The 60,948-nt window shown below is 44.0% G+C and overlaps 3 protein-coding genes across 3 annotated transcripts in view; 2 read left to right on the top strand and 1 right to left on the bottom strand.

Moving 5' to 3' along the window:
- Positions 1–369: 369 nt before the first annotated feature.
- On the top strand, positions 370–11,634 carry LOC134429375 (mycocerosic acid synthase-like). Its single transcript, XM_063176528.1, has 6 exons — positions 370–484; positions 1,193–1,346; positions 2,303–2,463; positions 5,302–5,505; positions 5,609–5,790; positions 6,070–11,634. The coding sequence occupies exons 1-6, from the start codon at positions 370–372 to the stop codon at positions 11,623–11,625; spliced, it is 6,372 nt and encodes a 2,123-aa protein (XP_063032598.1). The 3' UTR covers positions 11,626–11,634.
- A 16,714-nt stretch (positions 11,635–28,348) lies between these two features.
- On the bottom strand, positions 28,349–33,658 carry LOC134414590 (patched domain-containing protein 3-like). The gene is made up of 4 exons (XM_063149364.1): positions 32,927–33,658; positions 32,579–32,700; positions 31,975–32,120; positions 28,349–29,991 (listed from the first exon to the last, which is right to left on the bottom strand). The coding sequence occupies exons 1-4, from the start codon at positions 33,656–33,658 to the stop codon at positions 28,391–28,393; spliced, it is 2,601 nt and encodes an 866-aa protein (XP_063005434.1). The 3' UTR covers positions 28,349–28,390.
- A 13,693-nt stretch (positions 33,659–47,351) lies between these two features.
- LOC134429367 (mycocerosic acid synthase-like) overlaps positions 47,352–60,948 on the top strand; it is a 14,803-nt gene continuing 1,206 nt past the window's right edge. The window contains exons 1-6 of the mRNA XM_063176516.1: positions 47,352–47,466; positions 48,175–48,328; positions 49,247–49,407; positions 52,142–52,345; positions 52,449–52,630; positions 56,504–60,948. The exon at positions 56,504–60,948 is cut by the window's right edge and continues 1,206 nt beyond it. Coding sequence (XP_063032586.1) covers positions 47,352–47,466; positions 48,175–48,328; positions 49,247–49,407; positions 52,142–52,345; positions 52,449–52,630; positions 56,504–60,948 — 5,261 coding nt within the window. The remainder of the gene's footprint in view (positions 47,467–48,174; positions 48,329–49,246; positions 49,408–52,141; positions 52,346–52,448; positions 52,631–56,503) is intronic.

The following is a 60,948-nucleotide window of genomic DNA, read 5'->3' as shown; positions in this document are numbered from 1 at the left end:
TCTTCTGACAAGTTCCTTTCTCAGAATCAAGGAAAAAGAAATCATCTGTCAATTCTATCCTGGGGTATTTAATTTGACCCCAAAGAGAATTCTTGTCTTTGCCATCTAATTTGTTGAAAAGATTCACCATTTGTTAGCAGAGGTTAAACAGTAAAAAGGAAGTGTGTGTGCATGAGAGAGTTTGGGGAATTAAGTGGGGAATTCCCTCTGGAAATAGAGACAAGAAGAAGAATGTAGTACAGCACTCGTGTGGGCATTGTTATTTGTCACCACAACCAGCAATAGATCATTCCAGATTAAGTAAGTTTTGAACAAGTTTGTGGGTTTGTCGGAAGTTCATACTTTAACCTAATATTTATTCAATGGTAAATGCATAATTGCTGGACTGGACTGACAGTGCTTCTGTCTTGTGTAGCCCCGGAGATGGAGATCGAGACTGCAGATGAAGTTGCTATTGTAGGAATAGCATGCAACTTTCCTGGAGGTAACTTTGGGGTAAAAGCAAAGCAGGCTGTTTGAAATCAGAGAGTTTTATTAATGTTGAAATGGAGGAAACCAACAGTTGTTGGTTTGCCCCTTAGTTGGATTGTTGCTTTGTTCCTTGTGGGATCTTTTTGAAAGGTGGTGCTGTGGTGGAAACGGATTAGTTTAAATTTGTCTGCTGACAGACAGGCAGACAAAAGAAGCTGAAGTGCTGGCTGTGGGCAGGGCATTGAGGTGCACATGAAACTCATACAAATGAGCTGGATAAGTCTGGGATGATTTGAACTTTCTGTGTGTTCACTGGCTGGGTGATTGTGTAGTGTTACAGAACTCTGCATCCATAGGAACAGGGCAGATGAAGGGCTGGACATTCTTATTTTAGCCATGCCTGTAATATGAACAGATTGGGTTTTCCTGGAAGAAAGCTTCTTGCTTTATTACAGTAGGTGGAGTAGATGCACTGAGATGGCAGAGAGAAGGTGGTCAAGGATTTTGTGGGGTTCCTTTGCTTTTAGACAAGCAGTGAGGGGATCAGTCATACTTTTTCATTTTCCTCTCACTAAAGAATGATCACTTCTTTCTGTGGCAAGTCTGCTTGAGCAGCCTAGATTTACAGGTGGGAGGTCCTTGTTGCTGATTTTGCATTTCTGAGTCTGCATGGGGAGGGGGAGCACATCATTTAATCTGTTTGCAAAACTTTCTACAACAGGAGATGGAATTGACAATTTCTGGAAGGTCCTGGTGGAAGGCAAAAACTGCACCGTAGAAATCCCCCCCGAGAGGTTTAATACCAAGGAGTGGTATGATGCAGATGGTAACAAGCCAGGAAAAATATGTACAACACGAGCTGCTCTTCTGGATGAGTGAGTCTGTTATCCTGCTGCACCACTGACTTTTGTAGTACTTAGACTATGGGCACAGCTGCTCAGGGGCTGTGATAGGGGGAAGAATAGCAAATTACAGTAAGGTCAAAATAAGTGTCTTTTATTTGAATCCCACATTCACCTAAAAACCTCAGGGTGTAGAGCTTCATTCAAAGGAGAAGTTGACATGCACAGAAGAAATCTTATTGTCTCTTGAAATTTGTACTTGGCGGGGTTGAACCATAGGATCCAGAATTACTTTAATGCTTAGTCCCATGTTAGATATTGAATCCTGCTCTGAAATCAAGAAATTATAAAAGGCAATATAAATCTGATCTTGGGATCCAAGATTAAAGTTGGGCTTGGTCTTTTGTAAGCATGGGCCTGTTTTGAAGATGCTTTTAAATATAAGTACACACAAAGTATTTATGAATGTATTTTTAGAGAAGCATGGGTATCTGTTGAAAACAGACCTGAGCTGATCCTCTACTTTTTGGTTTTAAATTTAGAGCATTGGTCTGTATTTGCTGAAAATAATCTGAAAAAAAACCCAAGAAAACAAACCTAGAAAACCAGGTTTTGTGGGGGATTCTTTGCAGGGAGGAGAGATTCTCATTTTGTTTATAACTTGTTGAAGCTCTGATCACATTACTGCAGAGGGAGTCTCATTCTGCACATTTCATAGTTTGAGGAGTCCAGTTGGTAGCAGTGCAATAACCACGAGAATAGAAATGGGTAGGAGTGGGCTCTTAACTCTGAAATGCAGAAGCATTGATAAAATGAAGCATCTTTGGCTTATAAACATTTTCTTCTGAATTTCATAAATGGGAACTGTGGCCAAAACACCAGTTATTGCTCAGCTTTTCATGAAGTTGCAAAAGATGTTTACTGTGGGTCTAGAAGTAAATGGATGTTATATACATCTGTCATATTTTATTCTGGTCGGTGTATTTCAGATTTAATTCATTTGACAACCACCTGTTTGGGATTAATAATATGGAAGCAGAACGCATGGATCCACAACAGAAATTACTGATGGAGTGCACATACAAAGCCCTGGAGGATGCAGGAGTCCCTGTGGAATCTATCAGTGGCACCAAAACAGGTGTTTTTATTGGTAAGATGAAAATTTCATGTCAAAGAAAGTGTGTTTGAAGCTCACAAAGATTGGAGCAATCCTTCATAACCTTTCAATATGTTATCTAGCACTGGATCTAGACTGGAGATCTAAAGCTACTGTGCTATGGCACTAGTGGTTACTTTTGGTAAGAATTACCAGGCTACTCTAGAAGTTCGTGGTACAATTCCTGTATCTCTTTTTGGTGCTCTTCTTCCTATGTTCAGGCACTGAAGGGAAGCAGGAAACTGCATCTGCAGCCCAAGCCTTCTTAGAAAAGATACTCCCAAGCCAGGCTGTGATGTTCCACCCTTAAGGGGAAGGGAACACCCAAGCTGTGTAATTGCTTGGGTCTGCAAGAAAGCACAAAGATTTAATAGTACATTACACACTTGGCATGGAAATTGGAATGTTAGTCCCTGACCTGCTACATAAGCACATGGCAGTGGGATGTGGATAAAGAGGCGGGGTGGAAGGAAAAAAACAAAGGAAGAGAAGAATTAAAGAAGAGGAGAGAGAAAGAGGGAAGGAAAGAGAGAAAAAGAGAGAATGAAAGCGGAAAAAAGAGAGAAAAAGAGAGAAAAAGAGAGAAAAAGAGAAAAGAAGAGAAAAATAGAGAAAAAGAGAGAGAAAGAGATCACCAGTCCTTCTTCCAGTGTTGGTCTGGCAAATGACATATGCAGGGTCTTCGAGGATCCCGCAGATTTGTTGGGGGTACCTTTTTATAGATACGTTTCCCTGCCCTGAAGACGAGTTGCTCTCTTTCTATACAAATTATCATGTCCAGTTCCTTCTTTCAGACCTTTTTTGGAAATGCATCAGAGTCTTTGGGGTTCTTGGGTGGTCTCAATGCCCTCCCTCCCCAGCTTGACCTTGGGTCAATATTTCATTCCTGTTTCTGTCCTGGTGCTGCCCATTGTTTGTTGATGGGGGTAGAGTGGTAGGAAAGTGCCCAGCAGAAAAGGACCTGGTGGTGCTGGTGGTCAGCAGCTGAACATGAGCCAGTGTGTGCCCAGGTGGCCAAGAAGGCCAGTGGCATCCTGGCCTGTGTCAGCAATAGTGTCACCACAGGAGCAGGGCAGTGATTCTTCCACTGTGTATGGCACTGGTGAGGCCACATGGTTGAGTTCTGTGTCCACTTCTGGGCCCCTCCATTCAGGAAGGAGATTAAGGTGCTGGAGTAAGTCCAGAGAAAGGCATCAGAGCTGGGGAAGGGTGTGGAGCACAAGTCCTGTGAGGAACAGCTGAGGGAGCTGGTGGTGTATAGCCTGAGAAGAGGAGGCTCAGGGGTGATTTTACTGCCCTCTACAACTGCCTGAAAGCAGGGTGTAGTGATGTGGGGATCAACCTCTTTCACAGGCAGCTGGAGACAGGATGAAGGGACGTGGATTCAGGCTGTGCCAGGGGATTTACAGGCTGAACATTATGGAGAAATTCTTCACAGAAAGGGGTGATTTGATACAGGAATCACTTGCTCAGAGAGCTGATGGAGTTAACCATCCCTGGAAGTGTTTGAGGAAAGATTGGATGTGGCACTTCATGCCATTGTCTAGTCAACTAAGTGTTATTTGAGCACAGGGTGGACTCAGTGACGTCAGTGGTCTTTTCCAACCTAGATGATTCTGTGATTTTGTGATTATGTCTCTGTGGAGCAGAACAAGGATGTTTATCCCAGAGAAGTGCTGCCCTACCTCCACATGGTCCCATCTCATTGTGCTTTTTTTAACAATTCTTGGTTATTACTGACAATCCTTGGATGGCTCCCTGGCTATCCGGCAATCGGTGTTTGACACGTACACATTAGCTCCTTATCTTCTGGGCTTCTACACAGGCCTACACTTTCCCCCCAATATGCTGTTTTCCAGTATAATTTTGGTTGAGGTGTTCTGGGGATTACTATCCTTTTAAAGCAGCAGAAATCCTCCTGTGAACATTAGAATGGTACCAGGGTGCACTTGTCACACTGCCTTTGTTACTCCCAAAAAGTTACAGACAAGATGATACCAGATGCCGTTGAAAGATATTTAAAGGACAATAATAGAGTATTAGCACATTATTGCTGGTGTAATCTGTGTCTCTTTAAAAAGGAGTTTTCTGGGGGAGTTTGCTTGATGCACCTATAGGGGAAATGTTTTAGATTTAGTCAGAGAGATGCTCTTCTTCCATTGAGGGCACTATTCCTTCCTCTCTGAATAGAGCTACTGCGCTCTCCACATGTGCTTATGGACTTGGGGATCCACAATATTTCAAACGTTGCATTCCCAGAAAGAGGACACAACTGGTCTCACAGGCCCTTCTCTTCTTTACTATTTTTTATTGGTTGCAAGTGTGAAAAAAAGGATAAATACAAAGTATTGGATGTAGTTTGTGCTGTGACCTTTAACTTGGTACATGTGAGGAAATGAAGCTAATGTCTTGTACATTTATGTCTGAACTACCGTCTTTGTAACTTGTTGATAAATCTTGTCATAGCTAAACTAAAACAACCTGAGTCTCAAAAGTGTCACACAGATGTCTAAGGAGACTCCAGAAATCTTAGCTGCATGATAGAGTGAGCTGAGCTATCAGAAAGGGCATTTCCTGGGCAGGTAGCAATTTCCTGTCATTTCTTGGAGAGGTAGGAATTTCTACTGTTAGCTAGGTTTGTGTATGCTGAGTCTAGGGGAAATTGCGGTGACTTTTCCCTTTGACTTGTGTTGGAGCAAAGCTTCATGACAGGAGAACTGATGCCATATGGTTTCATCTAAACACTGAAAACGAAATCACACCACCAGGTTTTGAGCTGTACATGCCTATTGTTGTCTTGGGTTAACTTGACATGTATCTGATGTTTTCCAGGGCTCATGAATCGAGACTATGAAATCATGGCCAGCAGAGCTGTGAATGAAATAAATCATTATGATGGTACTGGAACAGCAATGAGCATTGCTGCCAACAGGGTCTCTTTCACATTTAATCTGACTGGACCATCTCTGACTGTCGACACTGCGTGTTCGTCTTTTCTTTTTGCTCTGCACTATGCCTTGCGAGCCATTAAATCAGGTAATGGGACTGAAGAGGTGCTGGACAACAAAATCAGAACTCCTACCATTTCTGTCTATCACCAGGGCCATCTCAACATGAATATGTTTCTGTTTGACTCCAGGAGACTGTGAGGCAGCGATCTGTGGTGGGGTGAACTGCATCATTCACCCCCGCACCTTTGTATCTCTCACTAAAGCCAAAATGATCTCTCCAGAGGGCATAAGCAAACCCTTCTCCAAAAAAGCAGATGGCTATGGAAGGGGAGAAGGCTGTGGTGTTGTTTTCCTCAAACCGCTGAAAAAGGTAAGATTTTTTGTGAAGCAGCCTGAATTAAGACTGGTTGCTTGTCTGAATTTTGTGTCTTCAGCTCTAATAATGACTATTCCAGAGAAGTTTTTCCAATCTAAGTTTAAGAATAATGAACCATTTATTTTGAATTTATCAATTTCCCTAACATAGGGAAAGGAACAAACATTTAGAAGTTAGCATCATATTCTGGTTGTTCTTGGCTTTGTTTTGTTGTTTTGTTCTCTACAGAAAAAGCATGAGTTTATTAAAGACAATTTAACTTTCATGGAACAGGCAAAGGAAGACTACAGCAAAATCTGGGGTGTGATAAACATCAGTGCAGTCAATCAGAATGGTAGGTCCATAACTCCAATCACGAGACCGTCTCAAATAGAGCAAGAGAAGTTACTGCGCAGCATTTATGGAAGTCGTGTTGATCCCTCAGTTGTGCAGTACATTGAAGCCCATGGCACAGGAACTGCTGCTGGAGATCCTACAGAAGCTGAAAGCCTTGGTAATGTCATTAGCAAAAAGAGGTCTTCCCGAGTTTCCATTCTGAAAATCGGTTCAGTGAAAGGAAATATTGGACACACTGAATCAGCTGCTGGAGCAGCCGGGTTAATCAAAGTGCTCCTGATGATGCATCATGGGAAGATTGTTCCATCCTTGCATTACTCAAAGGAGATGAGCAGCATCGATACGGAGAAATTAAACCTTGCTGTTGCCACTGCTGTAGAGCCCTGGGAAGAATCCAGTGAATATGGAAGAGTAGCTGGCGTCAACTGCTTTGGATTTGGAGGAACCAATGCTCATGTTGTAGTCAGGCAGGTGAAGCAGCCAGAGCCTCTTCCTGCCTTTAAGAAGCCCCTGGAATTAGTTCTGCTGTCAGCGGCATCCCCTAAGTCCCTTCAGATGACAATGGCCGACACAGCTGAGCAGCTGAGCGCAAGGAACTCCGTAACTCTCCCAAGCCTGGCCTATACCTCTGCCTGCAGAAGAAGCCACGCCAGCTACAGGTACCGAAAAGCATTTGTCACAAATTCCCTCCAACACTTGCAGCAAGAGCTGAGGTCGGCAGCGAGCACGGAACCTGCCATATCCAAAGCAGAACCACAGCTGGTGTTTGTGTTCTGCGGCAACGGTGTCACGCTGAAGGAGTTCAGTGAGGCACTGCTGAGCTCAGAGCCGGTGTTCAGAGACAAGTGTAAGGAAATAGAAGACCTTTTTCAGCAGCATGCTGCCATCAGCCTCCTGCCAGCAAGAAATCATAGCCCAAAGGACTTGTTGAATCCAGAGCTTTGTCAGCCCTTGCTGTTTGCCCTGCAGGTTGCTGTAGCTTCCCTCCTGAAGCACTGGGGTATCAAGCCCGTTGCTGTTGTTGGCCACTCGGTGGGGGAGGTTGCTGCTGCACACATTGCTGGGTACCTGTCCCTGGCAGATGCTGTCAAAGTGATTTATCACCGGAGCAGGCTGCAGGCAAAGACTCCCAGTGGCAGAATGCTGGTGGTTGGAAACATCCCCGTTGAAGAGATTGCTGAACGCCTGCATGCCTACTCAGGAAAGGTGTGCATTGCTGCTTTCAACAGCCCCATTTCCTGCACCTTGTCTGGGAGCGTAGAGGCTGTGGAAGCTGTCCAGAGAGAGTTAGCTGAAGCTTTCAGACAGCGAAACATCTTTCTTCATGTTTTAAATGTTCCAGCTGCGTACCACAGCCCCAGCATGGACATGATACTTGGGGAGCTGGAGGAGCAGATAGAGCCTTTGGAAAAGCAGAAGGGGGAAATGGAAGTGATTTCAACACTGACTGGCATGGCTGCATCTGAAAATGACTTTTCTCAGGGCAAATTCTGGGCGCAGCATACTCGTGAGCCTGTTGCTTTCACACGAGCCATCCAAACTGCAGCCAGAGGCAGGGAAAACGTGGTGTTTGTGGAAATAAGTCCTCACCGAGCACTGCAGCGAAGCATAAAAGAAACGCTAGGGAAAGGCACAAAGGTCTTGTCCTCTTTGCAAACAGATGCAGAATATCAGACGCTCTTCACTCTGGTAGGAAATCTGTTTGAACTGGGATTTAATCCCAACTGGCAGCACTTTTATAATGGGTATCAAAGTGTTCCTGTGGCCATTCCACGATATCAATTTGATCGCCAAAAACTCATGAGCCTGGATATCCCTCAACATGCAAGCCGAAGCGGTGTCAGCGCCAGTCATTCTTTGATTTACGGCATAAACAGTGACAACTTGGAGTTTGGCTGCCTGGTGTCCCAGGAAACGACACCGTACTTATATGAGCACAAGAACAATGGGGTGGCCTTAGTCCCTGGTGCTTTCTATGTGGAGCTTGGTCTGGCCTCTGTGATGAGCAGCTCAGAAGCCAAAGTGCCTCTGAGCACTTGCCAGCTGAGTATCAGTTTTTCTGCACCGTGTGTTCTTACACAGAATTCCCAAGTGCTGAGTATCAAGCTGAGTCCACAAAAAGCCATGACAACCTTTGAGGTTCTCTCTTCCTCCAACGCAGTTTATGCTGCTGGCCAAGTGGCCAAGGGCCTTGAAGGTGTGGTGGAAGAAAGCAGCATCTCCTTGCAAGCCATCTATCAAAGATGCAAGTCAGTGATTAGCAGAGAGGAGCTTTATGAAGCACTGTCTCAGGTTGGCTTTCAGTATGGCTCCATATTCAGGCAGCTCAGTGATGTGCATTATTGCCAGGAGCTAAAGGAAGCTATAACAAGCATAAAGGTGAATGAGGAGACCGCCAGAGACATGTACAGCTACTGTATCCACCCAGTGCTGCTCGACTGCTTTCTGCAGATGACCGCTGTCCTGACCTCAAGGACGCTCCACTCCAGAGCAGGCTTTCCTTCAGGGATAGGCAGCCTGGTGGTGCTCCGCCCGCTGCAGGAGGAAATGATGATATACATGAGAATGAGCAAATCCACCGGGAACTGCCTTGAGGTCTGTGGGTGCTTTGTGGACAAACACGGCTCTGTTTTGGCCGAGCTCAAGCGCGTTGCCATCACTTTCATGAAGGAATCGTCTTCCAGAGACAATGAGTTTCTGTTTCAAAACAAATGGAAAGAAGTCTCCCTTTCACAGACAATTGGACATCTGGGGTTTAAGCCCAGAGTCCTTGTGTTTGCAGACAAATTTGGGATAGCTGAGCAGCTCAAAAAACACTTGCATCCTGCTTCGACATATGTTATGTATGAAGGCTGGGATTGCCTCGTGGAAGGCGATGCACAGAACAAAATGAGAGCAGAGGTTAAGGACTATGATGAAATTCTCTTCCTGTGGGGAATCCAAAAGTTGAATGAAGATTCCTCGAGGAAAGCAGTAGATCAGTTGGCAAAGTGCTGCGAAGCCTATCGCCAGGTAGTGGTGGCCCTAAGAGAGAAGAGGTCTCGCTGCTCCGTCAGAGTGATCACCTACAGAACAACAGAGAGATATGTGGACCACATTAACTGTGCGTTTGCATTGTATGGCATGACCAGAGCCTGTATTGTTGAATTTCCAGAAATCACATTTCAGTTGATTGACCTCAGCTCCTCCACTTCCCTGGACATCTCAGTGTTAGCAGATGTTCTTATCAAGTACAAAGGTGGGGATTATCCAGAAGTCTGCATCAGCCAGGGAAGAATTTATGTGTCCGAAATCAGACGCACACCTTTTGTAGATGCAGATTACACCCAACCCGTAAGATCACTCCAGAAATCACAATCATTCACTTTGTACACTTCTGATCCATACACAGCAAAAGACTTGTCTGGGGAATTATCCAGTGGCACTGCAACTCAGCTTGACAAACAGAGTGTTGAAATTCAAGTGGATAAAATTTGTTTGCACTCAGAAGATTATTTTCCCATTAGTGTTTCTAGCTGTAACTTTGGTAATACCCTATATTGGAACTCCCAGGCTGGGGACAAACACAGGCTTCTAGCTCTTGATTTCAGTGGCACAGTCACTGCAACAGGCAGTGATGTGAAAAAAGTGAAAGTGGGAGATCACGTGGTTTCATGTTATCCCACTGCTGCATCATCCAGAGTTCAGATTCCAGGAACAGTTTGTTTCCATGCAAGGAAATTCCCATTCCTCCAGAATGTCCCTAGTGTGTCATACTTCATCATTGCATGGGAAATCTTCACTCAGAGGTTACCCAAAGGAAAACATGGCAGAACATTGGGTATTATTACTACAGAGCCATCCTCAGTTCTGTGCCATGTTCTTTCTGCAGCAGCGGAAGGGATGGGTTGGAGAACAGTCCTTGCAAAGCCCACTCCTAACGTGTTGCAGTATATCAACCTGTGCAGTGCCCTTGTTATTCTTCCTCCAGTCAACAGACTGTCTCAGGAGGACCTGGCCCACATGTCCTTTCTTAAAGATGTGGTGATCGTGTGCGGCAGGCAACAGTCAGAATGCATCCAGAATGTCAGTGAAATTGGTCATGAAAACGTCAGCTTTCATATCCTTGCTGTTGCCCACCTTTTCCAGAAAGCACCTCTAAAGGAAGTGCAGAAGACCATACATGCCTGGATCAGTTCCATGGATATGAAATGGTTTAGAAATCTTTCAGGTTCTGTTTTTCAGCAGACTGAGAACTTTGAAGGGCTAAATTCTGTGATGTCCTATTTCACCTGCACTTCTGTCCCCCTTGCTGTCCTGAGGAGGCAGAAGGACATCAGTGTGCTTTCAGATATCCCATTGTACGAGCCCCAGAAGCAGCTGTTCAAGCAGAATGCTGTTTATGTAGTAGTTGGGGGGCTCACTGGACTTGGCTTTGAAACAGTGAAATTCATAGCTGAGAATGGGGGAGGGTGTATTGCAATTCTGTCCAGGAGAATTCCCAGCAGTGAGAAGCAAGAAGAGTTAAGGGCTTTGCAGCAGCAGTACAAAGGGAGCAAAGTAGTGTCTGTGCAGTGTGATGTGACTTTGAGCAGCGATGTTGAGAAAGCTTTCCAGTCCATTGCCACCACCTTTGTGGGGAGTCCCATCAAAGGGGTGTTCCAAAGTGCTGTTGCTATACACGACGGCCACCTTGAAGTGCTGAAGCTGGCTGACTTCCACAAAGTGCTGAGCCCAAAAGTAGCAGGGACCCTAAATCTTCACTGGGCTACCAGAGACCAGGAGCTTGACTACTTTGTGTGCTACTCCTCTGTTGCTTCCTTTCTGGGCAATGCCACCCAGACAAACTATGCAGCTGCAAACTCTTTCCTGGATCTCTTCTGCCTCTACAGGAGGAACTGTGGGCTCTCAGGCCAGGCCATTAACTGGGGTGCTTTGAACCTCGGCATTCTGCTCAACCAAGACCTCATTCAGAGCATTCTGGAATCCAAGGGCGTAGACATTCTGCAAGTGCATGAAATTCATGACTATCTCAGGAAGACCTTACTTATAAACAACCCGCAGCAATCTGTTGCCAAATTGAACTTTCACACTTTGTATCATCATGTTTTTCGTCAGATTATTTCCCTCAAAAGTCGCTTTGTAACACTTATGTCAGAAGATTACATGAACAAGATGGAAACGTCTGAGGAAGCTGAAGTCCCCGAGACTGCCTTTCTCAAATCTGAGGACTACATCACCTCACTGATGAGTGACCTCACAGGAGTGAATGCAGATGAACTAACCATGAATACGCCACTTTCGTCTTTGGGCATGGACTCGATGTTAGCCATGACAATTCAGAACCGTGTCTTTCGGGAGAGAAAGGTGGACATACCCGTTGTGAAACTGCTTGATCCTCACACAACTCTGTCAAGTTTAGTGGCGGTGTTTGAAGAAACAAGCGATGCAGATGGAACAGCTGGAAAGAAGAATGCTGTGATTGAAAGTGCAGAAAATGGGAGCTGGCTATAGGAATCTCCCCAGTCAGGAATTGTGTAACTTTGACAATACTCAGCCCTTTGCAGCGTGTCAGAATGTGTAATTGCAGAACGTCTGGTGATACTGAATGTACTCATTTGGACTGACTTAGAAAACCCACCCCAGGTTCTTCTGCCATTATTCTGCTGGCTGTGTTAATTTCAGTCTGTTGTTTGACTTTTTACTTTCAATGTATTTTACCTTAATTTTCAATAGTTTTAACTGGAAATAAATAGGCAATTTTGTACACGTTTTATTGCGTATTACATTCTTTAAATTGTATTCAAATTTTGATGAGAACTGTGTATTTGTGCCTCTACACAGTAAATATATACACAAAGCTGCATAATCTTATCAGCATTTTTCTGATATTCTATTGTTAATATATATTTTTTAATATTACCAAATATTTTTAAATACAGATGTCTATTTGAAAGTCTGATGTCAATTTCAAAAACCTAGTTTTGCTTGTCTTGAAAAATATTAACAATTTGCCAAGTGTTACCAATTGTGAAGCATACAGAAAAGCAAATGTTTTTAATTATGAATTAAGAAATTTTTATGAAAGCCCAAATAAACAGGAATAATAAAATTTTTTAAAAAAGCCCCAATGTGTATTTTCATCCTATTTTTTTCCCTTATTTGCTCTCCTACTTCAAATTTTGGAAACCCTAATATATGCCCTGCTTTTTTCCAGTGAAAAAAGCAGTCTTTTCCACAAAGACACTGAAGAAAACTTTGTTTATAGTTTTTTAATATGGGAATAGGGTATTGTGTTGTTTCTCCCTTTTCTACCTAATTCTGATGAGTTGTCCTTTGCAGATCTAGTTGTATTTTTCCAGTGTCTGGAGTACCCATGGTCTATTAAGTCCCCCTGAAATAATCTGATCTCCAGGCTGAAAAGTTCCCTTAGTCTGTCTTAGCTCTCGTGCGCCGGCCTCAAAGGTCTCGGTGGTTTATGCCAAAAGTGTTCAGGCTTATCTCTATCTTTCTCATGCTGGAGGGCCCAGAGCTGGATCAGGGTGCTGCTACTGACTCACTGCCAGATGGACTTGGCACAGCTGATACCACCCTTCAGGCCTGGCAGGCCTGTGAATACTCCACCCAGCTTATAGTTGTCTTTTTCAATCTATCTAGCATCAGTTTGGCTACAAGGATGCATCGGGACACTGCTGAAAGTCCTTATGGAGTCAAGGTGCATAAAATCTCTCTCTTCTCATTGATTTCATTCTTTAAGGTAATCAGGCTTGTCAGCCCCCATATCTCTGGAAAATCTGTGATGGTTGTTGCTAACCACTTTTTCATTCATGTCCCTTACTACCCGAGTCATTCTGAGCTTATGGCTCTGTATGGGCAGAGGTGCCTGTGACCTTGCCCAAGCATTTTGGGAAACATGGTAATGAAGTGAGGAGTAGTTAACATGTGTACATGTATATACATATATACACATATGCAGAAAAGCACACGGAGGATTTCAAATCCAGAGTGGTTCTGGTGTGGCATAACCTGACCAACAGCCAGGCAAATTACAAAGCAGAGTATTTGTTGTCTGCAGCACATTTGTTGTACTCGTTTTCTGTGCTGTTCCCTGTGCAAAAACACAAGAACCTTGTAGCACCGATGTCAAGGTCAAAGCAGTAATCCAACAGGGCTGCTTCGCACAGCAGGAGTATATAAAGGTATATTATATATTGTCATGCAGATTTTAGCTGCATGACAATCTCTCACAGATGTCCACATTGCACAGTTGTGACTGAATCTATTGATTTCAGCCTTTATACAGACAGGTCTCATTCTAAAAGTTTGAACCACCAACTTTGGCTGGCTGCAGTTCTTTGGTTTTCTCTCACCAAAGCCATCACTGCTCCGTTAGTACTGTGAAATCCCTCTTATCTCTTCTATGTGTTTTGCTTTTGACTGCTTCTGTGAATCTCCATAAATATTCCAAAGGTCAGAATAGTTGAACAAAAACAAGATCATTGCCAGCCTCCAGAAATACAATGAGAAACCTAAGCTCAAAAAACGCTCAGGCAAAGCATTTTCAGCTGCAGCCAGGGCAATTAGAATTAGCAGTTTGTAACACAGAGTAAGGCAGCAATGGCAGAGCGCTGACTACTCTTTCATTTATAAATAATAAATACATAGACCATGTGACCAGAAAAATAGCCCAGGAAATCCACACAGATGACAAAATAGCTCAGAGGATCATCAATATGATTGATGTCCTGAAGGCAGCAACTAGCCAAAGAAGAAGGCAAAGATACCTACAAGCAACAGAATGGACTGCAAATAGAGAAACAACCTGCAGTACTGTAAGAGCAGTGAGAAAGTCCTGAGTCCTGTTCTGTCCTACCAAACATCATAAATGGAAGAGATAAACAGCCCTTTGCCATTGGCAATGCTTTTCCTAATACAGCCCAGGATCCCATCAGCCTCCTTGGACCCCCACTGCTGGCTCATGGACAACTTGTTGTCCTCCAGGACCCCCAGGTCCTTCTCCACAGTGCTGCTTTCCAGCAGGTTGACCCCCAACCTGTCCTGGTGCAGGGGGTTATTCCACCCCTGGTGCAGGACCCTGCACTTGCCCTTGTTGAATTTCAGACGGTTCTTCTCTGTCCATCTCTCCAACCTGTCAGGGCCCCTCTGAAGGGTTGCCCAGCCCTCTGGGGTATCAGCCACTCCTGCCAGCTTTGTCAACTTGCTGGAACAGAAGAGGCCTCTGCCCCTTCATTCAAGCCATTGATGAATCAGTTAAACAATACTGGGCCTGGTATTGAACCCTAGGGGACCCCACTAGTGACAGGCCTCCAGCTTCACCCTGTGGCACTGATTATCACCTCTGGGATCGGCGTTCAACCAGTTTATTTTAAATAGATTTAAAAGGCTTTGTTTTCTTCATCAGCTGTCAAACATGATTGCAGAGACCTGTACTGCCACTTCCTCCTGAAAAAACTGATGTTCTTCTCAAAACCTGAATTGCATTTAGATAAATTACTTGTAAAAAAAAAAAAAATCTGTATCCGTGTTTAACAAAAGGCTTTTAGTGACAATGTTCTTTGGTGTTTGCAATTAATCTGAGATAGCTAACTAGATAGGGGTATTTTTAATGATTCTGAGCCCTCAGTCTCCAAACTCTCAATCCTGTCATTAGAGGAAAGATCCCATTAACAGGGTGCATATTCAGTAATCAGATTAATGTGACTGTGGGACAATACTTGAAAAGCTATTACTTTTTCCAGGCAGAGCCTGAAGTGATATAACATTTGGACAAACTGCTAAAACACCTGGCTCCCCTTCTCTGAGTACAACCATAAATGCAATTAGTCAGATATGTTCTAAACAAAACAGAACAGAACATAAATACAGAATTAATGGCACAGAGCCCTAATGGTTCTTTGGAAAATGAGCTCATGGATGGACTTTTTGCTTAGGCACTTCATCAAAACATTCTCCTGTTGCATAACAGGAACTTGCAGGCTGAACTAATAAATGCATTATCCTGCAAGTAAACCAGCGTCTGTTTCCGATTTTGCCTGGATCATAAAACACCTGATAACATCCATGTTGGCCCGGAGGCGTGTTCTGCACCTGGGCAGGGGCCACAACCAGCCTGTGGCAGGACTGACATGGCAGTGGCCAAAGCTCTGCCAGGGCCCAAGAGTGGAGCTGGTGTGGCCATGGCCTCCCCCTGTGCCTCTGGGAGCCTCTTCCCCATGGTCCCAGCTGCTCTGCCTTGGCCCCAGGCCCAGGCAACCAAACCCCAGGCTCTCATTAAGCCAATATGTATTTTCTCCTTCAGATAACACTCCAGAGATGTAGGCATTCAGTTGATAGTGGGAACGTTACTGACAATGGCTTTTTTCAGTCATACCTTACAAGTGCATCAAACATTGATTTTTACTGTAAAAATGCTGTATCATAAATGGACCCATGTAAATGTTTTACTTAATGTAGTCAACAGATTAAGACATGTCTAACTCAACAGGCTGCTCCTATGGTGCTGGTGGAATTTAATCCTCACTCTGCTACTCAGTGTTTGCACCTGTGACCTCAGAGCCAATTATAAGAAATGGTGACATTAATAACAAAACAAGACATAAATTTTTTGCAAGATCCTTGGAAAGCTACAGCAAAATTACTCAGACATGTGAGGCTCTTCGGATGATGAAGGGACTGGAACACCTCACATGTAAGGAAAGCCAAGGCAGCTAGGATAGTTCAGGAGAGAAGGAGGCTTAGGGGAATCCTATTAGCGTACATAAATTCAGGAGGGGAGGGTGCAAAGGGGTAGAGCCAGGCTCCATTGGTGCCCAGTGACAAAACCAGATGTAACAGGCACAGACTGAAACATGAGAGGCTCCCTCTGAACACCAGAAAACACTTTTTTATTGTGAGGATGACCGAGTGCTGGCACAGATTGCCAGGGGGAGGTTATGGAGTCTCCATCCTTGAAGGTATTCAAAAGTCTTTTAGACATGGTCCTGGCAACATGTTCTGTGTGTTCTGGCTTGAGCAGGCAGTTAGTCCAGATGGCTTCTGGAGATCTCTCCCAAGCTGCTGTGATTCTGTGAAGTCCATTGGCAGGTGGATTTGATCATCTCCATCAGTTCAAATCTTGGGTAATGTATTAAATAGAGCCTAGTGGAAAAAAACCCAAATCAATTCAGAAGCCTGTGACTGATCTCCTTCTTTCCCCTTTACATCCCTTTAGACCACCCTTCATGCTCTGAGGGAAGACCAACTCCCCATTTCTGAAAGAAGTGCCCAGAGAGACAAATTTAATTATGTTTATGTATTAGTAAGAAAATTCCACAAATTCCTGAGTATTTTAAAAAGTATTTTTGTTAAAAATCAGGCCATCATATTCACTTTGACCTCTAACTATAAGACATATTTTTTTTACTTTTAAGGAAGCATTTTCTATTGCAAACTTAGAAGCAAATCCCATGCATCAGTAAAACACAGAATATGATTTCCATGCATGCTGTCATTACCTGTGACTTTATATGTTACCTGGAATTCATTAGGAGATGACAGTCTTACCTACTGCTTCACACAAAGACCCTCTTCAGTTAGACTCTTCAGGTCAGACCAAATCATTCTAGATTAGTCGAGGGTGAGAACAGTACTTTGAGAATAGCTGACACTGCACAGAGCAGACAGGCTGTTTCAGCTGCAGTGTTAATTTTGACTACTTGGACAACAGCATGTGACCCTGCAAGAAAGAAGCTGACCCATTATAGAAAAAACAGGCACCTCCATCCCAGGGAGTGATTGGAATCTGACTCCATTGATTCAGAATGCTGAACAATACAGTTTTACTAAAACTATATTGTATTACATTATAGTACACTATATTAAAGAATACTATACTACAAAGCATAAATCCTATACTACTAAAGAATACTAAAGCAAAACCCATGACTGTCTTGAGACAGCCAGGACACAGCTTTGACCAGTAGGCTAATTAATATAAACAACCATCACAAGAATCTAATTAGGAACTCACTTCAGGTAAACAATCTTCCCAACACATTCTACATGTGCAAAAACAACAGGAGCAGCAAGTAGAGATAAGAATTGTTTTCTCTTCTTTTCTCTGTGCTTCTCTAGGAAAAAACCCGGGAGAGAGAATTAACTCTCTGTTCAGAGAATGTGAATGCCGCAGACCCACTCTCTTGTTATTTTCATGGATGGATTTAGCAGAGTGACATCTTCGATGTAAAGTTAGTCACAGACACTCCATGCACACACAGACAAAGAAAAAAGAAATATTTTCCGAGATAAAACCATTCAATAGATTTGGATGAGGCCTAATGACTCCCCTCTCTAAAATACCTGCTTTACCACTGGCAGCAGGAGGAACCCAGGACAGTTGGCTCACACAGGGCTCTCTTGGGGACAGCCAAACTGATTTTGTTCAATATTCACAGAAATTCAACCTGCATATGCATGGATGGAAAATCTGTGGCCTTCTGGCCTATGTTTGGCAGAAGTCTGTGGAACTGAACAGGGGGCTGAGTATGGAAAATGTCAGACAAAATTCATTATGGTGTTACTCCAGTCTAGATGTATCAGCCCACAGCAGATGACTGGCCTTGTCCATGCTTGTGACAGGGATGAGAGCTGATGGAAATGCTCGAGCCACTGGCTCAGAAAGACTCACATCTCTCATGTGAGAGTAAAGGAAGATTTTGTTCACTTGATGTGTTTCTTTTCAATACTCAGAACAGGAAGAACAGGCTTCTGTGTAGAAATGCAATTTCTTGTCATGACACCATTTCCATAGGTGAACTGAAGAGAAAAAAGCTGGTTATTCTGCTTTTTAAGTAATAAAGCCACTAGGTGGTGGAACTGATAATTTCTGGGAACTGAAAAAGCTAATATGATGGAAAAACTATTGGAAAGATTTAATATCAAAACATTGTGTACACAAAAGAAAATGTGCATGGTGTGAGCTGTCTTCTTGCTGAGTAGGTATGTTACTGCAATCTAAAACTTCAAATCAGATTTTTAGCATGGAGACTGTAATACTCCATGAAGTAAATAACTGTTTTCATGAGCTGTGGCAGACTGCCCCAGTGAGCACACAGTCATTCCTTAGGCTTCCAGGAATTTAACTCTCATTTTGTCTTGTAAACCTTCTTGGCTTTACATCCTGAAAGTGCCACGGGAAACAGTGGTGATGACTGGGTTTTGCATGTTTCCTCATCTATTTTTACTGTAATTTCTCGATTAACAGTTCTTCACCTTTCAGCTGTTATTTGATAAACCCCTTTGTAACAAGGGCAGATGGGCACAGAGCAATGTTGCCTGTACCTTCACCTCCTATGGTGGCTGCTGTGGCCAGATGTGTCTATTGTGGAATCCAGTTTGTGGCCAGGATGGCACTGAGCAAACTCAGCAGAATGTATCTGCTTCTTTGGAAACTGCTTAAATCCACATATAAATTACTTGCTGATGCCGCAATATTCTTCCAAATCAAGAAACCACTGTCTAAGCAGCACCACAGTTGCTGTGCTAGCATTGCTTTCAGGGAAATCTGTTTGAGAAAAGAGTTTTCAAGATAGGACTTATGTGTATGTGGAATATGCTTTTGCTAAAATCCTTGTTCCAAATTATTGCAATGAATAAGGACTCGAATTGCCTTAAATGTTATTTGGACAAAAGTCTGTTTAAAGTTTGCTGCCTGAAGGTGCATTACAGCAAATATAAGCCCTTTATTAAACTGGTTAGACCCACTGAAGCGACAAGATTTTTACAGCTAATAGTGTGAGTTTATACTCCCAGGGACAGCCCCTAAGGTTTAAAAGCACTAGAGATGCTCTGTGATTAGCAAAAAGGTATCTTTTTGCAGCACACAATAGTGAATAACATAGTCTAGGTCTTTAAACACCAGGTTATGTTTTTCAGAAGGGAATTGCTGAGGTAATGATGAGCTCCTCATAACTGGTGTTTACACCAGAAATAAATACACAGTTATTCCCAGGATTCTCTGGTGGGAGGAAGATACTGTAGAAGTCATGTATTCTTCTTGGTTAGCAGAAAGATATTTGAAATTTGTGACATGGGGACAGAAGATGCAGATTCAAGTATATTGGGGGTCTTAAAGGTGGAACTAAAATACGTGGAAATGCTAGAGTTACTGAGCACTAGATTTAACATTATAGGAACAGCTTTGGCAATTCTTGTTGACTTTTATGAATTAATATTATGGCTGCATTTCATAGATTATATGCTACAAATGCTAGTGTGGTAAATCAGTACAGACAATCCATACTCTTGCTGCAAACCCAGCTCAGTTTCAAGCAAGACTCCATTTACTTTATTAACCAAGTTGATCACTGATCAGTTGAGCAGTCTTCAAAAGTGCTTACTCTGAAGTCTGATTTGGTTAAAAACCAACTGTGGTTAATTAAATTTTCTTCAAAGGATGTTTACATCACATCAGTAAAGAGATTGTTCAGTATCTGTGATCCTTCAATGCATGCACAACAGAGTTATGAGGAAGTGGAACTCCTTGTGTTCAGCATCTTTATGGAAGCAAGAAGCAGCTGGTGAGTTTGGGAAAATAGGGGGCTGATGGGGGAGAGGTTTATGGAGAGCCTCAAGTGGCTTATGGAAATAAAGACTGCTCTTCCCAGTAGAGGAAGCCTGGAATTATTTCTCTTTTCTCAAAATATAAAACACACCTGACTAGCTGAAAGTGAGGAATCAATTGTTCTCTCTGGACTTGGAAGTTACCTGCCCATAGAAATGTCAGGTTTGCTGGTGCTTTTCAGAAACATTTGGTTTTAGCACTGCCATGGAACTTTAACTCCAGTTGGCCACAAACTACCAGGTAACCACTGGTTAAATCCCTCCCCTTCCCTCTCCTGGTGGCATAAGCATAAGAAGCAGAAAAAAGTAAAACTTGTTGGTAGAGATAAGAACAGTTTAGTGATTGAAATAAATAATAATAGTAGTAATAATAAAAAAATAATATATTAATAATATAATTGTAATAGTATTATTAATATAATTGTAATAGTAATAGTAATGGGGAGAGAGAGAAAGGAATAAAACCCAAGAAAAACAAGCCACACTTATTACAATTCCTCACTACCCACGGAGCCATCCCAGCCAGCCCCAAGCAGCAATTGGCAGCTCCAGGCCAAGCCCCCCCAATTTATAAATGGAGCATGATGTTCTAGGTTATGGAACAATCCTTTGATTATTTCAGATTAGCTCTTCTGGCCATGCCCTCTCCCAGCTTCTTGTGCACCTGCTCACTGGCAGAACATAGAAAATTGAAAACTCCTTGATTTAGAGTAAGAACTAGAAGCAACAAAGAAACCATCAGTTTGTTATAAACATTGTTCTCACACTACATCCAAAACACAGCACTGTACTAGTTAGTAAGAAGAAAATTAACCATCTCAGCTGAAACCAGAACAAGCATGCAAAAGAAGAAATGTTTGTTCTTATCTTTTAGATGTCCCAGTTGTGCTTCACAGCTTGATTACTAGAAACCAAGGTAAAATAGTATTGAACTTAAACCAACAGAAGTGGATTCAACACTGCCTGGGATTGCTGCTTCTTCAGAGGAGGCTACTGAGCAATACACAAAAAACTTGATGCTGCCTTATTTTTAGGCAAGCAGTAGCACAGAAATACGATAAAACTCCAGGTGTTTGTAGAAACACGTCCTCAGAGAGGTTAAGTGATATGTAGACACTTGGCACACTCACACTGGATATCACAAACCTGTTTGATCTGGGATGTACAACAGACTGGCAGCCCCTCTGTGCATCATTTGCTCTTTACCTGAATCATTTCTCTGAGTGTCCCAGTGCCTTTTCTGCAGTACCCATTATGATCCCAAGAATTCCATTGCCTGTCTGTATATTTCTGCTGCTGAGAAGTTTTGAACATGGGACTGTCAAAGGGTCTTTCATTGCCAGGTCTGGGCTACTCAGAGGACATAGGGGCAAAAACACAAACACTGAGTAAACCTGGCATTTTTCTGAACTTAAATATCATTACTACATTTGTCAAATAAAGAGAAAGGTCAGGTGCAGAACATCTGTCATGGTTTAATCCCAGCTGGCAACTAAGACTTGCACAGCCACTCACTCTCTAGGGGATGAGGGAGTGAATTGGAAGAATAAAAGTCAGAAAACTTATGGGTTGAGATAAAGACATTTTAACAGTTAAAGGAAAAAGCTGCATGCAGAAGCATAGCAGAATAAGGAATGAATTCACTGCTTCCCATTGCAGGCAGGTGTTCAGCCATCTCCAGGACAGCAGGGCTCTATCACATGTGTAACAGTGACTTGGGAAGACAAACGTCATCACCTTTTCCTTCCTTCCTTCTTCTTCCCCCAGCTTTGTATACTGAGCATATGATCTGGGATTTCCTATGGGCTGGTTACAGTTGGCTGTCCTGGTTGTGTCCCCTCTCAACTCCTTGTGCACCCCCAGCCTCCCTCCTGGTGGGGTGAGGAGCAGAAAAGGCCTTGACACTGTGTAAGCACTGCTCAGCCATAGCTAAAATGTCCCTCACTTTTCAACAGTTTCCAGCACAAATCCAAAACACAGCCCCATCCCAGCTACTGTGAAGAAATTTACTCTACCCCAGAAAAAGCACCATAAGCTCCATGCATTAAAATGAAACTAATAAAATTGCTTTTATGGAACAGAGAAGAAATGTGAACATTTCAACTACTGCCACTTATTGTAGCATCACTTACATTTGTCTCTTGAAAATTTTATTTCCCCCTGCAGTTTTTACAGTGTTCACATAACATTCAGCAAAGCTGAAAGCAGTGGGAGTATCACTTCCCTGTGTCAGTGCAATGAGCTGTGAGCTGTATATTTGTATTTGGGGCATTTCTGTGAAAGGGTGGGGACAAGGAAGTGGGTTTTGCTTACAGCAAGCTTCTCCATTCTTTTCAGTGGGGAGCTCCCAGTCCCAGAGCCATTTCTCAGCAGTGGTGCCTCCTGCCTGTGAGCACTTCCCGAGGCTGACACCCCTGAGCTGTGCAGCTGGGAAGGGCCAAGTGCAGCAGGAAGCCCTCTGCCCATCGTGCCCCATCTCCAGGGTGCCTTGTTTCCACTGACCACAGGAGATCCCTGCACTACTGCAGTGGCATTGGTCCAACAGCCAGCTCTCTTCAGGTATGAATGAGTAAGATCACTGAAGAAATCACTGGCAAGGGTATCACTGAAAAACCAGGTTTAACATTAGGCAACAGCACAACAAAGTTTGTTGACAAGGTTTACTGTACTACTTACAGAACAGTTAAGACACACTGAGGAAAAAAAAAAAGGAACAAAATATAGTAAATCAAAACAGAAATGACCTGAGAGCTATCTATGTGTGTTTGAATGTGTGTATTTAGTTGCATGTGACAAAGGATAGAAAAGAATACAACATAAAAGATTAGCAGCACTCAAATGTAACAGTACTTAAATTTAGCTTATATCTTAAATGTAACTTATAACTTAACTGTAACAATTTAGCAAAGGAACAACACTTAAAAGCATTTAACTCAGTTTATAACTTAATCTTACTTGCAGGCCTAACTTACTTAGATATCTAAGGTACTTAAATATCTGAGAGAGCAGCATTTCTCCCAGATTTGCTATAGCATGTGTGTACGTGTGTATGCCCACAGACATAAAGGTCAGTGCAAGGTAGCTGTGAAAAATCCCCCCTTTGGATGCTTTTGCACCTCCTCAGTGTGTGAAGGGTTGAGCCTTGAGGAGTGGGGCTTTTGGCCCAGGATTCATTAAATCATTCAGTCATCCTCCAAGTACAGCAAAGTTCAGAGTTGGCAGGCTCTGAGAGGGCCCACTCAGATGGAGGCCACTGGTCACAGCCCACTGCTGCTCCAAGCCTCATTTTGGACCACTGTTTATGGGGCTGCAAGAGTGGGGCTTTGTTCATAGCAGTGTTCCAGCCTGGCCACACTACAGGTCAGCAGACTTTCTCTGAAAGTGTGAGAACAGGGATAGGATGCTATGGAGGCAAGGAAAATAGTTTCCAAGGCTTCTCATGAAAAACCCTGGAGCTAGTTAGACAGCAGTAGTGCCTAGGAACAGACAGTGTTTCTGATAAGCTCAAGAGGAGCTGAGCCCAGGTGCTGTTCATCAAGGCTGAGGCCTAATGAGTATTTTTCAGCTGGCAGTGCAGCCTGAGAAAGAGAGGGGAATGCACCAACACAGTGCTCCATTGCCTTTGTTGAGCAGACCTCCGTTAACTGTTAAAGACACTTAGACAATCATCTCTCATGTAAGTGGATCCTTAGACCATCTAGAGTGCGTGGGCAGTTTTAGGTAAAGAGGCTTCAATTTATGTGTGCAGATTTATTTGAATCTGCAGCAGACTCCCCCCTCACAGTTCACACGCCAGAACTTCCATAAAATCTGTTTAGAAGAATAATGTCTTCTAAAGAATATTCTACTAGTAAAACAAAAATTTGTCTTCCCAGATTCTTCTGGGTCATTCTAAGGTTACAGGATGATAAAAGCAAGATTTCAGGGAGAGGCAAATTGCCAGGAACTATTTAAAATCCCTTTGCTGTCTCATGCATTATTGTGAATGGGATGAGTTTAAAACAAACCCAGTAAACTGAAAAGCAACAAACTCTTTCTACCTGACTAGGGAGGAGAGTTGGCATGGAACAGAACCTCAACAGGCCGTCACGTAGGCAGGCCAGCTCTGTGGAGAATGTGTTTACAGCAGTATATTGCCATTCCCATCCCAAAGTCTCCCTGAACAGGTGTAATTACCTGCCTTTCTCACTTTTGTGATTGCCCTCAGAGATAGTTCTTGTCATGCAAGGGAGCATAACCCTGGTGGGGAGTGCCCTGCTGAGGGGCAAGTGAGGTAATTCTCCCTTAGGGACACAGTGGGTCAAGTCTGTCTTGTGTTCTTCATGCAGTCACCTGGAGCAATATGATATCTGTCTGTGAACGGAATATTCTCAGTGATTTTGGAGGTTCTAAGGGGTATTTTTGATTTTCCTTTGGCTTTTTTGCTGTTTTTTTTTTAGATTATGTGGATTATGGGGTGTGGAGGTTCAGGGACATCACACTATAACCAATATGATCCAGTGAAGCCAAATTTTTTATCACAAAAAAGACTATATTTATAATAAATCTCTACTGTCCACGCGTCTCTAGCTAATACAAGATTGGTTAATCCTAGCTGTTCATGCTCCTAAATTAGAATGCTGATTGGATCACCTAATTTTTCACGTGTCTTGCTGTGGTCATCTGGCCCACCCATGACTCACTTTTTTCTTACTTTCCCAAGCTTGCTGACAAACTTGCTGAGTCCTGATTACTCTTCTTCTTGTATCTCTTTCAAGGATATACTGACCCTATTTCTGAATATGTCCATTATTCATTGTTTGTGAACGTTTCCATTGTCCATTAGTACAAGCAGGCTGGATTGTGCATCAGCTGAATATGGCCATTGTCTAGCAAGAGCCCTGCAATTGCAAAAAACTCTCAACAGCAGATGAATATGCAGTTGGCAAAGATTAGGTAGATTAATTTTTTATGAACTAGGTTGTAAAGAAGTACCATTTACTTTGACTCTGAACTGTTTATACAGCTTTCATCATTAATCAGTAGTAGTTTATTGTGCTCAATATTTCCATATAATAAGGAAACATAAGTCAATATGTTTTCAGGAGCTGTTTTATTTATGTGTCTTCCTTATAAAGCCTGTGTAATTAAGGTAATAGGCAGTTATAAGCTTAATATATTTTCCACTTTAACTATATAACACTAAATATTATGAATGTTTGTATTTTACCTTTAAAAGAGAAACTGTTTTTACATGGGGCACACCCAGATCACCAAGGCATCATAATGTGGTTTCTTAGTGGTTTTGGAACACAGCAGAGGCAGTCCTTGTCCTCAGTCCAGTCTCTGTCACACCCATAACCATGTCTTGCTTGCTAACAAGTTGAGATGAGGACTGGGAGAAAACACTCTAAAAGGGCCAAACAGGCTAAAATTTAAAGGTATAAAGTGAATTTATTATTAACAGAGTCAGAAGAGAACAATGAGAAGTAAAATAAGCCTTTAAAACACCTCTTTTTCCCCCAGCCCCTCCCTGCTTCCCACTGACAGTGCAGGGAGATTGAGTGGGGGGGGTTTTGTCAGTTCATCACCCAAGATCTGCTCAGGGAAAGAGTCTTTCTTCAACTATGCCATTGGGTCTCTCTCACAGGAGACAGTTCTCTGTTAACTCCTCCAGTGTGGCTCCAATCTCTGGAGCAGCAGTCCTGCCAAAACTGCTGCAAGGTAAGTCTTTCCCACTGGTTTTTCCAAAACTGCTGTGGTGTGGGTCACTTGTCCACGGAATGGAGCCCTCTAAGGATAGGCTGCTCTAGTTTGGAAGCAAGGGTCCTCTTTCTTGATCTCTGGAAGCAGGGGCACTCTCTCTCCATTTGAGTCTCCCACTTGATCACACCTTTCTCCAGTACCCACCCACTCCAGTATTACTACTTCTGCCATGGGCTGCAAGCAGATCTCTGCATCCCCCGCGGACCTCATTGTGGTGTTTACATTTTAGTTAAATGATTTCCTCTGTCTCACCCTTCGAAAATGTACGGTGTGTTCCAAGCCTGTGATCCTCCCTTGAAGTATGATGTATCTGTAATCTCATTGGCCCAAGTCTTATTCTGCGCCCACTTTGAATCTCCCTGTTAAGCTGCATGGGGGAGATTAGATGTTCTCTTGGCCCTTTGCTCCCTAGGCCCTCCCACTCCTCCCCCTTTTCCCCCTTCTCCCTCAGAAACCATGCTGCTCCCGGGGGTGGGACCCCCAATAAACCCTCATCTAATTAGCACCCTCAGAAGCTGCGTGGAGACTCCTTGCCTGTCTGCTGCTACCAGCGAACATACAGCTTAAGGGGCCCCCTGGGGACCCTCAAAAGAACTGCGACACCTCATGGTCTGCAGGGGGACAGCCTGCTTCACCATGGTCCTCACCATGGCTTGCAGAGGAATCTCGGCTCCAGCATTTGGAGCATCTCCTCCCCTTTTTCCACTGATCTTGGTGCCGCCATGTTGTTTCCCCTCAGGTGTCCTCACCTCCTCCTCTTCTCTGACTAGAAGAAAAGCTGTTGCCTGTAGGTACCACTTCCAAAAGTTTCCTCCACTTAAAAGATTCCTGCAGGATCCCACAGCGCCGAGAGGTCGATCTTGTCTAGGTTCCTTGCCAGGAGTTGCTCGCCATACTTTTGCCGCCAGCCACGTGGCCCTGCCACCACTGAGGGGGCAATGATGGCTGCTGCGACGCTGGTGCTATTTAATGCCTCTCTTCATGTGGGGCAGGGAAGGAGAAGATGTGTCTTTGGCACGGCTCTCTAGGAGTGGCCAGGCAGGCAAAGCTTTCTGTGGGCCATGCCAAGATGGCGGCAGCTGCGGCACATCACCTCATGCTGCCAGGATGGCCCTGGTGGCGGTGCTATGCCACCTCGGAAGAAAGCTACACATGCGCTGCTTTGATTTTCTTAAATATGTCATCACAGAGGCAATACCAACCTCTCTAATTGGGCTAGCAGCATGTCCATCTTCAGAGCCATCAGAGATTGGCTCTGTTAGACATGGTGGAAGCTTCTAGCAGGTTCTCACAGAAGCCACTTCTGTGGCCCTCCCCTGCTACCAAAAGACAAGGCTGTGCCAAATCAACACAAATATCCCTTCCAACTCAAACTATTCTATGACTCTAGGAATGAGAAGGATCCTGCCCTGTTCACTGGGTCTCATGAAACTGACTAGATATCCACAGGGAACAGAGGCAGTCCCTGGCTTTGCCACACTTGCTCAGACTCTCAGAAGAAACCCACCACAGCAGCAGATTTGGACTGAATGATTTAATAAGCTCTACACCAATTTTTCCAGAATTACAAACACTGGTTACCATCACTTATTTTATTTCCAATGGGTCTATCATGATATTGGCAACAAATTATGAATTGATTTTCACCTACTGCCTTGTCCCCATAGGTTAGAAGATCACCTCATATATTCTTAGCTACTACTCAGTGAAAGCTCCTCTGCTTGATTGATGCATCACAGGATGGGTTGTCACTGATGAACATAATTGAATTTATGGGTTTACAGTTTTTGGACTGATCTGCATAAACAGATTTCAGGGTTTCTTTTTCACTTTGTCCCAAATCAGGCTGTGATTGTCTCTAGCGAATCCCTGCCCTGTCATACCATGGAACATCTCCCAAGTGATTACTCAGGAGATCCACAAAAGTTCAATAAACTTTGCAAACTGCAGCCAACAGAAGCTATACACAAACTTCTTAAGGGTACCAGATGTTCAGTCTTAGCTAGAAAACGGGACACCAAGAAAAGGCTTTGAATAGTAAATGGGAGTCAGCTTGGGGTGAGTCTTCCCCAAGGGTTTTTTGTGCTGCATTAGGAACCTAAGCACATTTTGTCTCCTGAAGGCTTATGAGTTACTGCAGTCTGAGACAGTTCTGACCTCTTATAATTTTGCTGTAAAACAACAAGATTTGAGCCTCTTGGGCAAAAAACTGTCTTCCAGCTCAGTGCTGGGATGAGTTACAGCATCAAGGCAAACAAGGAGGAAATCCAGTCCAATGACAGTTACTCTTTCCTGCTATGACTGTGTCCTGCAAACATGTAACAGATTCCATTCACCTGATGAAGTGGTCAGTGTTTGTAATAATTTTAATACATTCAGTTAAAAAGTCACACAAAAATGGTAACGGTTGCCCTGTTTCAAGTTTTTCTAAGCCTTCTGATGTTTACATTCTTGTAATGAACTCACTCATGCACTTTACGTAAATAAGTTATTGTTTTATATTCTTTTATGGAGGAGGAGAAATTTGATGGACTATTGGTTTGTCCAGTGTCATTGGAAAGGTGGCAGTGTTACTCTCCAATCCATTGTCACTTTTGGAAATCTATAAATGTTGGAGTCAGAAATTAGAGCGCTTTTTTACCTTGGAGAGCTGCGTGTCTGCATCGTTTTATTTAATGTCCTATAGTAATTAGCAGATAATTAGCAATATTAAGGTGGTAGTTGAATGTACACAAAGGGAAAAAAATGCAAATCCATTTTGTGCGGTTTGTTGCTATTTTTCTTACCTGGCTTTTCTGAAGTCTTTGTTGATCTCATGTATTTATTCCTCTACTTTTTATGTCTTATATTTCCTGACAGTCACTGCATTTGAGCCTCCACATAGTAAATATATAAAATCTTATATTTAAATAATTCATGGACAGTCCTTATCATTTCTAAACCTATTCTCTAAACTTATAGACATGGTATTGTGAGGTGAACTGCCAAAGTTTCCAAAAAATGTTAAAAACACTGGAATAAAAACAAGACCATGAAGAGCCCCAAACAAAATAACAAGGAACATGATCTTGAAGAATGTCCTAAAGATGTAGGTGCTCGCTGCAGCCAGGACAACTACACCCAGTATTGTAGAAACTGCACCTTGTAGAACTGGGTAACCCAGCAGGGACAGAGCTTCAATTGCCCTTTTATTGGCCGATGACTCTCCACTCGTAACAAAGGCATAGGAAATATGAGCAGAAAAATCTACTGAAAACCCAATGCAAATGACCAGGTTGATCATGGATATGGAATCGAGGTTGACGTTCCAGAACGTCATGAAACCAGCAACGCCAACTATAACAGAGGCTATAGCAAAGGTCACCCACAAGCAGCACAACGGGTTGGGAATGAGCACGAGGGACACAACGAGCATGGCCCCGGCAGCAACCACAACGTTCTGAACAGTGTTCTGCACTATTACCAGGTACTGGTCGTAGTAGATGAAGGCTGGGTGATACACCTTCAGTGGAATGCTGCACTGCTTGGCTGCCTCTCTTAACTCATTGAGGAGGTTCTTCTCATCCACGGCTGATGTCACGTTCACTGTCTGGATGAAGAAACGTGAAGCCTCTATTTCATCCTGAGTCTTGTTTATGTCCCACTCAAAACTGGGATGAGCTCTGAACAGTACATTTAAGTTATTTAAGAAGTCAGTTTTACTGTTTATATTTATCAAACCCCTTTTGCCAAGTTCTGTGTATACTCTCAGCCACGACTCTGTGAGGTTCTTATCTACATAGGAAATGTTCTCTAAATTCTGTGCACAGCTCTCAATACCAAGACGCACCGACTCGTTCCAATAATCTACACTCTCAGTAATGGCAACCATGACCCTGGGTCCATATGTGGAGAAGTATTTGTCATCATCATCATAGTATGGAATAACATAGGAGGCATCATTTGCCAGATTTCGGAGATCGATGCCTTCCCTGATCTGAGTACACCCATAAATGCTGCTGGCCAAATATGCTCCGTAGAGCAACACCATGAGCACCTTGCTCCATTTATTTGTAACAAAAGGGCCATAATACTTCTTAAAGAACACGTTCATTGGATGGTCACCTTCTGGCTCAGATGGCTGCCTAGAACAGCTGCCGATACAGCAAGCATTGTACAAGCAGGAGTTCTCAGCCTGATCTTTACCTACATCCACACGCATACAAGTCAGCCAGTGCCGGTTCCCTTGCTCCCTTTTGTGATTTAATACCAGAACTGCCCCAAAGAAGGTCAAGGTATATACATAGCAGAAGATAAAAGCTGTCCCTGTATAGAGGCAGAAAGACCTCACGGACGGAAAAGCAGTCCAGGTGCCAATGAAGAAGGCCAAAACATCCGTCAGAGTGGTGATGGTCACAGAAAGTGCTGCCTCTGAATAAGTCTCAGCCAGCAGAGATTTAACATTGGATTTCTCTTTTTTCCTTAAACTTTGTTCCCAGGAAGCAATCATGATGAACATGTCATCAACGCCAACCCCTGCAAGAGGAGAGACTGTTAACGCTGCACTGCAAGCGGCAGCTTCCACCAACACCCAACCAAACTACAACATTAATCACATTTCATTCTGCATAAAATCTGGAAAAGGAAGTTGGGTGACTAACACTGCTTGAGCACTGATGCAAGTTACAAGAGAATCTGGAAAACAGATCCTTTGTGTGTGGCTGAATGTATTACCTTTCAGCACCTCCTGGTGACCTGATGGGCTGTTGATCCCTCAGCAACTCTGCTGAAGGACTGAGCACACCTACTGCATCTCTGACAAGCGTCTTGTAGCTGATGTCCATGATGCAGGGACAGAGATTTCAAAGCATCACATATTCTGATGTTCAACTATTCTTACCACTGGAAGCATCCCCCATTATCTCTGGAATCTCTTCTTCAGCACTGCAGCAACTTAAAGCAATAATGTCTTGTTCTGCCTTCAGAAGGCAGGAAGAGCAGTTGCTACCACGTGGGAGAAGAGTGATTCCAGTTTTCCAGTGGCTTACTTTTTTTATGCTCTTTGCCTTCCACTTCTCTCCAGTTTATTTTCCAGCACTTATTCATTATTTAGTGAATTACTCATTTTGGTTCACCTCTATACTGATGTGCTCACAAATATTACCTGACAGGTCCCTGGGAAAAACCTGCCAGGAAGACTGGATCCTGGGTTTGGGTTTTTCCTAAGATGCAAATGAGCTGAAGTTCAAAAATGAAGAGCCAATGGGCTTCTCTCACCTCTGCTAACTCTCAAGATTATTAACTCACACCTTTCAGTATTTTGCCATGTTGTCAAGGGCTCTTCTATTCACTGAATATTAATCACACAGAAGGGAAAGCAAGGCTGTGTGAATAGCGGAGTGAGATTTAGCTGAGCACAGAAGATGAGATGAAATCATTACCTGCTCCCTGAACAGGCAATTGCCAGTAAACATGCAAAGATGAATTAAGCAGCACATCAAAAGGTACTACTGGTGGTAGTGGAGCCAGGCTGCTTCGGAAAGCAAGCAGCCCTCAAAGCAAATCCTCTGCTGTACTGAGAATTTGTTTGCTTTAACACAAGGAAGACAAAAGTCTGTGTGTTATATCTGAAGATCTGAAGAGACTGACTTAAGCCCTTTCCCAGGTATACAAAAGGGGCTTTTTGGTAATCAGAGCCACTGCAATTGATGAGCAAGCAAAAGCAGATGAAAAAATGCATTAGAATTATGCAAGAAACAAAGAAACAATGCCTGCTCAAAGGAGCATTTGCATTGGACATCTTTGGATGATGCACAGCCTCCGTCAACCTGGGAGCTCCATGTGTTTTCCTCAGCATGAGACCAAGCCCAAGAAAACATCAGATGAATGTATGATACAGGAGACCAGTAAGGATTTTAAAAGCAGTAATTTGTTTGCAGCAACATTATATAGTTGGAAACAATATCTAATTGCAGCAACACTATCAGTACTTGGAAAGTTCAGCACTGGCTGTTAAGCAGTCTGTGGAACAAGGATGCAATGATACCATCTTCCTTGGGTTTTTGGGGGGAGCTGCTTGCATAAATGGTGCATCATTTCAGTTGTGCAGTTGACTGAGACTGCTTTGTACATAGATGTTATACTGCAGAGGATCAATCATCCTGGCTACACTTCCAGGGACACTAGAACAATGCCAGAAGTCCTAATCTTACCACTCTCCCACTTACAGTCTTCCTGCTGCAGCAGGGGATCCAGATCAGGCCTTGTCTTTTGGGGAAAGCTGCCCTTGCAGCACCAGAACCCATCTCCAGTCCCACTGTGGCACACAGAGCTGACCTGAGGGGCTTGCCCACCTCCGGAGGTGCTTTGAGGGGGCTGCACCTCTGGGTATCTCCTACACTCACTTCAGGAGAAAATGTTGTATTATCTGACATTCACATCATAAAAGACTGACACCATTAGGTTGTTTTAACTTCACTCTGGTCTTTGTATCTGAATACACTCACTTTTTCTACTTACCCAGAATGAGGAATGGTGCATTTGCTACAGTGACCACAAACGGCACTCCACAGAACAGCAGCAATCCAAAGCTGCTCAATACAGCTAAGCCAGAAGAAAGCACTCCACAGCTTGCAAGCCAGGTATTATTTCTTATACAGCTCAGTCTGAAAATATTTCAAGGAATACCTTAGTTATGTTTCATATATTTCCCAGACAATACCCTGTCTGAAGAGAACACCTGATGAATGATGCTTTGAGATGTCAGCAGTGGACAAGATTAATTTCTCTAGGAGGGAAGCATTCAAGTTAGTCATCTCTACACTGAAGACTTATTCAGGTATTTATCTGGTATTTACTATGAACCCCATCTAAGCAGTTAGGAAATATGCACAGATAGACAAGAAAAAGCAAAGAAATACCTTTTACCTATTATTAAATGTCATATTATTAAATGTCATTTTTATATTGTTAAATATTGCTAAATCATCTTATATGATTAAATGTCACTGGAAGCCTGCAGTTTCAAGAATGCCTTCACTCGGCAAGAGCAGAAACCAACTGGAGGAAGGTAAATAAGAGCAGAGATCATGGCTCATTGAGCCATAGCATAGAGACATTTTACCTTAGGCAAGAGACGATTGCAAAGGTTATTGTCAAGAAATATGTTATCGAGAAGAGGGGGATCACACTCTTGGTATTTCCTTCAAACTCTTGTTGTCTGGACAGCGAGGTAAAATAAGTCACCTGCGTTAAAACAACAAGAAACGATAAAGCACTTTCCCTCTTCTTGTTCTTTGTACAAACGCACAGGTAAGGCCAAACACCACGTTAGCAGAGGAGCATTGCCATGGCCCTCGCAACCCGTCCGCCTTCTTCCGCCACCGTCCCTTTCCTTGCCATCCCGCGCCGGGGCTGCTCGGGCGTTTCGGGCTCGGCGGCTCCGCACGGCCGTACCCGGCCCCTGCGTTACCTGAATGGAGCCGAGGCGCAACTCCGCCACTTTGGACGAGATGTTCTGCAGGAAGCCCTCCAGCCACTGCCGGCTGTCCTGCGCCTCGGGGCCGTCCTCCCGCAGGTAATACTGCAGCTTCAGGGCCCGCGCCCTGAGCACCCGCCCGCCGTCCGTCTCCACGCCGCCCAGCGCGGTCCCCAGGAAGACGCTGTCGTTGACGGGGAAGCGGAGGCTCCTCGGGTCCTGCGGTCCCGCATCGCCCCACCGCGACAGCAGCTCGTTGGGGCTGGCACAGCCGCCGTCGGTGCGGACGCAGAGCCGCTCGTACTCGGCGTCGTGCACGGTCGCGTTCAGCCGCAGCACCTCTGCCCACGGCGCCGCGTCCAGCACCGAGGCCCCGTTCGTCGCCACGGCGATGAGGGCGGCGTAGGCGCCCTCGGTGGGCAGCCGCGCGGCGGAGAAGCGCTCCGAGTCGTTGGTGGGGAAGTGCCGCCGCACGAAGTCGCGCTCGGCCTTGGCGGGCCCCCACGTAGGCGTGAACTGCCCCTCGATGTCGTTCTCCTGCCGCTGCGGTAGGAAGACGAAGCCGGCGCCCAGCCCGCCCGACAGCAGCAGCGGCACCAGCACGAAGGGCCAGGGGCAGGCGGCCACGCCGCTCGCCAGCCCTTCGAAGAGCCGGCGCAGCGGCCGCTCCACGCAGTTGGTGTTGCGGCAGGAGCAGCGCTCCGCGGGGTCCCGCGGCCCCGCCATGGGCCAGGCGAGCACGGGCTGCCGGCCGCAGCTCCTCGCGCGTCCCACGCCGGGGCCCGACCGCGCGGTCTGTGCGGGCGGCGGAGGAGAGGAGAGAGGGAGAGGAGAGAAAAAGGGAGAGGAGCTCGGAGCTGTCCTCTGCCCGTTGGGGCCGTGGAAGTAACGCGGATCTTTCGGAGGTGGGCGCGGCTGGGGCCCGCCCTCGCCGTGACTGTCGAGCTCCCCGGGACAGGCAGGAGGGCAGACCCGGCTCCTCCTTCTGCGCTCCCCCGCGGCCTGCACCTGTGCCGTGTGCTCCCGTTCCCTGGCCCCTCGTTTAACCGTGGCCCGCAAAAAAAAACTTTTTCTGTGTATAGTGAGCTGAACAAACTCACTGGAGAGTCAGATGAGTGCTGGGCCTGTTACAGGGAGGAGGGTACAGGAGATGGGGCGCAGTCAGGTACAGCAGGAGGAAAGAGCATCTGGAATAAAGACTGTGTCATGCACACTTGTCTCCTGAAAGCTCACATGTAGTGGGTAGCAGGGATTCAAGTAAATTTGGGTCTGCCTCTTGGTATCTAGTGCCTTGAACTCCCTGTAGTAAACAGGTTTTAATGTGATCCTTGTGTATATGAACAGAGAACAAGCCTAGGGAAGGGACTTCCACAACATCTAACAGAATTAATAAAGCCAGTGTTACAATATTAAGTACAGAACTAGCTTCCATGTTGTAAGAAGAAGAGAGCAGAATTAAAAGGTGAGATGTGAGGTGTAGTGATCCTAAGCAGGAGACCATTGCCTATTGAGGAGTTAAAAGGATCACATGGCAGTGAGCCTGTGCTGTATGCCCAGCATGGCCCTTGCACCAGTGTGTGCCTGCAGGATATCCTCAGCCAGCCCATGATACCAGAGGGGCCTGCAAAAGCATCTCCCACTCGGTACCAGTGATCAGAAAAGCTAACTTCTGTTTCTTTTATCCAAATCTGCTGCAGCTGTTATTTCACCACTAAAGATTATTCTCCTATCTGGGAGCAAAACACAGACAGTTGTGATATGCATCTTGCAGTGTTTGCTCTTTCAGAATACAGGTTTAAAAAGCAGAGGAGTGACAGCCGAAGAAATAACAGACTTTGAAACAAGGGTTAGCGATTACAGTTGGCAAGTCACAAGAATATCACTAGTGTGATATGCCACAGCTTTATGCAGTAGCAATCATAGAAAGGATCTTTCCAAGTCCAAAACCTCTTGACACTGGTGACAGTGGTTTGAGTGGCTTCTGGATGAGAAGAACATTAAGCTCAGATATGACAGTGTGTAATATCAGGTGTCCAGATAATTAGCTAATACCTAACAGGCACTTCTTGTCTTTGAAAGAAGCAACTCTCTTCTCTCTTCTCCTACCAGTACTTGCAGAAAAGTTGTAGGTATTTCTTCTCTCCCATCTGGGGAAGACAGGCTTGACACCTGTGAGTATAAAGGAGCCAGACAGGCTCTGAGCAAGGTTATATATCTCCTGCTGCACTCAGCACTTAGGGCAGGTTGGATCCTGGTGATTCCTTTTTCCATGCACAGGTTTTCTGAGACAGGTATGTCAGCTCTGAATTTCTCTCTGGGAGGCAGACACTTTGAAGCTATTTCCTATAGCTCCTAACTTGTTGAAATCTAAGTGTTAATTAGCATGACTCCAATGATAGCTTCTCCCATGTTCAGTTCGCAATTTCCTTGAATAGATTGACACTATGATAGAGTAAGAGCTGTTTATGTAGAAGGAATTTGTCAACAGAAAAAGGGGTAGCTACTTGCTGTCATGTAGACATTTAGGTCTTAGTGTTAATTAAAGAGTTTCCTAGCTGAAAAATACAGCCTTTCTTACACAGAGATAACTAGGAAGAATAGATGTCTGGGTGGGAATAAATCACAAAGACACACCTATGCATAGCCAGACAACAAGAAGATTTCTAGGAAAATCTGACCTTAGACCATGTTGTGGGGGATTCACTGACATTGCAACAGACATGAAGAGATGGTGTCCACCTGTGAGAAACAGCCATGAAGTGTTAGTGACATTTTTAAGCTCAACAAGGCAGAAAATAAAAATTAACCACTTGTCTTAGCCAGTTTCTTTCTGGCTCCTCAGGTGTTTGGGACAAACTCAGGTAATGGTCAAGAGGCAGGAACTGGCCTAGTGGCAGGAGCTATCCAGTCAGGGTACCCAGTACACTGGGCTCAGGTGGCGCCCTTAGGTTAGCTCTAAGACTTGGGAATCTCACCTATGGTGGGGGAAGATTACTCCACCAACTCTCAATTCAGAATGAACTTGAAGAAAGAAGTATATGTCAGTCTTCTCCCAGAACCTGGATTCTTGTCCTTGTTCCCTGCCTATTCATGCTCTGGTATTAATTTCTAATAGGATAAAATCTGAAATGCTTCTTGGGGCAGAGCTAGGAGCTGGTCTACATGACTTCTGCCAGCTGGTTTTCTGTTATTTTTTGGATGAAGGCACAAGCTCTCCTGATTGTTGTGTTGCTTTTGCTGAAATATTCAAAGGGAAATCCCAGTGAATTGCTGTTTAGATGTATTGCCCCATAGGTAGATACTCACAGCAAAATTTCTTTGTGTTTCCCAATGCTAAAGAAATAGTGGAAAGGAAAGCTGATTTATCTCTATATCTCTATATCTCTATATCTCTATATCTCTATATCTCTATATCTCTATATCTCTATATCTCTATATCTCTATATCTCTATATCTCTATATCTCTATATCTCTATATCTCTATATCTCTATATCTATCTCTATATCTCTATATCATATTTCATATCTATCTATCTATCTATCTATCTATCTATCTATCTATCTATCTATCTATCTATCTATATCTGACATGCCTAGAAGACAGCTGAGATGGGTAACTGGTGCCTCACATTTAAGCAGATTGTACTCACAGCTTTGCAAGGTTTGTGGGGACTCAGCAATACAATCAATTAATTTCTAATATCCCAGTGACCTCATCTCTAGGTGATCTTAGACTGTACCTAACACAGGTACATTTTCCACTTCAAGACCACATAAAGCAGTGAGGGTGGTGAACACCAAGCAAAAGGAGAAACAAGGCCAGGGTGGGAGGAGAAGAAGGGGAGAGGTCCTTACTGGAGCAGAAGGAGGAAAGAGTATACCTGGGCAGGGGCTGGAGCCAAGGGACCAGGAGATGAGACATGCAGCTCTGAGGAGCTGTGTCCTGGTGTGTGCTGGCCTCAGTCTCCTGCACTGGCTACTGCCTCAGCAAAGGGGCTGAGCATGGCCTGGGGTGAGGAGCAAAAAGGGTAGCGGGAGGAAGAGATGTCTAAAGGGAAGCAGGGTTGCTTGGGGTTTTTTAAGTTTCCCTTGATACCAGAGTTTGTATTTAATAGATTTTATATTGGCAAATGTATTAATTCATGGAAATTCCCTGAAGGAGTAAACAGTTTTTGTCTGTAACAATATCTTGCTGGAATTTTTCATGATACAATTTGTGACACTTGGTCCCTGTCTTTTCCCAGGACAAGGACACTTGCATTACCAAATTCTCAGGTGGCTTATTTCTGCCTTACTTCTGAAATGCCAGAACAGAGGGACATTTCCTAATGCATCCAGGCTGCCATTGGAAAGTATTTTGCCAATTGTGTGAGATACACTGGACACTGGAATAAAAAAAAATTGCTGTCATCAAGAAGACTTTTATCCCATTTCTTCCATCATAATGCAGCATCAGGCATGACTGTGACATTTATGAAGGAAATTTCACTAACTGAATTTTACAGTGCCCACCATAGCACCTGCCAAAGACAGAGAAGTTGTCTCCTATCCTATCCTATCCTATCCTATCCTATCCTATCCTATCCTATCCTATCCTATCCTATCCTATCCTATCCTATCCTATCCTATCCTATCCTATCCTATCCTATCCTATCCTTTCTATGCATTTCGATGAGGCAGGAGTACTCTGAGGGCTGCTTAGCTGCTGCTGTGTTTTTGCATGTGTAGCTGAAACGATAGGACTTTCACTGTGCTAGGCAGTGACAGCCTGTGGCTCTGAGCTTGCCTGACCACAGATGATGGGTCAGGCAAGCTCAGAGCTTGGGAAATGCAGTGCCTCAAAGCCCTGTGTCCAAAGGGAGCAGTTTCATTGTCAAACTGGGGGCTGCCAGTGGCAGATGTGTGCCCTCTGTGCCCTCACCAGACAGCGTGCCAGAAAGGATCACACTTTCCTTGGCCTACAGGAAAATACCCACAAAGGAATGATGGGCGTGGCTGGGTGATGGAGGGAGCAGAATGGGGGGTGAATTCCTGGTTTCCTTTAGGGTGGCTCTAGAATATAAGATTGCAAAGAAACCCCAAAAGTTCTTCTGGCACCAGGACCCAGAACTAACTGATATTTATTGGTGTTGAGGAGCTGCTTTTCCTTTGCTTTGGGAGCACACAGTGACACTGAAATTGCCACGTGCTGGGTGCAGGCAGGATGAGTGGCTCCTCTGCTGCATGATGAGATTGCATTCATTTGATTTTTCATTTTTGTTTTTGGGAAGAGTGAAAGTGCCTAAGTGTTTTAACTCTCTGGGTGATACTGTGGATAGAAACTGTCTGTTTCAATTGAACATTATCAGGATGAACAGAATTTCAGCTTATCAGTGCAGGATACCAGAAAGGCAAGGTATGCTGCCATATTTTATTACTTGAATTCTGAGGAATATTTATCTCCCAGATGACTCAAAGAAAATTTCCTGTTTCCAGTGATTTCATAATCATGAGGTTTCCCAAGAAGACTGCATAATACCATGGAAGGTGATGATATGATGTAACATGACACTAGACACTACCAAAGAACCTAATCAACTTTTGAACTTGTACATGGTTATAAAGGGTCCATAACATTTTACTTTCTTTAATGCACATGAATGATTTCCCAACTTACTTCCATGACAACTGCAAATTGTTTGCCTCTTTGACCAGTTGTTTTTACTAGGGAGTACGTTATCTTTGTAGTCTGTTTTTATTTGCATATATGTATGCATATATGCTCATAAAATGGTCAGTCAGGTGTCAGAGATCTTCAGGAACTGTAAGCACAATATTTATGGAGAAAAACCACAGAGTAAACCTACAGTGCCTCTCTTTTACTCATGCTTTGATCAGGCAATGTCTACTTGAAATTTTTTAGTAGCTTTTATTTTAAACATTATTGTATTATCTTGAATATGTAAATCAGAGAATACTGATCATGAACTGAACTTCGATTTATTAGAGCTCAGAGATGCTGTTACAGGTTCAGGAGGATACCCATGCACAAAAAACTCACGACACATTCAGAATTGCAAATGAAATTAATTTTATTAGTCGTGTTAGCAATTAATACATACCAACCCCTGGATTCTTGAAAAGCCACTGAGCAGCAGAAGGAGATGGAGCATGGCTTCTGAGAGGGAGGGCTAGGAAGGCCGTGCACTTTCAGGGCATCCCCTAGATGACAATGGCATGCATCATGTCATCCTCTCCCTTCCACCCTAGGACCACACTTTTTATCTCTTCCTCAGAAGTAGCCATTTTCAACATCATCTCACGTGGGGCTAGCACATGAGATGAGGTCATAACAGCTAATGATAACACTTCCATGCCAACAATGGCTTTATTGTGTATTATTCCCCTTTCACAGGATGAATTGCACCAGGTGTCTGATATACAGTTTAATTTCTGAAGGTTAGGGTCCTACCAGATAACAATAAACAGTTCTTCTTCTATGTTATCTTGTCGACATGCACAATAGTGCACCAAATATGGCAGGCTTTAGAAACGTCTTTGGTCCCTGACACAATAAAGATATCTCAGGGGCTAATGTGAGTATCCTGTTATCTGAGGAGGGGATGACCTTTCAAATCTCTTCCCATTTCATTTACTGGAAGCAAATTTTATACTTCCCTGTCAGGAAATTTTCTGGCAAACACACAACTAAACATTGATCTTCTGCTCCACAGTATTTCTGTGCCAACAGGATATTAGAGAAGTTATCTCCACATCAAGTTATTCCAGTCTCTTCTGGCATATGTTGATTTATTTTGGGTGTGCATGTCAGGGTAATATCTTCTTTGGTTGCTCGTGCAAACATGGAAGTCTCCATGCCTGGCTCTATCTTTGCCTGTATATTTTTATTAATGTGTCCTTTTCATTTTGTGAGCCAGAATGTTTGCAGAGGTGTTGCTGCCTTGGTAACTTGCTTTACATACAGTATAGCAGAACCTTCCAGGGAATTTCTGCTTTTCCTAGAATACTGACATGTCAGATGGAGACTTCACGTCCTTAGAGAAAGATCTTTCTGATCCCTGAGTTTTGATAGCCACAGTCAATATTACTTCTCAAAAATGAGCCAGAGTTCATCCTGATCCTACCTTGGTCTTTCCCTGGTACCTTCACTTTTCTTCACCCTTTATTTGTCCTTGCTAGTCACCCGGAATATTGTCCAGGGAAATCACTCCTGTTCTGTTAGCAATGCTCTCAGATTGCTAATTGTAAAACACAAATGTAACACCAGTGGCCTTCTTTTCTATTTACCTATCTTGGGTAAGACTTATCCTCTAACTAAGAGTGGTTTTCCTTCCTTCCTTCCTTCCTTTCCCAGGACATTCCTCAAACACTCTTTGTGTCCACTTGGAGTGGGAGTGCAGTGAACACCTGCATTGGTCCAACATCCAGCTCTCGTCACTGCTTTTTCCAAATGAGAGTTTGAGATCACTTAAAAAACCACTGGCAAGAGTATCAGTAAGAGCCAGATTTATTAAGAAGAAACAGCACAATGAAGTTCATTGTTCAAGGCTCACCCTACTACTTACAAGACAGTTAAGACATACTGAGGAAAAAAACCCCAACAAAATACCATCAATCAAAACAGAAGTGAAGTGAGAAATATGTGTATATCTATGTGCTTATGTGTGTGTGACAAAGGATAGAAAGGGCAAGGATAAAAAGAAATACAACCTAAAAGCTTAACAGCAATCAAACTTAACAGTTCTTAATTTATAACTTAACCTTAAAAATTTAGCAGGGAATAACGCTAAACAGCATTAAATGTAGCTTATAACTTAAACTTACTTGCAGACCTAACTTAGATATCTCTCTAACTTAGATATCTCTTAAATATCTGAGAGAGCAGCATTTCTCCCAGATTTGCTATAGCATGTGTGTACGTGTGTATGCCCACAGACATAAAGGTCAGTGCAAGGTAGCTGTGAAAAATCCCCCCTTTGGATGCTTTTGCACCTCCTCAGTGTGTGAAGGGTTGAGCCTTGAGGAGTGGGGCTTTTGGCCCAGGATTCATTAAATCATTCAGTCATCCTCCAAGTACAGCAAAGTTCAGAGTTGGCAGGCTCTGAGAGGGCCCACTCAGATGGAGGCCACTGGTCACAGCCCACTGCTGCTCCAAGCCTCATTTTGGACCACTGTTTATGGGGCTGCAAGAGTGGGGCTTTGTTCATAGCAGTGTTCCAGCCTGGCCACACTACAGGTCAGCAGACTTTCTCTGAAAGTGTGAGAACAGGGATATGGAGGCAAGGAAAATAGTTTCCAAGGCTGCTGAAAAGCAACAAACTCTTTCTACCTGACTAGGGAGGAGAGTTGGCATGGAACAGAACCTCAACAGGCCGTCACGTAGGCAGGCCAGCTCTGTGGAGAATGTGTTTACAGCAGTATATTGCCATTCCCATCCCAAAGTCTCCCTGAACAGGTGTAATTACCTGCCTTTCTCACTTTTGTGATTGCCCTCAGAGATAGTTCTTGTCATGCAAGGGAGCATAACCCTGGTGGGGAGTGCCCTGCTGAGGGGCAAGTGAGGTAATTCTCCCTTAGGGACACAGTGGGTCAAGTCTGTCTTGTGTTCTTCATGCAGTCACCTGGAGCAATATGATATCTGTCTGTGAACGGAATATTCTCAGTGATTTTGGAGGTTCTAAGGGGCATTTTTGATTTTCTTTTGTTTTTTTGTTGCTGTTTTTTTAGATTATGCAGATAAGTATGCAGTTGGCAAAGATTAGATGGGGATCCTTTGTAGGCTAATTTTTTTATGAACTAAGTTGTAAAGAAGTACCATTTAATTTGACTCTGAACTGTTTATACAGCTTTCATCATCAATCAGTAGTGGTTTATTGCGCTCAATATTTCAATATAATAAGGAAACATAAGTCCATATGTTATCAGGAGCTGTTTTATTTATGTCTTCCTTATAAAGCCTGTGTAATTAAGGTAATAGGCAGTTATAAGTTTAATATATTTTCCACTTTAACTGTATAAACACTAAATGTTATGAACGTTTGTATTTTACCTTCAAAAGAGAAACTGTATTTACATGGGGCACACCCAGATCACCAAGGCATCATAATGTGGTTTTTTAGTGGTTTTGGAACACAGCAGAGGCAGTCCTTGTCCTCAGTCCAGTTTCTGTCACACCCATAACTGCGCCTTTCTCCAGAAGCAGCCCCCCCCGCCCCCCCCAGCCTGGGAGGGAAAACAGCCATTGAACTTCTGACACTGTGGGAAGCCACAGGCTCATTTCTTTTATGCAGTTTACTATATAGAAAAACACTGATATCAGATGAGGTCTGAGCCATAAGGAGAAGATGTTTATAAGCAGTGCCAAAAGTCAGACTTGCAGAACTGCTGCATCTCTTGCCTGAGACCCCTTGCCCGCTCCCCTCAGGGTGACTGCTGAGCTGCACATACCAACGGGGGACAGCAAGACTTTCCCCTTGGCTATTTCTCCCAAAGCTGTATGCAGCCTTTTACTTACCCCTCTTGCTTCTCTCCAGAAGTCCTAATGCTCTGTGGCAGATCTCTGTGCTGTGCTGGTCACTGTCAGGCTGTAGTAGACTTGTGACCATCTGGGGTTGGTCATTGCTGAGCAATGCTTGCAGAGTATCAAGTCTTTGTGTTTCTCACTCTCCTCTTCTGGGTCATTTGGGAGTGGGCATGAGGCAGGGAAGGGGCAGATCTGGGACATGTTGCTGGACCTTGTACTAACAAACCACGAGGGATGGGTTGAAGATGTGAAATTTGGGGGCAGCCTTGGCTGTAGTAACCATGAGATGCTGGAACTCAGGATCCTGCATGGAGGAAGCAAAGCCTTAGGAAGGACTAGATTCCTAAACTATTGAAGAGCTAACTGTGGCCTCTTGAAAGACCTACTTAAAGGAAAGCCATGGGATAGGGCTTTAGAAGAGAAGGGCTACTACAATTACAGCAGCATTAAAAGGGAGATTGCAGAGAATGTTGGCTCGCTGCTGAATTAGAAGGATGTTCTGGTAATGGAAGACACGGAGAAGGCAGAATTTCTGAAAGCCTTCTTTTCCTCAGACTTTACTGCTGGGAATGGCCCTCGGGAGTCCCAGAACTGGGAGGTGAGAGAAGGCTGGAGAAAGTAAGGCTTCCCCTTGGTCTTAGAGGGTGTTGAGATTCACTTATTAAAATTATTAGCAATGCCTCTGCCCAAATTAAGATGCTAACAAGACTGTGAGGTGAGGGTCTGTAGTGATGCAGGGTCCCCAGGCAGGTGCAAAGGAGAGCCCTTTATTCCAAGGGCTTTTTAAGCAGTTAGCCGGTCATCAGCTACATGGTTTTTAATCATATCAAACATAATTCAACTAACAACCATACACCACGATGTGAACATGCAATGGGTACATAACTTGTATTTCTACTTGTGTTCAGCTGTGTCACTTTCCCACAGTCCTTTTCTGCTTAGCCAAAGTAACACGCCTGAGCCGTGATTTTACAAGGCCTTCCCTTTGTTTGACCTATACACAACATGAGACCATATGCTAAAGTCAGTAGTAAAGGGTTTTATTTGATAGTAAATGTGAGAGAGAAAGAGAAAGAAAGAAATAGAAAAGAGGGGGGTAAGAAAGAGAGTGACAGAGACAGAATAAAGAAGATATCACTATCCGTGATCACAACAATGTTCCATTGATCCTCTCCAGCTGGTCGTCTTGGTGATGAAGGTGCCCCAAAAAAGCATAGAATCCAATGGGTTACTATAACCTCAGGCTAGGTAGGAAAACCCAGCTGTCTCCCTGAGGGATGGGGTGGGAGAGGGGGGGAGGGTTTGCCATTGTCACTTACAGCAGTCTCTGGATTTGGTGCATCACCCTGGGGACCACTTTGGGGTGTCTTTGAGGGATTAAGGCACCCCCTCAGCTGCCTCTCACTTGAAGATCCTTTGGATGTGGCCTGTGGGGTTGGGGGTTCCACAGCTTGTGTAAGGGAGAATGGTTTGTTGCCTCTGACCAGAGATTACCCCCAAACCTCCTTTCCCCATGTTTCAGGGGGGAATCTGTGTAAAACTGGCTTCTGTGGGCTGTAATCTCCCCCACCCCAAACCCAGCCAGGGAAGAATCTCAGTGCTGCTGCAGGGTTTGACTTTTTTTCCTTGTTTACTTCTCCCTGGGTCTTACATGAGTGATGAATGGGTTTCTCTTTGTCTAATCTCAGCACTGTTTTTCAGTTCCAGTCAGGCAGTTTTTAGGGAGGGGTGGGCTTCAATGAAGCAAAAACTTCATTATAGTTTTGCTATAATGAGGAAGACTTTATATTAATCTTTGAGGCATGAACGTTTTCAGTCTCTGACGTCTACTCCATGACTCAGTATAATAAATGGTTCTTTTCCTGCTACCTTCTTCAGTTTATGGGGTGTCTGCGTCGTTGATTAATAAGGATAAGAAGATAAGAGCTGAAGAAATAACATGAGTAATCATACAGAAATAGTATCCAATAGTTCAAAATGTAAATTCAATTGTAACCTTTAAGGCATTTCTCATTAGTCAGTGCCCTTACCCCATGAAAAGGGCACTGACTAATGATTCCTAGGAATCAGTGGATTTTTTTATAGGTAGTGAGTGTGAGGGATATCACAATACTGTATCTCTTAGGTATTGGTTCAACAGGTTTTGAAATAGTTATGGAATTTTACAGTAGGCCTAATTTTTATATTCCATAGAGGGGTATCCTCAACAGATACATGTATTAGTGTGAGTCAATCAGCCGAGTTTCAAGAGGGGTCCCAGCTCTTGTAGTACAACTGATTAATTTTACACCCTGGAATAAATAGGAATGGATTTATTGAGGATGTGTGTTTTCTTCTTGACGGCACTCACATATAGTTAGAAGAGTTTTATAGGTAATATTCTTACTCAGCTGGATAATTCTATATGTTATGAAAATTAGCTTTTATGATACAAAATTAACATACAACACATTTTCATTGAAAAGGTTCTCATGCAAACATATTTTTACATAAAGACTATGCTCTGTTTTCCAGGAGACAGATTACACTGTTGTAATTTAATCTTGACCCCAAATAGAAACTGTGGCTTTATTATTAGTGTCATTAAAAAATAAATAAATTCCCTTTCAAACTTAGCTGTATTATCCTAAGTAGATTTTTTCCTTTGAATTTTAGTGAGCAAATTACCCTCATCACATTCTGCACCCACAACTGGAAAGTATGTGTATTGCAGAATGTGTTACAGTCACCACATGAATTACCAAAAATAGAAGTGGTGAGGAAAAATTAAAATATTCTCTTAGGACATATGACAGGAAATTCAACAGCACATTGCCTTGAGGGCTGGTGGAAGTCTTTTCTGTACTTTATTTATGTTCTATTTGCAGTCCATGGCTTTCCCTCCTGGTTTAGGAAGGGGGATTCAATAATTTCTCATATAACATTTGCTTGTGTTTTGTTAAGATTCTTTAGTTGACTAATTAGTAACTCAGAAAAGTTTAGCCAAATCCTAAAAATTCTAAAGCCTTCTGAGGCAGAACTGGGAAAGTTTCTTTTCACAATGCTTCAAACAAATAGATGGAGGTTTAAACACTTGTTCATATTTATTGATATTAAGAGCAAATCAAATTGAATTGTTACTTTAAAGACACAGTATTTTAAATCATATTCCTAAGATCATAAAAAATTACTGGGCTATTTCATGATGATCAGAGGGTTGGAGCACCTCACCTATGAAGACAGACTCAGAGAGCTAGGGTTATTCAGCCTGTAGAAAGAAAGCCCTAGGAAGATCATATAGCAGCCTGCCAGTACCTATAGGCCCCTATAAGAAAGATGGAGAGGGACTTTTTAGAAGGTCATGTGGTGATAGGATAAGGACGAATGGCTTTAAACTGAAAGAGAATAGTATTAGGAAGAAATTCTTTACAGGTTGCCCAGAGAATTTGTTGATACTCCGTCCCTGGAAGTAAAAAAGGTCAAGCTGTATGGGGTGTTGAGCAACTTATTCCAGTGTAATATGCCCTGCCCTTCGCAGGGGGCCTGAGTGTAGGGCATCTTCAAGGTCCCTTACAATGCAAACAATCCTATGAATCTATGGTTTGTTAAAACATAACTTCAGTTTATTATTTGCTAACTGAAAGATGATGGAAAATACTCTTGTCATTGCTGACTTCAAGAAATTTACAACTACAAGGAAGTGGTTTTGAACTTTAGTCAGGTCACTGATTAATCACATTTGCATTTTCCCCATGACATAGGATGTGTATTTCAATAAGAAACCTACATAAATGACTTCCACAGACTCAGCTTATATCTTCACCCCACTGGGATGATACAAGGTAAGAGTTACATAGATCACAGGATAGTTCTAGAGATGCCAAAGATATGTTCTATCTTGTGCTTGAAGGGTCCTTACTTTTCCATTATTTGCTATTTAAATGCTAACTTAGGAAAAATGCTTAAAAGTACCTTTGTGATAGAAGTATTTAATTGGGATTTTCAGCTTTAGTTTAGCAGTCACCTTAAAATATGAAATCATAGAATCATAAAATTCATAGACAATTTGGAAACAATGCAAAGAAAAAAATGCTTGTGTCAATTTTGAATTTACATTATTAGTAAAAAAGAATTTACTCAGAGAAAGTCAGATTCTCATCTACTTATTTTTGCTAGGTGGCTTTTTAACTTTTTCTGTTGTAGCTAATGGAACTAAGAAGTAAATTTTTCAAAGTAGGAATCTGAGCAGTTATTCCTACTTTCACCTTTCAAAGCAAACCCCCAAGAAATATTAACTCTGACTAATGTGTGGGGCTGTGAAACAGCCTCACCTCTGCTTCACTACTGTCAGTCAGTGACTGAGAAAAGCTCTTTGGGACTTGCTGTGCTATCCCTGGCATGGAAAGCTCTCCCCACTGCCAAGAATCCCCCACAAAACCTTTCCAGAGGAGTCTTCTCCTCTTTGTGGATAGAAGGAAGTCCAAGAGGACGGTAGGGATTAGAGCAGGGCTTCCTAGTGAGTTCTAATTGGGTCAATTGAATTGATTCTCTTCTGACAAGTTCCTTTCTCAGAATCAAGGAAAAAGAAATCATCTGTCAATTCTATCCTGGGGTATTTAATTTGACCCCAAAGAGAATGCTTGTCTTTGCCATCTAATTTGTTGAAAAGATTCACCATTTGTTAGCAGAGGTTAAACAGTAAAAAGGAAGTGTGTGTGCATGAGAGAGTTTGGGGAATTAAGTGGGGAATTCCCTCTGGAAATAGAGACAAGAAGAAGAATGTAGTACAGCACTCGTGTGGGCATTGTTATTTGTCACCACAACCAGCAATAGATCATTCCAGATTAAGTAAGTTTTGAACAAGTTTGTGTGTTTGTCGGAAGTTCATGCTTTAACCTAATATTTATTCAATGGTAAATGCATAATTGCTGGACTGGACTGACAGTGCTTCTGTCTTGTGTAGCCCCGGAGATGGAGATCGAGACTGCAGATGAAGTTGCTATTGTTGGAATAGCATGCAACTTTCCTGGAGGTAACTTTGGGGTAAAAGCAAAGCAGGCTGTTTGAAATCAGAGAGTTTTATTAATGTTGAAATGGAGGAAACCAACAGTTGTTGGTTTGCCCCTTAGTTGGATTGTTGCTTTGTTCCTTGTGGGATCTTTTTGAAAGGTGGTGCTGTGGTGGAAACGGATTAGTTTAAATTTGTCTGCTGACAGACAGGCAGACAAAAGAAGCTGCAGTGCTGGCTGTGGGCAGGGCATTGAGGTGCACATGAAACTCATACAAATGAGCTGGATAAGTCTGGGATGATTTGAACTTTCTGTGTGTTCACTGGCTGGGTGATTATGTAGTGTTACAGAACTCTGCATCCATAGGAACAGGGCAGATGAAGGGCTGGACATTCTTATCTTAGCCATGCCTGTAATATGAACAGATTGGGTTTTCCTGGAAGAAAGCTTCTTGCTTTATTACAGTAGGTGGAGTAGATGCACTGAGACGGCAGAGAGAAGGTGGTCAAGGATTTTGTGGGGTTCCTTTGCTTTTAGACAAGCAGTGAGGGGATCAGTCATACTTTTTCATTTTCCTCTCACTAAAGAATGATCACTTCTTTCTGTGGCAAGTCTGCTTGAGCAGCCTAGATTTACAGGTGGGAGGTCCTTGTTGCTGATTTTGCATTTCTGAGTCTGCATGGGGAGGGGGAGCACATCATTTAATCTGTTTGAAAAACTTTGTACAACAGGAGATGGAATTGACAATTTCTGGAAGGTCCTGGTGGAAGGCAAAAACTGCACCGTAGAAATCCCCCCCGAGAGGTTTAATACCAAGGAGTGGTATGATGCAGATGGTAACAAGCCAGGAAAAATATGTACAACACGAGCTGCTCTTCTGGATGAGTGAGTCTGTTATCCTGCTGCACCACTGACTTTTGTAGTACTTAGACTATGGGCACAGCTGCTCAGGGGCTGTGATAGGGGGAAGAATAGCAAATTACAGTAAGGTCAAAATAAGTGTCTTTTATTTGAATCCCACATTCACCTAAAATCCTCAGGGTGTAGAGCTTCATTCAAAGGAGAAGTTGACATGCACAGAAGAAATCTTATTGTCTCTTGAAATTTGTACTTGGCAGGGTTGAACCATAGGATCCAGAATTACTTTAATGCTTAGTCCCATGTTAGATATTGAATCCTGCTCTGAAATCAAGAAATTATAAAAGGCAATATAAATCTGATCTTGGGATCCAAGATTAAAGTTGGACTTGGTCTTTTGTAAGCATGGGCCTGTTTTATGAATGTATTTTTAGAGAAGCATGGGTATCTGTTGAAAACAGACCTGAGCTGATGCTCTACTTTTTGGTTTTAAATTTAGAGCATTGGTCTGTATTTGCTGAAAATAATCTGAAAAAAACCCAAGAAAACAAACCTAGAAAACCAGGTTTTGTGGGGGATTCTTTGCAGGGAGGAGAGATTCTCATTTTGTTTATAACTTGTTGAAGCTCTGACCACATTACTGCAGAGGGAGTCTCATTCTGCACATTTCATAGTTTGAGGAGTCCAGTTGGTAGCAGTGCAATAACCACGAGAATAGAAATGGGTAGGAGTGGGCTCTTAACTCTGAAATGCAGAAGCATTGATAAAATGAAGCATCTTTGGCTTATAAACATTTTCTTCTGAATTTCATAAATGGGAACTGTGGCCAAAACACCAGTTACTGCTCAGCTTTTCATGAAGTTGCAAAAGATGTTTACTGTGGGTCTAGAAATAAATGGATGTTATATACATCTGTCATATTTTATTCTGGTCGGTGTATTTCAGATTTAATTCATTTGACAACCACCTGTTTGGGATTAATAATATGGAAGCAGAACGCATGGATCCACAACAGAAATTACTGATGGAGTGCACATACAAAGCCCTGGAGGATGCAGGAGTCCCTGTGGAATCTATCAGTGGCACCAAAACAGGTGTTTTTATTGGTAAGATGAAAATTTCATGTCAAAGAAAGTGTATTTGAAGCTCACAAAGATTGGAGCAATCCTTCATAACCTTTCAATATGTTATCTAGCACTGGATCTAGACTGGAGATCCAAAGCTACTGTGCTATGGCACTAGTGGTTACTTTTGGTAAGAATTACCAGGCTACTCTAGAAGTTCGTGGTACAATTCCTGTATCTCTTTTTGGTGCTCTTCTTCCTATGTTCAGGCACTGAAGGGAAGCAGGAAACTGCATCTGCAGCCCAAGACTTCTTAGAAAAGATACTCCCAAGCCAGGCTATGATGTTCCACCCTTAAGGGGAAGGGAACACCCAAGATGAATAATTTCTTTCTCTGCAGGAGATGTTTTCTTAGTACATTACACACTTGGCATGGAAATTGGAATGTTGGTCTCTGACTTGCTACATCAGCGCATGGCAGTGGGTTGGGGATAATGGTGTAGGGTGGAAGAAAAGGGGGAAAGGAGGAGATGAGTTAAAGAAAGGGAGAGAGAAAGAGAAGAGAGAATGAAAGAGAGAAAAAGAAAAAGAGATTGCCGTCCTTGTTGCAATGGTGGTCTGGCAAATGAGATGACCAGGGTCTTGGAGGACCCCACAGATTTGTTGGGGGTACCTTTTTATAGATATGTTTCCCTGCCCTGAAGATGGGTTGCTGTCTTTCTATACAAATTATCATGTCCAGTTCCTTCTTTCAGACCTTTTTGTAGGTCTTGGTTCTTGGGTGGTCTTCATCTTCCCCAGACTTACCTTGGGTCAATATTTCATTCCTGTTTCTGTCCTGGTGCTGCCCATTGTTTGTTGATGGGGGTAGAGTGGTAGAAAAGTGCCCAGCAGAAAAGGACCTGGTGGTGCTGGTGGTCAGCAGCTGAACATGAGCCAGTGTGTGCCCAGGTGGCCAAGAAGGCCAGTGGCATCCTGGCCTGTGTCAGCAATAGTGTCACCACAGGAGCAGGGCAGTGATTCTTCCACTGTGTATGGCACTGGTGAAGCCACATGGTTGAGTTCTGTGTCCACTTCTGGGCCCCTCAATTCAGGAAGGAGATTAAGGTGCTGGAGTAAGTCCAGAGAAAGGCATCAGAGCTGGGGAAGGGTGTGGAGCACAAGTCCTGTGAGGAACAGCTGAGGGAGCTGGTGGTGTATAGCCTGAGAAGAGGAGGCTCAGGGGTGATTTTATTGCTGTCTACAACTGCCTGAAAGGAGGGTGTAGTGATATGGGGATCAACCTCTTTCACAGGCAGCTGGAGACAGGATGAGAGGATATGGCCTCAGGCTGTGCCAGGGAAGTTTTAGAGTGGACATTGTGGAGAAATTCTTCACAGAAAGGGGTGATTTGATACAGGAATCAGCTGCCCAGGGAGGTGGTGGAGTCACTGTCCCTGGAAGTGTTTGAGAAAAGACTGGATGTGTCTTTTAGTACCATGGTCTTTTCAGCATGGTGGTGTTTCTCCATGCAGCGGACTTGATTTCAGTGGTCTTTTCCAACCTAGTTGATTCTGTGATTGTGTCTCTGTGGAGCAGAACAAGGATGTTTATCCCAGAGAAGTGCTGCCCTACCTCCACATGGTCCCATCTCATTGTGCTTTATTTAACAATTCTTGGTTATTACTGACAATCCTTGGATGGCTCCCTGGCTATCCGGCAATCGGTGTTTGACACGTACACATTAGCTCCTTATCTTCTGGGCTTCTACACAGGCCTACACTTTCCCCCCAATATGCTGTTTTCCAGTATAATTTTGGTTGAGGTGTTCTGGGGATTACTATCCTTTTAAAGCAGCAGAAATCCTCCTGTGAACATTAGAATGGTACCAGGGTGCACTTGTCACACTGCCTTTGTTACTCCCAAAAAGTTACAGACAAGATGATACCAGATGCTGTTGAAAGATATTTAAAGGACAATAGTAGAGTATCAGCACATTATTGCTGGTGTAATTTGTGTCTCTTTAAAAAGGAGTTTTCTGGGGGAGTTTGCTTGATGCACCTATAGGGGAAATGTTTTAGATTATTTTAGTCAGAGAGATGCTCTACTTCCATTGAGGGCACTATTCCTTCCTCTCTGAATAGAGCTACTGCGCTTTCCACATGTGCTTATGGACTTGGGGATCCACCATATTTCAAACATTGCATTCTCAGAAAGAGGACACAACTGGTCTCACAGGCCCTGCTCTTCTTTACTATTTTTTATTGGTTGCAAGTGTGAAAAAAAGGATAAATACAAAGTATTGGATGTAGTTTGTGCTGTGACCTTTAACTCGGTACATGTGAGGAAATGAAGCTAATGTCTTGTACATTTATGTCTGAACTACCGTCTTTGTAACTTGTTGATAAATCTTGTCATAGCTAAACTAAAACAATCTGAGTCTCAAAAGTGTATCTCAGTCTCAAAGCGGGATACAGATGTCTAAGCAGACTACAGAGATCTTAGCTGCATGATACAGTGAGCTGAGCCATCAGAAAGGGCATTTCCTGGGCAGGTAGGAATTTCCTGTCATTTCTTGGGCAGGTAGGAATTTCAAGTGTTAGGTATGTGTGTGTAGGTTGGGTCCAGGGGAAATTGCAGTGACTTCTCCCTTTGACTTGTGTTGGAGCAAAGCTTCCTGACAGGAGCCCTGATGCCATATGGTTTCATCTTAACACTTAACGATACCACCAGGTTTTGAGCTGTACATGCCTATTGTTGTCTTGGGTTAACTTGACATGTATCTGATGTTTTCCAGGTCTCATGAATCGAGACTATGAAATCATGGCCAGCAGAGCTGTGAATGAAATAAATCATTATGATGGTACTGGAACAGCAATGAGCATTGCTGCCAACAGGGTCTCTTTCACATTTAATCTGACTGGACCATCTCTGACTGTCGACACTGCGTGTTCGTCTTTTCTTTTTGCTCTGCACTATGCCTTGCGAGCCATTAAATCAGGTAATGGGACTGAAGAGGTGCTGGACAACAAAATCAGAATTGCTACCATTTCTGTCTATCACCAGGGCCATCTCAACATGAATATGTTTCTGTTTGACTCCAGGAGACTGTGAGGCAGCGATCTGTGGTGGGGTGAACTGCATCATTCACCCCCGCACCTTTGTATCTCTCACTAAAGCCAAAATGATCTCTCCAGAGGGCATAAGCAAACCCTTCTCCAAAAAAGCAGATGGCTATGGAAGGGGAGAAGGCTGTGGTGTTGTTTTCCTCAAACCGCTGAAAAAGGTAAGATTTTTTGTGAAGCAGCCTGAATTAAGACTGGTTGCTTGTCTGAATTTTGTGTCTTCAGCTCTAATAATGACTATTCCAGAGAAGTTTTTCCAATCTAAGTTTAAGAATAATGAAGCATTTATTTTGAATTTATCAACTTTCCCTAACATAGGGAAAATGAACTCACATTTAGAAGTTAGCATCATATTCTGGTTGTTCTTGGCTTTGTTGTGTTGTTTTGTTCTCTTCTCTACAGAAAAAGCATGTGATTAGCACAGAATCACTCAGGTTGGAAGGGGCCACAGTGAATTTTCTGGTCCAAACTCCTTGCTCAAGCTGGGTCGTCTTAGATCAAGTTGCACAGTATTGTGTCCTGATGATTCTTGACACATTCTGTCTCCAGTGAGGGAGAATCCAATCCCTCTCTGAACAACCTGTTCTTTTGCTTGGTCACTTGAACAGTGAAAAATTTCTTCCTCATTTTCAGGTGGAACTTCCTGTGCTTCAGTTTCAGCCCATTGCCTCTTGTCCTGTTACTTGGCACCACCAAGGGCCTGGTTCCACCTTCTTGACACCTCTTAAGATACTTACAGACACTGATGAGGCCCCTTCACAGTCCTCTCTTCTCAAGGCTGAACAGGCCCAGCTCCCTCAGCCTTTCCTCATAAGAGAGATGCTCCAGCTCCTTCATCATCTTCATAGCTCTCCTCTGGACCCACTCCATTAGCTCCATGACTTTCTTGTACTGAGGAACCCAGAACTGGACACAGCATTCCTGTTTTGGGCTCACCAGGGCTGAGTAGAGGGGCAGGATCACCTCCCTCAACTGTTGGCAATGCTTTTTCTAATACAGCCCAGGATCCCATCAGCCTCCTTGGACCCCCACTGCTGGCTCATGGACAACTTGTTGTCCTCCAGGACCCCCAGGTCCTTCTCCACAGTGCTGCTTTCCAGCAGGTTGACCCCCAACCTGTCCTGGTGGAGGGGGTTATTCCTCCCCTGGTACAGGACCCTGCACTTGCCCTTGTTGAATTTCAGGCTGTTCTTCTCTGTCCATCTCTCCAACATGTTGAGGTCCCTCTGAAGGGTTGCCCAGCCCTCTGGGGTATCAGCCACTCCTGCCAGCTTTGTGTTGATAGTGAACTTGCTGAGGAGGCTCTGCTTCTTCATCCAAGCCTTGATGAATAAACTAAACAATATGGGCCCAGGGGATACCACTAGTGACAGATCTCCAACTGGACCCTGTGCCACTGCTTATCACCCTCTGGGACCTGCCATTCAGTCTGTTCTCAATCCACGTCTCTGTCCACTCATGCAGTCCACACTTCCTGAGGACACTGTGAGAGACAAAAGCCTCGATAAAGTTGAAGTAGACAATACCCACTGCTCTCCCCTCATTCATCCAGGTGGTGGTTTCATCATAGAAATCAATCAGGTTGATCAAACATGATTTACCTCCAAGGAATCCATGACCACTCCTGATCACCTTACCTTCCTTGTGGACAGAGATGGCCTCCAGAATGAGGTGGTCCATCACTTTTCCAGGAATTGAGGAGAGGCTGACTGATTGGTAGTTCATTGGTCCTTCTTCTTGCCATTTTTGAGGATTGGGGTCCCTCTTGCCAGTTCTGAAGATTGGTTCTCCCAGTCCTCAGGCATGTCTTATGATTGCCTTTCAAAGATGATTGTGAGCAGCCTTGCCATGTTGTCCTCCTGCTCTCTCAGACCTCATGGATGCATCCTGTCAGAGCCCCTGGACTTGTGGATGTCAAGTTCATTTAGGGGTTCTCTGACCCATTCCTACTTGGGCAAGGGAAAGTCTTCCTTTCAGCATTCCTTTAATCTGGTCTCCTGGGTCAGAAATTCCTGAGGGCTGGTCTTGTCAGTAAAGATAGGTGCAAAGAAAGCATTCAATAACACAGCCTTCTCTGCGTCCCCTGTTACCAGGCTCCCCCCTCCATTTGCTAATGGATCCAGGAGTCCTTTAGTGTTAAAATTGATCCTTAATTTTCCTTTTGTTGTGATGGATTTGAAAAAGCCCTTTTTGTTAGCCTGAAAATCTTTGGCCAGATTTCATTCCAGATTTCATTCCAGATGTGCCTTGGCCTTTCTAGTCTCATTTCTGCTTACTCTGACAACCTCTCTGCATTCACTTTGAGTGGCCTGATCCTGCTTCCATCTCCTATATGTTTCTGGCTTACATCTGAGTAATGATAGGACTTCTTTATTCATCCACAGAGATTTGTTGCCTGCTTTACCTGCTTTCTCTCTTATTGGGATGCACTATCTTTGAACCTGTAGGAAGTGAGCCTAGAATGTCGACCAGCTCTCTTGGACCCCTCTTCCCTTCAGGGTCTTCTCCCATGGAATTCTTCCAAGATCCCTAAAGATGTTAAAGTTAGCTCTCCTGGAGTCCTGGAGTTTGAAATCTGTCTCTCTGTCCTGCTACCTCTTCCTTCAATACTGAACTCTACAGTCTCGTGGTCTCTGCAGCCAAGGCTGCCCCAAGTGCTGCATGTCCAGCAAGGCCTTCCCTGTTTGTTAGTCTAAGGTCAGGCAGCCAAGCATTCCTTGTGGGATCCTTCACTACCTGGGACAGAAATTGTCATCAATGCTTTCCAGGAACCTCCTGCACTGCTTGTGCTTTGCTGTTTTGCTTTTCCAGAAGATGTCAGGGCAGTCAAAGCCCCCCAAGAACCAGGGCCTGTGACTGTGGGGCTGCTTCCAGCTGCCTGCAGAAGGCCTCATCCACTCTCTCCTTCTGATCGGGCGGCCTGTGGTGAACACCCACAATGGTGTCACCCTTCCTAGCCCGCCCTTTTGTCCTCACCAGGGCAGAACTCAGCACACTCCAAGCGTTGCTTCACATCCAGTGCAACTCCACCACTGCACTTTCCTGGTCTGTCTCTCCTAAACAGCTGGTGGCCCTTCATGACAACACTGCAGTCACGGGAGCTCTCCCACCATGTCCATAACTGCAATGGGATCAAAGCCCAACGGCTGCACACAGATCTCTTGTTCCTCCTGTTCGTTCACCATACTCTGTGCATGGGGGTACAGCACTTAATAGAAGTATTTTATGGTGACAATATTCCAGTGGGTGTGTGAAGGGATGTCCCATAGCCCTGTCTAGTGGTTGTGTCTTTGACTGTAGATGCTTGATCAACGTAATCCCTCGTAAGCCTTCTTTTGGTACTAAGGTGTTTCTCTGATATTTCCCTGTTGACTTCTATTATCTCAGGAGCCCCTTGCTTGTCTCTGTAAGATTGCTGGTGTGCTCCAGTGTGCCTGGTACATCTCAGAGTCACCTCCAGAGGGGCCTCAGAAGTACCCTCTAACTTTTTCATATTATTACCCAGTTTGTTAGGGACAAACCTGATATTACTGCCCTCCCCCATCATAACTAGTTTAAAGCTCTCCAAGGAGTCTTGCTTGTTCCCATGCAAAGACTCTCCTTCGTTACTCAGAGAGGTGAGCCCCATCTGATGCCAGCATGCCTAGCTCTGCAAAGGCCATATCATTGCCAAAACCCCCAAAATCTTGGTGATGACACCAGCTGCAGAGACATGTCTTAGTAGACTCAGTCTGTCTGTTTCTTTCTATATGGATCCTTTCAACTATTGTTGTTTTCAGTATTTTTTGTTCAATATTGCTTCTTTGAACTGGAAGTATGGAGGAGAAAATAACATATGCCTCAGATTTCCTTAGTAAATATCCCAAACCCAAAATCTTTCTTGACCTCTCTCAGACTATGTGCTGCCATGTTACCTCACCCCCTACATGGAGGATAAGTCATGGGCTTGTAACAGGCTTGTAAGGTTCATGGTAACACCTTTAACCACAGACAACTAGTATTATTAAAGAAAACTACACTTTTTCATGGAACAGGCAAAGGAAGACTACAGCAAAATCTGGGGTGTGATAAACATCAGTGCAGTCAATCAGAATGGCAAGTCTATAACTCCAATCACGAGACCGTCTCAAATAGAGCAAGAGAAGTTACTGCGCAGCATTTATGGAAGTCGTGTTGATCCCTCAGTTGTGCAGTACATTGAAGCCCATGGCACAGGAACTGCTGCTGGAGATCCTACAGAAGCTGAAAGCCTTGGTAATGTCATTAGCAAAAAGAGGTCTTCCCGAGTTTCCATTCTGAAAATCGGTTCAGTGAAAGGAAATATTGGACACACTGAATCAGCTGCTGGAGCAGCCGGGTTAATCAAAGTGCTCCTGATGATGCATCATGGGAAGATTGTTCCATCCTTGCATTACTCAAAGGAGATGAGCAGCATCGATACGGAGAAATTAAACCTTGCTGTTGCCACTGCTGTAGAGCCCTGGGAAGAATCCAGTGAATATGGAAGAGTAGCTGGCGTCAACTGCTTTGGATTTGGAGGAACCAATGCTCATGTTGTAGTCAGGCAGGTGAAGCAGCCAGAGCCTCTTCCTGCCTTTAAGAAGCCCCTGGAATTAGTTCTGCTGTCAGCAGCATCCCCTAAGTCCCTTCAGATGACAATGGCCGACACAGCTGAGCAGCTGAGCGCAAGGAACTCCGTAACTCTCCCAAGCCTGGCCTATACCTCTGCCTGCAGAAGAAGCCACGCCAGCTACAGGTACCGAAAAGCATTTGTCACAAATTCCCTCCAACACTTGCAGCAAGAGCTGAGGTCGGCAGCGAGCACGGAACCTGCCATATCCAAAGCAGAACCACAGCTGGTGTTTGTGTTCTGCGGCAACGGTGTCACGCTGAAGGAGTTCAGTGAGGCACTGCTGAGCTCAGAGCCGGTGTTCAGAGACAAGTGTAAGGAAATAGAAGACCTTTTTCAGCAGCATGCTGCCATCAGCCTCCTGCCAGCAAGAAATCATAGCCCAAAGGACTTGTTGAATCCAGAGCTTTGTCAGCCCTTGCTGTTTGCCCTGCAGGTTGCTGTAGCTTCCCTCCTGAAGCACTGGGGTATCAAGCCCGTTGCTGTTGTTGGCCACTCGGTGGGGGAGGTTGCTGCTGCACACATTGCTGGGTACCTGTCCCTGGCAGATGCTGTCAAAGTGATTTATCACCGGAGCAGGCTGCAGGCAAAGACTCCCAGTGGCAGAATGCTGGTGGTTGGAAACATCCCCGTTGAAGAGATTGCTGAACGCCTGCATGCCTACTCAGGAAAGGTGTGCATTGCTGCTTTCAACAGCCCCATTTCCTGCACCTTGTCTGGGAGCGTAGAGGCTGTGGAAGCTGTCCAGAGAGAGTTAGCTGAAGCTTTCAGACAGCGAAACATCTTTCTTCATGTTTTAAATGTTCCAGCTGCGTACCACAGCCCCAGCATGGACATGATACTTGGGGAGCTGGAGGAGCAGATAGAGCCTTTGGAAAAGCAGAAGGGGGAAATGGAAGTGATTTCAACACTGACTGGCATGGCTGCATCTGAAAATGACTTTTCTCAGGGCAAATTCTGGGCGCAGCATACTCGTGAGCCTGTTGCTTTCACACGAGCCATCCAAACTGCAGCCAGAGGCAGGGAAAACGTGGTGTTTGTGGAAATAAGTCCTCACCGAGCACTGCAGCGAAGCATAAAAGAAACGCTAGGGAAAGGCACAAAGGTCTTGTCCTCTTTGCAAACAGATGCAGAATATCAGACGCTCTTCACTCTGGTAGGAAATCTCTTTGAACTGGGATTTAATCCCAACTGGCAGCACTTTTATAATGGGTATCAAAGTGTTCCTGTGGCCATTCCACGATATCAATTTGATCGCCAAAAACTCATGAGCCTGGATATCCCTCAACATGCAAGCCGAAGCGGTGTCAGCGCCAGTCATTCTTTGATTTACGGCATAAACAGTGACAACTTGGAGTTTGGCTGCCTGGTGTCCCAGGAAACGACACCGTACTTATATGAGCACAAGAACAATGGGGTGGCCTTAGTCCCTGGTGCTTTCTATGTGGAGCTTGGTCTGGCCTCTGTGATGAGCAGCTCAGAAGCCAAAGTGCCTCTGAGCACTTGCCAGCTGAGTATCAGTTTTTCTGCACCGTGTGTTCTTACACAGAATTCCCAAGTGCTGAGTATCAAGCTGAGTCCACAAAAAGCCATGACAACCTTTGAGGTTCTCTCTTCCTCCAACGCAGTTTATGCTGCTGGCCAAGTGGCCAAGGGCCTTGAAGGTGTGGTGGAAGAAAGCAGCATCTCCTTGCAAGCCATCTATCAAAGATGCAAGTCAGTGATTAGCAGAGAGGAGCTTTATGAAGCACTGTCTCAGGTTGGCTTTCAGTATGGCTCCATATTCAGGCAGCTCAGTGATGTGCATTATTGCCAGGAGCTAAAGGAAGCTATAACAAGCATAAAGGTGAATGAGGAGACCGCCAGAGACATGTACAGCTACTGTATCCACCCAGTGCTGCTCGACTGCTTTCTGCAGATGACCGCTGTCCTGACCTCAAGGACGCTCCACTCCAGAGCAGGCTTTCCTTCAGGGATAGGCAGCCTGGTGGTGCTCCGCCCGCTGCAGGAGGAAATGATGATATACATGAGAATGAGCAAATCCACCGGGAACTGCCTTGAGGTCTGTGGGTGCTTTGTGGACAAACACGGCTCTGTTTTGGCCGAGCTCAAGCGCGTTGCCATCACTTTCATGAAGGAATCGTCTTCCAGAGACAATGAGTTTCTGTTTCAAAACAAATGGAAAGAAGTCTCCCTTTCACAGACAATTGGACATCTGGGGTTTAAGCCCAGAGTCCTTGTGTTTGCAGACAAATTTGGGATAGCTGAGCAGCTCAAAAAACACTTGCATCCTGCTTCGACATATGTTATGTATGAAGGCTGGGATTGCCTCATGGAAGGCGATGCACAGAACAAAATGAGAGCAGAGGTTAAGGACTATCATGAAATTCTCTTCCTGTGGGGAATCCAAAAGTTGAATGAAGATTCCTCGAGGAAAGCAGTAGATCAGTTGGCAAAGTGCTGCGAAGCCTATCGCCAGGTAGTGGTGGCCCTAAGAGAGAAGAGGTCTCGCTGCTCCGTCAGAGTGATCACCTACAGAACAACAGAGAGATATGTGGACCACATTAACTGTGCGTTTGCATTGTATGGCATGACCAGAGCCTGTATTGTTGAATTTCCAGAAATCACATTTCAGTTGATTGACCTCAGCTCCTCCACTTCCCTGGACATCTCAGTGTTAGCAGATGTTCTTATCAAGTACAAAGGTGGGGACTATCCAGAAGTCTGCATCAGCCAGGGAAGAATTTATGTGTCCGAAATCAGACGCACACCTTTTGTAGATGCAGATTACATCCAACCCGTAAGATCACTCCAGAAATCACAATCATTCACTTTGTACACTTCTGATCCATACACAGCAAAAGACTTGTCTGGGGAATTATCCAGTGGCACTGCAACTCAGCTTGACAAACAGAGTGTTGAAATTCAAGTGGATAAAATTTGTTTGCACTCAGAAGATTATTTTCCCATTAGTGTTTCTAGCTGTAACTTTGGTAATACCCTATATTGGAACTCCCAGGCTGGGGACAAACACAGGCTTCTAGCTCTTGATTTCAGTGGCACAGTCACTGCAATAGGCAGTGATGTGAAAAAAGTGAAAGTGGGAGATCACGTGGTTTCATGTTATCCCACTGCTGCATCATCCAGAGTTCAGATTCCAGGAACAGTTTGTTTCCATGTAAGAAAATTCCCATTCCTCCAGAATGTCCCTTGTGTGTCATACTTCATCATTGCATGGGAAATCTTCACTCAGAGGTTACCCAAAGGAAAACATGGCAGAACATTGGGTATTATTACTACAGAGCCATCCTCAGTTCTGTGCCATGTTCTTTCTACAGCAGCAGAAGAGATGGGTTGGAGAACAGTCCTTGCAAAGCCCACTCCTAACATGTTGCAGTATATCAACCTGTGCAGTGCCCTTGTTATTCTTCCTCCAGTCAACAGACTGTCTCAGGAGGACTTGGCCCACATGTCCTTTCTTAAAGATGTGGTGATCGTGTGTGGCAGGCAACAGTCAGAATGCATCCAGAATGTCAGTGAAATTGATCATGAAAACGTCAGCTTTCATATCCTTGCTGTTGCCCGCCTTTTCCGGAAAGCACCTCTAAAGGAAGTGCAGAAGACTGTACATGCCTGGATCAGTTCCATGGATATAAAACGGTTTAGAAATCTCTCAGGTTCTGTTTTTCAGCAGACTGAGAACTTTGAAGGGCTAAATTCTGTGATGTCCTATTTCACCTGCACTTCTGTCCCCCTTGCTGTCCTGAGAAGGCAGAAGGACATCAGTGTGCTTTCAGATATCCCATTGTACGAGCCCCAGAAGCAGCTGTTCAAGCAGAATGCTGTTTA

The sequence above is a fragment of the Melospiza melodia genome, chromosome 1 (assembly GCF_035770615.1).
Source record: "Melospiza melodia melodia isolate bMelMel2 chromosome 1, bMelMel2.pri, whole genome shotgun sequence".
Lineage (NCBI taxonomy): Eukaryota > Metazoa > Chordata > Aves > Passeriformes > Passerellidae > Melospiza > Melospiza melodia.
This window is presented reverse-complemented; position numbering and strand designations above follow the sequence as displayed.

Bases quoted from the DNA above. Each gene is read 5' to 3' on its own strand.
- LOC134429375 (XM_063176528.1), top strand. From the start codon at position 370: ATGCATAATTGCTGGACTGGACTGACAGTGCTTCTGTCTTGTGTAGCC. The intron at 2,464-5,301 runs GTAAGATGAAAA...GATGTTTTCCAG, and splicing joins CAAAACAGGTGTTTTTATTG to GGCTCATGAATCGAGACTAT. The intron at 5,506-5,608 runs GTAATGGGACTG...GTTTGACTCCAG, and splicing joins CTTGCGAGCCATTAAATCAG to GAGACTGTGAGGCAGCGATC.
- LOC134414590 (XM_063149364.1), bottom strand. From the start codon at position 33,658: ATGGCGGGGCCGCGGGACCCCGCGGAGCGCTGCTCCTGCCGCAACACC. The intron at 32,121-32,578 runs GTAAAATGTCTC...AAATATTTTCAG, and splicing joins GCAATCGTCTCTTGCCTAAG to ACTGAGCTGTATAAGAAATA. The intron at 29,992-31,974 runs GTAAGTAGAAAA...CTCCTCTTGCAG, and splicing joins TGCACCATTCCTCATTCTGG to GGGTTGGCGTTGATGACATG.